Source organism: Monodelphis domestica, chromosome 7 (genome assembly GCF_027887165.1).
Source record: "Monodelphis domestica isolate mMonDom1 chromosome 7, mMonDom1.pri, whole genome shotgun sequence".
In the NCBI taxonomy this organism is placed as follows: Eukaryota; Metazoa; Chordata; class Mammalia; order Didelphimorphia; family Didelphidae; genus Monodelphis; species Monodelphis domestica.
Genome location: NC_077233.1, coordinates 1,377,251 through 1,441,098, shown reverse-complemented (window position 1 = coordinate 1,441,098; position 63,848 = coordinate 1,377,251). Strand labels below are relative to the sequence as shown.

At 48.1% G+C, this 63,848-nt stretch overlaps 1 long non-coding RNA gene across 1 annotated transcript; it reads left to right on the top strand.

Annotated features, from left to right (window-relative positions):
• The first annotated feature begins 23,603 nt into the window (after positions 1–23,603).
• On the top strand, positions 23,604–43,418 carry LOC103105626 (uncharacterized). The gene is made up of 3 exons (XR_470990.3): positions 23,604–23,782; positions 24,376–24,485; positions 43,112–43,418. It is a non-coding gene; the product is annotated as an uncharacterized LOC103105626 (long non-coding RNA).
• Positions 43,419–63,848: the final 20,430 nt, after the last annotated feature.

The following is a 63,848-nucleotide window of genomic DNA, read 5'->3' as shown; positions in this document are numbered from 1 at the left end:
GAACTAGACAGGGATCCCAGCAGTCACATGGAGGCCCCAAAAGACGACTGTGTCCTGAGCTGCTGGCTGAGAGATGAACTGAGATTCGCAGCCGGAACTGGCCGAAGAACAAGCAGGGAAGAAGCACTCACGTGATCCTTGCATCACTTGCTCCTCAAACTTGCCACTGGAAGCCCTCTGGAGAGCGTCTGGTCTGACCCCTCGTTTTATTGCCAATGACTCTGAGGCCTGAAGAGATCAAGTGACATTTGACAGAGCACTCAAGGGGCACCCCAGGCTGTCCAGCACCTCAATGGGTTGGGCTGCTGCAGAGCACCAAGTGAATGGAAGGGGCCCTCCTCGGTTCCCCTTGAAGGTTACTCTCCCCAGCGAAGGCCAGCTGCGAGAGGACAGAGATGACTCTACGCAGGTGACTTGGGTCTTTTACCCGCTGACATCTTTGGTCACAGTCACTTGTGTTGTCCCTCCCTCTAGTGGAAATGGAGGAGACCTGCCCAGTGGTACTGCTCGGATGTACAATCCTAAGTGCATATTTGTGTACTGACGTGTTTGCCCACCTTAGCAATGGAGGTAGAAGCCCTCTCCAAGGTGCCAAAGAATCCCCCTCACAAGTGCTTGACCAGGCTTTGCCTGAGGCTCCCAAAGGACCCATCTCCGCCCACTGCTCTAGGGTAGCTCAGAGGTTAGGGAGGTTTTTTGTTTTACTGACATCGAGCCAATTGAGTGGGTGATGGTGTGACTGCTTAGCAGGGGGCAGGGGTGGGTGGATGCAGAGAGCGTGGGGTCCCCAGCACTTGACATGGCTCCTTTTATGATGCTGTCTAGGATTTTTCCTAGCCTCCGTGTCATGCTCATTCTGGGTTGTTGACGGCGTCCATTTTTCTTTCTTGTTTTTGGAAATCAGGACAGTAGTGTATCTATTCTCCTTGTGTGGGGTCTCTCCTGTCCCCTACAATGTGCTTCCCTATTATATCAGGCAGACAGACCTCACAGCCTCCAGGGCTCTGGGTTCGAGGCTCTCCCTTGGGAGAGGAGGCCTCTCAACGAGGTCCTCCATCCTAGAGAAGAAGCCACGCCCTGAAGGACTAGGGAGTTCCCAGCCTGATCCCTCTCTCCTGATTTGAGAGTCCCCCCTCAAGCGTCTCAGCAGCCGCCCTCATTGGGTCAGAATTCCCCCTGATCAAGTGATCCTGCCATTGCTCCTGGCAAGGGCCTTTGGCTCTCCTCCTCTGGGGCTCCCCGGCCATCGCTGTAACTTTACAAACCAATCGCCTTCCCTGGCCCGTGTGCTGGCCTTTCTGTCCGAATGGGAGCTCCTGGAGGACAGGGACGGGCTCTGCCTTCGGGCTTCTGCAAGGATGGGCAGATGGTAAACGTGAGCATGAGTGAACCAACTGAACCGAGGACTGGAATCCCTCCAGTTAGGTCCATCGGTGACCCTCAGGCGGTGTTTGCGCCACGCCTGGTCCATTGACTTGTCCTCAGGAGGCAGATGAGTTGGGCTGTTGCTCCCCAGGAGATGGGCTTGGACAGCCTCAGCCAGCGAAGACGGAGGCCCCCAGAGAAGCTCCCTCCCGGCCCAGGTGCTTCCCAAGGACCCCACAAGGCAGAGAAATGAGGTTCAGCAGCCCGAGCCTGCCCCCATGAGGGGCTTCCTTCCTCCCAGGCCCCGGGGCCGTGGTGGGGCTCCCTCGTCTGCTCTTACTCAGCCGCCTCAGCAATTCCCTCTTTCTAAAAGCCAACGAAGTTTGGCTGCCTGACAGGGGAGGGGGCTCATGAACTCTAGCGGCAGAAAGCAGCTTCCTCCCCCCTCCGGAGCACCGTGACTCAGGGCCCGGCCAGCCATTCTGAGTGGGGGAGGACCAGGGACAGAGGCGGGAATGGATGCTTCCTCATTCGTTCATTCAGCTACAACTTCTGGTCTTTGACCGAGTCTGGATGCCAGATTAGACTAACTCAAGGAAAACTAGACGCCCACCCGTTCCCAGGCAGAGGCAAGAAATAAACATTCATTAAGCGCCGACTGTGTGCCGGGCTCTGTGCCAAGCCCAGGGAGAGCAAACAAAGCACAAAGCTGTTCCTGCCATCCAGGACCCAACGAGAGGGAGGGAACGACAACATCCCGAGCTCTCTCTGGCCGTCCATGCCATGCCCATGGCAGAGCATCTCCGAAGGAAAGACCCCGGCCTTTGGGGAAAGGAGCAGGAAAGCGCTCTTGCAGACGGTGGGAAAGATTCGCACGCTCACACACACTCACGCGCGCACACACACACGCACATCTATGTAGAGAGTTGCAGAGAGAATGGCAGTTACGGATTGATACAGATACCCAATAATTATATATGATGTAATGCACGATGGCTCTCTCTAATACAGACCCAGAACACAGATCCAAGGAGAGGGCACTGGATGCAGAGCTCCGGAGTGTGGCATCCCAGAAGCTCCTTGTAGAACTGGGGCTGCTGAGCCACATGCCCCTGCTGGCCCGCGTTTCTGCTCCTGCTTCTCATTCCCCTTCTGCCCTCAGCCCTTTGGCCTTCAACACTGAGAGGAAACCTTGGTTCCCCTCCATTTCATTCTGGCTTGTGTTCACACTCAGAGAGCTGAAAGGGGCCTTAGAGGCTAAGCTCTCCTTTTACAGATGACAAAATGGAGGTCTGGGAAAATGAAATGAATTGTCCAGGGTCACACAGTTAGAGATTGAAATGATATTTCAACCCAGATTTGGTTTCAACCCTTGCCTTTCCCCAGAAAAAACCATTGTACTTCCACCATCTTGATACTTGTTGAAGCACAGAGTCCTTCTCAGGCTGGATACCAGATCTGTGGGGAATGAGAGGAGGAGCCAAGAAAGGAAGAGGAAAAGGACTTCCTTGTAGTACCAAGGACTTAGCTGAGGGTCTAGACCATGAAGTGGTAGTTGATCAGATAGGTTATAGTCTGTGATTGCCTTATTGACCTATCTTGAAAAGTTCTAATGAATGGTGGATCATCCTTTTCTCCTGGGCCATTTTCTCCCAACCAGTCCCCCCCCCCATCCCATAGAATGAGCTCTAGTTAAATAAAGCTATACACATTTTTTACTTATCTCCTCTGTGTTCTACTGATTTGATATAACAAGCTCTCACCTCAGCCTGGAACCCTGAAGGATGCATCACCCTCGAGCTCGTTCTCATGCCAACTTCCCGGGAGTGTGGGGTATCTTGTGTCTTATTTGGAACGTTATTCGTGTTTTCCCATAAACATGTTTTCCTTTCGATGTGTAATTTTGCAAAGCTGCTGGCGTCCTCCAGAGGGACTTTCATTTGGACTAGTCTGGGTGCCAAAATTCCTCCTAGAAGACTGTGCCTTCAGCTTCAAACGGAAGTCAATGGAGAAAGCCAAAGCTTTGGAGGAGGGCTGACTTCATGATCTCCTTTCCAGGGAGATTGCAATGGCTCCTCAGAGTCTCGTGGGAGGAAATGTCGCATTATGTGCAGATAGAGTGTGAGGCTCATGGGGTCCTGAGCACTTCTCCAAGACTGAGGCTCCAGCCTGCCTTGGTAGAAGGACTACGTGTGCCCATAATAACCAGGTCAGCTCCTCTCCCTCATGGGGCAGGAACTTTCTCTCTCCAACCAGTCTGTGCATTGATCTCAAAGCTTATGGTCATGGCCCCTACCCTGGGGCCAGCTGGACAAGCGCCCAAACTATTCCATGCAGTGATGAGCATGGCTTAGAAATGAAAGCTGCTTTCAAAGTCCTATTTAAATGCCCCAATGCCTCACTTGTACAGACTCCTCAAGGCCACTTCTTTTTAAAGGGGGCTAAACACTTCTTCTAAACCCTGTAAGAAAACCAAAACAAGGTGAATCTTGAGACAGAAGGGACAGGAGAAGCAATCTGGGGCTTTGTGTTTGGGAGGATCACTTTTTCCTCATGGAGAAAAATCCTCAGAGTGGGATGCATAATTGATGTAGATGGCAGCCAGGATCAATGTTCCCTCTCTTCTAGTTTCGGAGTTTGAAGAGGAAAGAAAGCAGCGGGTCTGTGATGAGGGAAAGTAGGCATGAAACTTTCCATTGAGAGTACAAGAGCAGCTCTATCAGAAAATGGAGGCATTAATGAAGTGAGAGCTGAACATCATAAAGAGGTGTTTTAAAATTTTCAATTATTTAATTCATTTTTTACAGATGTCCACATCCCACTCCCAGAGTTGACAAGCAATTCTATTTGGGTTGTACATGTGTTATCACTCAAAACATATCTCCTTATTCATTTTTGTAAGTGAATAATCTTATAAAACCAAACTCCCAAACACAGACCCAAATAAACCAGTGATAAATCATATATTTTCATCTGCTTTTCTACTCCAGCACTTCTTTCCCTGGAGGTGGGGAGCATCCTTTATCCTAAGTGCCTCAGAATCATCCTGGATCATTGTATTGCTGTTAGCAAAGTCTATCACATTTGATCGCCCCATAGTGTTTCAGTTACTGTGAATAATGTTCTCCTGGTTCTGCATCAGTTCACATAGCTCTTTCCAGTTCTCATAAGGAGGTTTTATTTGCTGTCAAAAGCAGGGAGAAGAAAAACAACCATCCAATGGGCTTTTAAGGAGCTCTAGGGGGTTTCCTGGCCTGGCCAAGGCGGGGAACTTTTCAACATCCAGAAAATTCAAAGGAAAGTATAAAGGAGTAATGTGGTAATGGATAATAATTGAGCCCAGTGTGAGGAAGTTCCATGTACCTAGTTTTTTTTATTTCTTTAGATCTTGTTCCCTGCTGTTAAGTGAAAGGGGAAGTGTTGACTGCAGAGAGCCCTGATTGGTTTGGTGAACTGATGGGGTAGCAGGTATCAACCTTGGTGTGGAGGCACTCACGAAAGAACCCTAAATGGAGGGCAGCAGCATGTTGTCATCTTGCCAAGCATCTTGGGGATGTTTTCAAGACAATTGTCAGCCAGGTCAGGAGAGGGCATTCTTGTTGGGAGTGGTCCTCTCCTGTGTCATGTAAAAGCGAGGTTCTCCCTACTTGTCTTCCTTCTTCTCTTCTTGTCATAACTGTTTGAGCTTGTTCAGGTAGCCTTAAATTCTGGGTACCATCTGCCTTTAGGTTTTCATTTCTGAGAAGAGATTAGAAAGCACAGTTCCTGGAGACCAACATTCACTCACTGACCAAGCAGTCAGGTTGCTGATATCACTCTTGTGGAAGCACATGGCAGAGTGTTAGCTGGGTGTCTCAGGAGATAGAGAGTCAAGACTGCAGATGGGAAATCTTGGGTTCAAATCTGGCCTCAGACACTTCCCAGATGTTTGACCCTGGGCAACTGACAAGTCCAATTATCTAGCTCTTCCCACTCTTCTGCCTTGGAACCAATACTCAGCATTAATTCTAAGTCAGAAGGTGAGGGTTTAAAAAAGAAGAAGCACATGGTGGAGGTGAATATGCGCTTGCATGTGACTTGAAAGGAGTGATGCAGAGAGTAGATTTTCTCACCTTGGTGGTGGGGGGAGGTTACTTTACAGTTCAAGAATGTCTAAGTTTGAGAGTTTGGGCGTCAGCCTTCCAAAGCAAGAGGCCTCTCTTTCTAGCAAAAGGTTCTCAGTGAAAGAAAAAGATGACCAAGATGGCACTGGAGCTATGTTACAGTGGAGCAGTAGACCTGGACCTCAACAACCCTCCCTCTCTTGTTCTGAGTTTCTCAACAATGTGGGTCAAAGGTGCATCCCTTACATGCCCTTCTAGGGAAAGACTAAAGGTCTTCCTGAGTACATGCTGTGTTTCCGTATCTGTCCACTTGCTACCGAGTCCTTTGTAGCTTATGCATCTTTCATGAGGGGTGATATAAAGATACCCCAAAGGGCAGCCTTATAAGGCCCCCAAACACTGGGAGGTTGGGTCCCTAGAGATGACTTAGTACTTCTCCTGTGCAGTTCGTAGCAGTGGTGACGGGTTTGTATCTTGTCCCTCACAAGCCCCAGTCTGCGGTGCTGCCTCATTATCAGCCAGGCAGGCTTCATTCACTTTTAGAATGGGATATTTACTAATGTAGGGAGAGGAATTGGTCCAAACACTGCTCTCACAAGTCTTGGACCCATTGTTCCCCTAGCATACATGAGATCTATTTGGGAAGATGGCCTAAGCTCCTAGTTCCCGGATGTCCTTTTCCTCCCCTCTGGAGTTCCCAGGAAGTTTTCCACAGGCTTTGGGGATTAATGCCCTTGGGGAATCTGAGTCTTCCTTTCCTCAGAATATCTAATTTGGAGCAAGCATGGAGGTGCTATGCTCAGCCTCTGTTGCTCCAGGGACCCCAGTGGGAACCAGAATTTCCTAGCCTTTTGAAGTTCACAAGGTTGTCCTTCAATCAATGGAGGAAAGGGAGAGCAAGAGAGAGAACTGTGCCATCTTCCCTAGAGGCCCACTAGAAGGAGAATTCCTGCTGGAATGGCCGATTTCAAATTGTTTTGCTCTACTCTACCTAGGCCAGATATCTCTGATTTTTTCCCCAATCCCACTTCCTGTGATTTCTTTCATGGGATTCCTCAAACTCATGTTCTCCCTTGCTATGGGAAATCCCAGAGTTCTGACAAAAGGAATCTGAATGGATAGAGAAAGGAACTTTAAAGAGAGTGGAGGTGAAAATTTTAAACCTTTTTAGACTCCACTGTTTTATGAAAATCTCTGTATTTTATTGTATTTTGCTGATTGTTTTAAGATTTAATTTTGTTTTTTTAAGTTCATATATTAATCTGATCAATATCTTTCTATTATACTGAATCATTTTAATCTACTGTGTTTTAACTATTAGATATATTCTGTTACTTTCCCCCTACAATTATACTGAAAAAAATACACACACACACATATTGTAAAAGCCCATAAACAGCTTTTCTTCCATTTTGCATTTGTTAAGTATCACATAGATTATGGATGAACTCAACCTGGCTAACAACCTTTAGAGAATTTAATGAGCTAAATATCTCAAATTGATTTTAAGGGGTCTTTAGACATGATTTTTAAGTTTTTTTCAACAACTCTGACTGATCATTTTTCCTGCCTTAGAGTTATTTGTAACAAGAGGTAAAGAGTTCATTTTAGTAGCTGAAGTGAAGCACTATTATATTAGTGCTATTATAATCCCCATCTCCACATTTGTAAAAATGTAAATGGAGGAGACATAACAGTCTCATACCAGAGGAGCTGGGAAGTTGTTCCTATGGTGTGTATCCCTGGATGGCTCCCAAGAGGGAGCATCTCCCATTTGTAACTCTTCAGCTTACTCTACCCTTCCAACAGAATGATCTAGATTCTCGGTGACATTTTTAGACCCAACATCAACAGTACAGAGATTTGCCTTTTCTAGACTCCTCTGCCACATTTTTGTAATGATGGCAGTAATAGATTAAAAAGATATCTCAGCCAAGGTTGAAACATTGCTATACTTGAAAAACTTATGACAAATATCCATTAGTTTTAAATGTTACATAGCAGATTCATGTGAATCATAATGATAGTGGGTTTGTTTGCCATTGTTATTAAATGGGCTATTATAACTTTGAGGATTTTGATACTTCTTGAATGTGCATTATCTGTTGTACTATTGTTCATTATAAAAAACGGTTACTTTGTGAAAATCATTTGCATTCACAGTGGATCATGGCCAAGTTTGAAAAGGAAATGGATCTCATTTTGGGGGGTTAGAAACCTTTGTATTGTATATTTCCTTAGCTGACACAGTATGTCAATGACTGTAAGCTATATATTGTTTATTTTAAAAACTCTTTTATTATTGTTTTTGCTTGCATATGCAATATACAATTCCAGTTTTATTTTTTTTCCTTTTTGTATTGAAGCACCAGTATTGAAAAGATTTTCTTTAACTTTTTTTATTTTGTAGTAATATAAGTTAAAATATGTATATTTGCTATAATATTAATACATGCCCAAAAGCTATAGACTATGGAAACCTGCCATTTATTGATAAATGTTTTGGGACTGTGATTAATGATTGTGTCTGATTCCAGGAGAAGGGAACAAAAGAGTCATTATACAGTGCCAAGGAGCACAAGGTCAAAAAGGACCAAACCAACCCATGTAGGATTGATGAACTTCTAAGCCAATACAAAAGAATGTGTACCTAGTGTGACTCGAGGTTGAGGCGCTTGACGCAGGACACCTTGTATCCACACTCTTTGTGAAATACTCACAGACAAATATTGAAGTTTGGCTATTACTCTGGCTCCCCCTATCCCTGAGAGTGAAGGTAAAATCAGAACAGGAAAAGAAACTTCTCTATCACACAAAAATCTAGTGCTTTTTTCTCTCTTATAGTATAGCAGCTTCCTGTAGTCTTGGCTACAAAGGGGTAAGTGAAATATTACAGCATTTGTCCTACAGTTTTGTGGGATAGAAATTACTTTAATTGGGCTCTGATTCAAGGACCTGTTAAAGGTTTATTTTCCTTTACTTAGAATTTTTTCACATAAGAATTTGAGAGTCTATATTTCATCCAGAAGTTATCTTTTCTCTTTTATTTGAATTTTTTATGTTTTTGTTTTCTCTTGACAATTGATTCATATACCTCATAACTCAGCCATGCATACCTAAGTGATACCTGTGTTTTTCAACACCCTCTTCAGGAGGGATGTATTATTCTTCTAAAATGCAAAGTTTAATTAGAGTAATTAGATTATTATATAGATATTTATATATATAGATATTATTATATAGATAATTAGAGTAATTAATTAATTAGAGTAATTTTAGGATATGAAACATGCTACCTCTCCAGGTATCCAGAAAGTGAACTGTTTGGAGAAGGCACCATTAAGATGCCTGCACAGACCACACACTGCACCAGATGATCCAGAGTGAATTTTGAGATGTGGTGATTTGAACTGTGTGAGGTTGAATGCATTTGTTTTGTATGTATACTCTTATGCCAAAGGTGACTACCCCCTAACTGGCTTTTTGTCAATGCACCTAGCTATCATTGGTTTTGTTCTCTTTTCCTTTTATCTCCAAATTATTGTAATTTAGAAGTTGGTTATGTTTACAAGATCCATTGGAGAGACTGGCCTTCCACCGGATCTCGGGGAGGAATGTTTAATTGAAAAATCTGTTACCCTAAAAAAGAACTACATTTCTTGGGAGCCCACTGACTTCCTAGCATTACATACTTCTTGTAGACAGAGGATATTAGCAAGTGGATGGTCGTCTTGGGTCTCTTTGTCATCTTGGCTTGATGGTGGTGAGTGGGATTTTCAACAGGCTGAATAGACATGGACATGTGGTCTTTTTATTTAGTATCCCTTTTATTCCTTTATTTCTAATGATCATTAATAAGTCTCCTAAATATAATATTTTTATTTACTGAGATCTAATTTTAATTTTTATAATAATTAATCAAAGTCCTATAATATTTGATAATCAATGGCAGGTTTCCATAGTCTAAAGCTTTTGGGTATGCATTGACATTAGGGCTAATGAACATTTTAAACTTACCCTAGTGCAAAATTAAAAAAAATTAATACTGGTAATATGTTTCAAGAACAAAAAATAAGAGAAAAAATTCAAAATACTCTATTGTACATACAAGGAAAAACAATAATAAAAATTAAAAATATATAGTTCATGATCAGTGTCACACTGCATTTGCCAAGGGGAGGCAGAATACAAAGGCTTCTCACCCAAAATGAAATCCACTTCCTTCTTAACTTGCCCATGATCCATGGTGTGAGTGAGAATGATTTTCATCAAGTAACAGCTTTTCAAACCAGTAGTATAGCAATCAATGCATATTTAAAGAAGTACCAAAATCCCTAAAATTACATGAGCTCATAAATTCTATAAAGGTTACTGATACAGGTTGTAACTAATTTGATGGAGTACATTCATGATCTATGTGACAATTAGCAAAGGCAAAAAGGCACAAAAGGCTGTATTGGCACTATATGACCTTGATGTATCTGGTGACAAACCCAATATCCATAAGGACTTATATTTATTGCAACAGAAAAGGTGTGCCTAACTTGATTATGGGATTTTACAATGGTATTATTTCCAGTCCAGGTACAGGGCAGTACAAATAACGATAGTAGGATGGTACAAATAAAAACAGTGTAACAGAACATATAGTTAATAGCCAAAACACAGTAACTTAAAGTGACATAAGGTAACAGAATGTATTATATTAGATCAATATGTGAACTTAACAAAACAAAATTAAAGTTTAAGACAAACAATCAGCAAATACAATAAGTGTGACAGGATACAGTCACTCAGTGTCAGGAGAAAGTGCTCTCTTTACATGAGAGCAATGAATTGAAGAGTTCTTTTCTCCAATTTTGATAGATGTTGGGAGTGGTTAAAAGAACTTGAAAGGGACCATCCCAGGCAGGCTGGATCTCCCCCGTGTGCTGGAAGTTCTTTATATATATCTTGTCTCCTGGGTCTACACCCAGGAGTGAGAAGTCTATAGGACCTGTGTGTACAGCAGCTCCCGATTCATGGAGTTCTCACAATTTGATTTGCATATCCTGTATATATGAGGCAATAGAAGTATCTCCCCCTAGCAATGATGTATATGCAGGAGAGAAAGCCTTAGCCTGCATGGATGTCCAAAAAGGATTTCAAATGGTGAGATGTGTAGATCTCCCATGGCCTGCTTCTAAGATAAAATAGGGCCAGAGGGAGAATTTCAGGCCATTTTAAATGAGTCTCTGTGCATAATTTGCCAATCATAGTTTTGAGATCTTTATTCATTCTCTCAACTTGGCCTGAGCTCTGGGGATGATATGGTACATGGAATTTGGGAGTTATCCCCAAACAAGAATATACTTGAGATAAAACTGAAATGGTAGAATGAGTTCCCCTGTCCAAGTCAATATGTGCAGGGAGACCAAAGTGAGAAATAATATCTTTTAATAATACCTTGGCAATAAAAGCTATTGTGGCCCTGGCAGTAGGAAATGCTTCTAGCCATCCGGTCAGTTGATCCACTATGACTAGACAAAATTTATACTGTCCAGCCTTTGGCATAGTGATAAAATCAATTTGCAGGTGTTCAAAAGGTGTGTAAGCCAGAGGAGACCCACCAAAAGCTTTGCCACAAAAGGAAAGTTGATTGAATGCTTGGAAAGTAGAGCAATCTGAACACATTTTAGAGGCAATAGTAGTTATGCCAGGGGCTATCCATACTCTTTTAACAGAGTCCACAATTCCCTAGGTACCAAAGTGACCATTTTTTTTTGTATGGATTGGCAAATTTCATTATAAGAAAGGGATAAATTTAAGTCATCGGTGGTTGTTAATGTTAAAATTAACTCAGGCCCTTCTAAGACTGCTAGTTTTGCAATTCTAATTACACACACTCCAATTTAAAAAGGATTTTAATAGGGGCAAACTTTATAGAAGAGTGCAATCAGGATAGTGAAGGGCCTAAAATTGAATCATCTGAAGGAGGTGGGCACATTTAGCTTGGAGAAGAGGAGAATGGGCTCCCTGGATGTTGTCAGAACTTTTTGGGGAGTTCTTTTGTATTCATGTTGGAGGACATAGTCTCTGAGGTCCTTTCTAATTCTCCAATTCTCTGATTCCTTTGCTGATTACTCTTTCTCAGCATATTTCTTATCTAGGGTATTACTCCAATCTCTGCTATGGACCCTCTTCTCTTCTCTCTCATCATGGTTTTAATGGTTTTAATTGGCTTTAATTGTCACTTCTAAGGGAAACTTGATGGCACAGTGGATAGAGCTCTGGGCCTAGAGTCAGGAAGTCCTGATTTTAAATCTTGGGCAAGTAATTTAACCTTGTTTGCCTCAGTTTCCTCATCTATAAAATGACTTGGAGAAGGAAAGGGCAAGTCACTTTAATATTTTTCCAAGAAAACCCCAAATGGAGTCATGAAAAGTTGATCCTGACTAAATAATGACTCCCAAGGCTAAATGTATAGCTTTCAACTTACTCCTGAACTCTTGACCCATATTTCCAACTCATCATTACATATTTCTAATTGGATGTCCCATTCATGTCTCAAACTCAAACATGTCAGAAGCTGACCTTATTTTTTTCTATCTAAAATGACCTCTCTTATGACCTTCCCCTTTCCTTTCTTTTTCTTTTTTAAATTAAATTTTATTTTTCCCCCAATTGCAGGTAAGAACAATTTTCAACATTCATTAAAAAAAAACCCTCATCTTCCATCTTAGAGTCAATACTATGCATTGGTTCTAAGGCAGAAGGGGATTAAGGCAATGGAAATCAAGCAATTTGCCCAGAGTCACACAGCCAAGAAGTGTCTAAGATCAGATTTGAACCCAAGACCTCCCATTTCTAGGCTTGATTCTCAATCCACTAAGCCATTTAGCTGCCCCCTTAAAATTCATGAAAAGTTTTTTTTGAGTTCCAATTTTTCTTCCTCCCTCCCTCCTTTTATCCCTCCCTGAGACCTTAAACAATTTGATATAGGTTATGCCTATGCAATTATGTAAAACATATTTTCATACTAGTCATGTTGTAAAAAAGACACAGAGCAACTTCTTCCCTGTCCCACTAACTATGTAAAGGAAGTGAAAAGAACCTGCTTCCATCTTCATTCTGATTCCGCCCCTTTTTTCCCTGGAGTGGGGAGCGTTTTTCATCATGAGTCCTCTGGAATTGGTTGATGCTGTTGTAGTGTTGAGAATGGCTGGCATTCACGGTTGATCACTAAACTGTTGATGTTACTTGTACGGTGCTCTCCCAATTCTGCATATTTTGCTTTGAATCCGTTCATGGGGATCTTCCCGGGTTCTTCGGAAAGCATCGGATCTCTTCAGTTAACAGTGGTCATACTCTTGGCGTTGGCTTTGATTCCTCACTCTCCTCTTCTCCGCAGATCTCATCAATTGCCCCATATTACTTCAGGCCTTTGCAGTGTCTCCCCATAGATGAACCTTTACGCCCTGCCTGAGGACTAGAGCAGTGACTGTGTCGCTCACTCACAAGCCTTTCCCCTCCATGCAGTACTCCACCCAGCTGGCTTTTGACTCCCCAGTAGCTTTGACTATGCCTCTCCTCTACTCAAGGAAGAGTAAAGGCTTCCCATGAGTCCTTCCCTTGGCCCTTCTGGCCTGACCCCACCCAGCTGCCTTTAATGGGTCATTACTCACTCCTCTCCTTGCACTCTGGGGAATCCAGCTAAACTGGCCTTCTTGTCTTCACAGACAGTGCTTCCCGCCTCCGCACAGGACATTCCTCACACTTGGAATATCCGCTCACTTCACTCACATCTCTCAAAAGGCACCCAATACAATGCCCAACTCTCCCTCCCTCCACCACAGCTCTCGGGCCCTGAGGAACCCAGAGACAAGAGACCTTCGCCTTTCTTTTGTATCTACTCCTGTATATGCGTGTCACCTGCCCCAGTAGGGTGGGAGCTCCTTGTGGGTAGGGATGGTTTCCTTTTTATCTGGGTGTCCCGAGTCTCCGACACCTCCCGAAGTACCTAAGCACAGGAGGGTAAGGAATGCTTGTTCATCAGCTGATTGACTGATGGTGAAGATGAGGGATTCGGAGTAGCAAGGGAAGGTCTGCAGGAGGGTCGAGACAATGGAAATCACACAGATGAGGACTAGCAAAGACACTGAATGTGTGCAGTGATTCCAGCCGGTCTCGTCCCCAGATGGGACTTGCATGGGCCTCCCTCCTTCACTTGGAAAGCGGAGGACTAGGGTGGGGAAGGCTGCAGGCAGCCAGTTAAGTTGGGTCATGAGCTGCTTGATGCTGCCGAAGTCGTTTCTTCTTCTTCTTCATTGGAGTGGAAGGTTCAAGGGGGGCCCCGGGACGACTTTAAAAAGCCATCAAGAAGTCAACAGAAAAGGCAGCCGTCTTCCTCCCAACAAGCACCGGGAGGGACCCTTTGAAGGTGTTTCTCAAGCATCGCCTCAGCTCTTCTCAGGTTAGCCTCTGCCCATCCAGGAACAGGCTTAGACAACCTGCCTTCGAGAGGAAGAGCACGTGGCCGCTGCCTCTGCCCTCCCAGGCCTCCCTTGTTAAATGAGCAGCAGCCGCTTGGAGGCCGGAGCCCGTCCACACGGAACGCCTGTCCAGCGGGGAGAAGAGGAGGCGGCCTCCCCTAGGGCATTGCCCTCAACTGTAGGACCTACCGTTGATTAGGAACTCATTAGCGTCCATCAGGAGTTCCTGGAAATGAAGCGCACACATTTTCTGGAAGTACCCAAGGGCGAGCTAATGGAAAAACAAGGGAGGCACGCTTGTCAAAGGAGCTGAGCGTGGGAGCCAGCCATCTTAAGTGCTTCTCAGTGATTCAGTCCGGCTGCCTGCCCTCCTAACGGAGACTCGGGACTCTGCTCAGGGACAGCGGGAAGCCCTGCACAGCCATCTGGGCTCTGGTCTGCACTGACCAAGAGCCCAGGCAGAGATCTGCCAGGGGAACTGCCTGGAGTTCTTTGTCGTTGTCACCAACTAGGTGCAAAATTCATGAAGAGGCTCACTCTGACCTTCTGCGCGATGGGGGCGATTTGTAGCCTCCTTACGAAGAAAAACTTCCGCGGAGGAGCACAGGCTGCCAGTAGAAGGTCTCCTGCATGAGGAAGGGCTTCCCATTCCCACGCCTGCTGGGGCTGATTTGTCAGCTGGTGGCTCTCTGCCCCAGACTTAGCGCCCTGATACCTGATCTTGCCTGTCCTGCTCTAGCTAGGTGGCCTGGCGCTGAGCCTCTGGGGGACTCGCTTTATCACCAGTTTAGACGCTGAATCTACACTAGGAAAGAGCCCGGGTCGCAAGGGTCCCTCCTAATCTTCCTGTCATGAGTATCCTATCGGAGAGCCAGGAGTGCGTGACTCACATTTGGTGCTGTTGCTTGGTGGGTAGAGCCCCAGGATCAGGCTCCAACGGACCTCTGCCATGGTGTCTCCTTTGTTCCTTCTGCCATCCCCAGGAAGGAAAGGTGAGGCTTAGTGCTCTCCTGGATGTGAGAGGGAGATGAAGGGCAGAAGGGAGGAAGGAGGGGTGCCAGGCAGCAGGCTAAGACTGCCCTTCTGCTCCCCAATCTTGTGTCAGAGGACATGAGCCCCAGGACCCCTGCTGATGTTAATATAGTGGAAAGAGAACTAGATCTCAGGCCCGAGGAAGACCTGGATTTAATTCTAGTCTTCAACACAGCGCCTACCTGCTGATGGGCACGTTACTCAACATCCCTGGGCGGCCTCGGTTTCCTCAAATCAGAGCCAGAGATTATACTAACTGGCCTTTATCTGAGGTGCCTTTGGGCTTCAGAGCCACAATTAGCGTGATGCACCTTAACACTGATGACTTAAAATACTCTCTTCATTATTTGAGCCTCGGCTCTTGTAGCAGAACCCCTGCTTTTGCCCTCATGCCATTCACAAACTGCTGTGCATTTGAAGTTCTCCAACTCTTGACTTCTCCTGGCTTTTCTTTTCTGGCTGCCCTTTCTTAGGACACTGAATCCCATCCGCTTAGAAACCGCTCCCTTTTCTTGATTTCCTCCTTGAGGTTCTTCTCTCTCCCCTCCTTGGGCACCTTTTCGCAGTCAGAAGGAGCGTTTATCTCACAGACTTCCTTCTCCCTCTGTGGCCGAGTGCTACACTATGCTCAAAGAATTGTCAGGTTCAATCTCTTTCTTCTGGAAAAAATGTGTGGCTTTGGGGAAAGTGCCAGCAAAAAAATGTGTGAGGGAGGGGATGCAGTTATTGGCGTCCCCTGGGCTCAGGAGGACCCAGACGGATCCCTCGAGATCAGCACGTTTCTTGAGCCAGGATTCCATTTCTCTGACTCCCTTAGCTGCAGGCTCATCCTTTGAGAGCAGATTTATCCATCTGGGCCAGATGGTTGATCCTGGGTAGCATTCTCTCCAAAGGCAGAGAGTGGTGGAGGCTCGGGGAAGCCCTAGGATTGCAGGTCCCAGAATAACTTTGAACGTTGGGCTCATGGATAAAACCCCAGCCAGCAAATTGTATTTAGAAGTTGCCATTGCCATAAAGGGATAGGAAGGATGCCTTGAGTTCAGAGTAGAGAAGTCACTTGCAAAATCAGTTGAAGTTGAAATACTAGGGGTGCATCTTGACAGAAGTCATACAAATCCTTGAAAAGCTGTATGTTGAATGCTCACTCAAAGGTTATTACCTTGAACACAAGAGAGCTCCCAATCTGAAGTTTCCCACCGAGGAGCCTTTGCCTAAAGCCAAGCATCTGTGTTTAATGTGTGTCACTGGACTGGACCAACCCTTGTGGGGAAAATATTGCACAGAAAGGATTTGAAATGGTGGAGTGAAGATTGATTGACAGCAAAGGCAGTTGGAGAGAGGAGGGGAGGCTTGGAGAGTGACAGTTGCTCTTGAGGGGACTTCTTTCCTGGACCTCAGCACTGGAAGGAGCTCTATCCCTTACCCTCTGGATAAAAACTACCTTAATCCCTGGATTTTTCCCAACTGTTTGCTCTACTTGGATTCCTGTGGATCATGCCATCAGACAAAAGGATTTAAGGGGAGTGGCTCGAACTGTAAGGCCAGCCTTTAGAGACGCTAGCCCAAAGAGACAGGCCCAACCAGCTCTGAAGGTCAGATTCTTTTTTTCCTCTTTCTGTCTACTGCTAAAGACTTTGAACTTAAGAAAGCTAGCATAGATATAGTATAGAAAGGAATAAAGGAAATCCTCCACAAGCCTGTGAGGTCTGGACTCAGCTCAAAAACGGAGACCCTTGAAATCAATCTGTGCCAAAGTATAGGGCAAATCCCTCTTCCCTCCACCCTGATACTTTCCCAGTTTGAACTTGTTATTAAATCATCTTTAGTTGAATAAACAGTCAGATAATCTTTGAAAGGGTGAGGGGGGCCTGAAAGGAGAAAGAGTTTCTTAAGGGAGAAGGCTCTCTGTAACCTCGAGTATGCTAAATCTTGAGGTGCCCATCTATGCCTCTCCCCCCTTTCACCCTAGTATATTATCTGTAAGAAGAATACTTTCTTACACCCTGGGCAGCTAGGTGGTGAAATGGAGATAATGCCAGGCCTGGAGTCAGGAAGTTTCTTCTTCCAGAGTTAAAATATGGTCTGTCTTGGACACTTAGTAGCTGTGTGACCCTGGGCAAGTCACTTAATCCCATTTGCTTCAGTTTCCTCATCTTTAACATGAACTGTCGACTGAAAAGGCAAACCACTCTATTATCTTTGCTAAGAAAGCCCCTAATGGGGTCACCAAGATTCAGATCTAACTGAAAAACAATTAAACCAAACAGCAACAGACCAGTTTACATGCCAAGAGTTTGCTGGCTGCCAGCTCTTGAGAGATCTCAAAGCACAGAAGTCCCCAGGACCAGCAGCAGACAGTGGGAGGGCAGGAAGGTGGGCTCACTGCGGTTGGGCTGAAGCAGTGGGGCAGCAATAAGCTACCAGCCCAGAGTTAGGACTCGAGCAGAGGGCCAGAGGCAGAGCGAGGGGGTCCAAAGTGGGGAGAGGAGCAAGGCTACTAGTTGGGGGCACTGAGTGAGGAATGTTGGGAAGTGGAGAGGCGGGGATCCAGGCTGGCTGCACGCTTCTGCTTTCTCGGATGGGGATTTCTGTTATAAACAATGCCCGGACACTGCTGGGCAGAGACTGAGAGGGAAGGCTTCGGGCCATTGTGACTCCTTACGGCAGTCATGGCCATGGGCTGGGGAGGGAGGCTTGAGAGAATGAGACCCAGTAAGAGAGGAGGCAGAAAAGGAACAAGCCTGGGACTCCTGCTCTGCACAGGCCTTCGCTCCCTTCTTTCTCCCTTCACCCCATTCCCATTTGCTTGGCTTCTATTCTCTCCCATCGGCCTGCACCCTCCTCCCAGGAGGCACCTTGTCCATTGGTCCCTTCTCTTTCCCTTTCCCGCCTCCCGTCTCCTCGCCTGCCCGGCTCTCTCCTCCACCCCTTCCTAGTCCCACTTCAGCGTTCCGCTTCTCTGGAGTCTATGCTTGTTCCTCTGCTTGGCCCTGTGACTTGCAGCAAGCACTGGAACACGGGAAGGTCCTCCCCGGGTGACTTCATGTGGCACCCCTGGGTGTGGGCACTGGGCTCCGAGGCCGGCAGCACGAGTGGCAGGCTTCGCACTGTGAACGGTCACCCGTCATTCCGTTCCAGATTCATCCCTCCCGCCCTGCCCTCTCGGGGGAACCGGCTACGGGCGCAATAACTTCCCTTCCACGACAAGCTTCCTGTCTACAGAAGGGCCAGCGAGCTCGCAGGTTGGACAGCTCCAAGGATCACGCTTCTTCCTGCCCTTCACCTGCGCCCATTGGCCCAGGGGGAGTGTTGGAACACCACACACGCACACACGCCACACACACGCGCACACACCCACGCACACCCACGCACACGCGCACACACCCACGCACACCCACGCACACACCACACACACCACACACACCACACACACACACACGCGCACACACCCACGCACACCCACGCACACACCACACACACCACACACACCACACACACCACACACACACGAACACACGCACACACATGCACACACACACCACACACACCACACACACACGCACACACGCCACACACACGCACACACACACCACACACACACCACACACACCACACACGCACACACCCGGGAGGTCGGTGCTATTACCATTCCCATTTTAAAGATGGGGAAATGGAGGCAGACAGAGGCGAAGCGGCTTGCCCAGCATCACACAGCTGGCCTTCCTGCTTCCAGGCCTAGCGCTCTGCTCATCACTGGAGAGGTGGCCCAGTGATGCCCTCCCTCTTCCTGTCTCCCCAAAGGGCACCCTTGGGTCGTGAAAGAGGCCCCGACGAGTTCCATGTGATTCCTCGAGGTTCCCAGCTTCCCAGCATCCCTCTCTGGCTCCTGGCCACAGGCTTGTGGAGAAGAGGCTGGGAAGGCTTCTCCCTGACCCCCAGGAGCTGGAGAGACCCCGTCTGGGCCGTCCCGAGTCAGCTGGCCTCCGAGCAGAGCATCCGGGGACACAAGGAGACCAAACCGAGGCAGGCCGTGTCTGCGTGGAGGAAGGGCACCATCTCCTGTTCGGTTTGGGGAACTTCCCCGAAGCTCTTCGGCCCCATCGCCCAGGGCGGCTCCTCTCTGGAGGGGGGCTTAGCTCAGGCCTCTCCCCGGGCCAGACTCCAGGCGCCCCTTCCCAAGCCAGCGGCCATTTCCCCAAGGTTGTGTCGGAGAAGGAGATGGAGAAAGACTCAAAGCGGGGTCGGGCCAAGGTCCGGAGGGCTTGGGAAGCCGGGAGGAGGCCGGGGACATTCCCAAAGCCCTGGAGCGGGCAGGCTGCGGGCAGGCTGTCCTAGGAGCAGCCCCGGCCGGTCCAGTGAGGGAACAGGGAGGAGGCAAAGGAGGCTTGAGGCCCCTCCGTGCCCGGCGGGCACCGGCTCACCTGCTCATCCCCCCCCCCAGCTGCCAGCCACTCACTCACACCCACACTCCCGTCCAGACTGCCAGTCCCACGTACTTGCACACTCACACTCACACGCGCACACACACACACGCACTCACTGAAACACAGGCAGCCCTGAAGAGGCAGACGCCAGCAAGGGGCCAGGACTCAGTGCAAGGACGTGCCTTGAAGGGCTGGCCATTTGGGGGCCATCCCCACCCCCCCCCCGATGGTGCCGGGGGGTCCACAGGGATCTTGGGAAGGGAGGAGCAGGGAAGGCGCTGAGTGCTTCTTCCTCCAAACCCCGTCAATGCTGAGTTTTGACCTCCGGGCCGAGTTCTCGGCCGTCCTGGGGCCTTTGCTTGGCCTCCTTCTCTGATGGTTCCCAGAACCCGAGGATTCCATCACGGCCGCCCTTCCTTCCCCACTGGTGATGCAGGATGACCTCAGAGCGCCCAGCTGACCCTCTTCACCCCGTCTTCCCGGCTCCCGTCTCCTCTTCCGGGCTCAGTTTCCCGCCCCCCGTCACGGGGCTCGGGGGGGTCCCCCTGCTCCTTCTCTGTGCCAACGTGCTGCCCGCCACGTGTGCAGCCTCCCTTTCCCCTTGCTTCCAAGCTCCCTTTGCTCGCTCGCTCCTGGGGTGGAGGCCGGCCTCCGCTCTGTTGCCCGATGCCAGCTTCTCCTCCGCCGTTCCCTGGGCGTCTGGGGTCCACCTTGGGGGTCTCCTGCCCACCCAGCTCTGTCTCCTGGCTGCGGCTGTGCAGGGTTACTTTTTCCTCCTGGGGTCGCGCTTTGTGCTCTCGGAAGACCCGCTTCGACAGGTTTCAGAAGCTGGAAGGCTTTCCCAATAGCTGCCAGAAGACACTGGAGGTCGGGGACTTCGGAAGCCTCGGAGCCTCCGGCCTGTGCAGCTCCGGCTTCCTCGGGGAGCAGCCAGGATGAAGGAGGCCTTGAAGGGTGGCTCGGCGCTGGGAGCAGAGCCAGGAAGGCTCAGGCAAAGGTGGGGGGAGACGGAACGAAGCAGGAGGATCCAGGGAAGAAGAGACGAGGGGTCACAGAGGAGCCTCCCTGGAAGGACAACGAAGCTGGCAGGCACAACGGCCAGAGAGTAGGCCATGGCCAGAGGGTGGAACCGGGCAGGGTCTGGAGGCTGGAGGTCGGGACAGAGCCACAGCCCAGGGAACAGGGTGGCAGGACAGGGCTGGCCCTTCTCCAGGCCACCCTCCCCTCGCAGGCGGGCACCGGATGCTTGGTGGGCCCCGTGCCCTGAGCTGCCCTTGGCTTCCGGAGCCCTGGGCCGGCTACCCTCTGGCTGTGTGACTCAGGGTGAGCCGAGATGTCTCTGTTCTGCTGTTCCGTGGCCAGGCCCCAGAGGAGAATCCATTGTTCATGAACTGTTGGCTGCCATTTTGTTTTGTGAAAGGCTTGTTCTAACAGGGTTAAGCCAGACCCCCTCCTCTGAGCCGAGTCTTGGCTCTCCTAGTAGACCCAGGCCGGAGTGCTAAGATGCTGTGGAAGCCCCCGCCGACAGCGAGCCTCGGGGCTGGGGCCCCACTCACTGTCTGCCGGGCCCGCCGGCCTTCCCCTTGGCTCCACTCCTGTCGGGGGAGAGCCGGCCGGCTTCCCTCTCTTCCCAGCCATGAGGGCCATCCTGGGCTTGTCGTTGGGAGCAGCGAGGCCTATTTCTGGCCCTCGCTTGTGACAAAAAAATAAAAACCCCTCGCACTCAGCACTGGCATCACACGCCGGCCCGTGGCAGGGGGAGGCCACACACAGTAATGCCGCCTGTTTATACGAGGGCGGATGATTCTGCAGAAGCCGCTTAAGAAGGCCGCTCTCAGCCTAGCCAGAAAGAGGGAGGAGAGAAGGGGGAGCCGGGCAGCTGGCCCAGGACTGCACCCCTTCGGGCAGGCCTCCTTCTCAGGGGGTCTGGGGGCTCAGCCCGCCTTCCGGAGGCCCCGTGGACCTTGGCAGAGAGCACGGGATCTTCTGGTGAGCCAGGGAGGCCGCGAGGCTTCCCCTCACTGCTTGGGCCTCTGGGCCAGATTCTGTGAGCCTGGCGCCTTTTGGGGAGCAAGTGAGCCTTCCCTGCCGGGCTCCTTTGGTCTCATCTTTGGGAAGCGGTTGGCCACGTTGGGGCCCCCAGTAAGACTTTGTGGTTTCAAACGGAGAAAGGTCCGGTTCCTGGGGAAGTCGGCCGCATGCCGCTCGCTCGCAATCAGGTACCCCAGTTGTCCAGATTCGTGCTCTGGTGGAAGGAGACGCAAACAAAGATTTAAGAAAGAAAAGGGGAGACTTGGCTCGATTTGGGCTCGGGCTCCGCCCGCCCCTCTGGGAGCAGAGAGCGTCGCTGGGCATCTCTAGCCCTTCGGGTCGCTTTGTGGCCAAGAGCAGCTCGCCTTCACGGACGTTTGCTGCTCTTCTTTGGGTATTACATTACGTGTTCTACACACTGTTCTCCTCAACGCCTCCATCCGCGCTCGAAGGAGCTCTCCTGTTCTGGGCAGTCCTGGCCTCTCTCGCCAATTGGCCTGCTCTGCGGCATGCGCCTCTTCCGTGTCTCGCTCCTGATAAGCCTTCTCTGGAAGGAACTGCCGCATCCCTCCTGTCCTCCAACGAGTCCCAAGAGAAGAACCCCAGCCTTCCGCTCAGCCTTCCGTGGAATGCTGGCTGGGACAGTGCGAGTCGCCTCTTCGGAGAGACGTTGACCCACGGGAGAGCTTGACGGAGGAAGTGGCCCGTGTCGAGGGACCGGGGACGATGCAATAAGAGGAGAAGAGCAGAGAAGAGATCTTCATCTAAGCCCGCCCTGAAAACCTGCTGGCTGCCTCCTCTGTCTGTTCTTCGGCTTACTAATGACCTTAAATGGTGACTCCTAGAGCCGATCATCGGGGATTTACATCTTCCTTTTACTGGGAGCCGTTCGCTTCTTTGCTAGCCAGCCTATCTACACTCCTGACGTGTACTGAGCTTGGGGTTCACTAAGACTCTCAGATCTTTTTCCAAAACCAGTGCAGCCTTGCCACGGCTTGCCTTCTCCGTCTCATAGGTGTCAGGCTGATCTTTTGGGCACCCAAGTGTAAGACTGTGTCTTTTTTTATTAAGGAAGTGTTCGATTCCCATTGAAATCCGTCGGAGTAGATTTAACCCAGTGCCCTAACCTGCCAAGGCTCTCCGGGATCCGGGCTCTGCCAGTCTCCCTGTCACTTGTTTTGCTCAGGTTTGTGTCATCTGAAAACTAGTGAGTGTTTAACGATGCGCTCATCCAAGTCATCAAGAAAGGCAGCACGGGGCCAAGCACAGCTCCCTGGGGCGCACCTGGAGACCTCTTGTCCCGCCATGCCGCCAAACCAGGGGCTCGAAAGAGTTCTGCCCTCCAGTGAGCCCTTAATCCTCACGTCTGGGGTATTTAATGCCCTTCTTCGCCCAACCCGCAGCCCTCAGTTTTCTCCACAAGAACAACATGAAATGTTGCATCGAAAACATGGTTCCCATCTAGGTGGTGCTGCTCTAGCGCGTGCCCAGGGCAGAGGCCGGTGGTGAAGACAGGGACACTGATCCATCCGTAGGCGGACAAAGCTGGAACCCGCCGCCAGCTTTCTCCGTTAGCTCCGCTGCTGGCGAGTCTCTTGCTCTCAGATCGGGAACATTCGGTCCCGCTCACTCGGAATGATCCTGTCTCACATGCCCAGACACTGTTGGGCAAAAATTCAGAGCAGGGCTTCGGGATACCAGTTCTGCACTCGTCGGAGCCAGGTCGCCCCAGCCACTGGCCTTGGCGTTCCTTCTGCCTCATCTGGCCAAGCCTTGCTTTGGAAAGTTTCCCCTCAAGCTTCCCTTTTTCCGTCATTTTGATTCTGATTCAGTAACCCTATTCCCAACCCTTGAAAATCCATCAAACAAAACCATGTATTCCACCTACTATGCGCCAGATGTTGTGCTAAGCACGGGGGGTGCCCAAAGAAGCAAAAGCCAATCCTCGGTCTCCAGGAGCTCAGTGGAAGGCAGGAGACAGCAAGCCAACAAAGAGCTACAAGCAAGTTACAGAGAGCGTAAATAGGAAAGAATTAAGGGAGGGAAGACGCGGCATTGCTTTTCCCTTGCATTTAGACCTCCCCCAAGATCTTCCACATCGTTCTCAGAAATGGGCTGCCCCTGAAGGGAAGGGAACAAAGCTCTAAAGGCTTCGCTGTAGCAACCAGAACCTGAGACTTTGTGGTCTTCGCCAACTTGGGTTCCATTCAGGGTGGTGCCCAGACCTCCCTTCAGCGCAGCACCACCTTTGCTGGGGCCATCATGGATCCTAGGAAGTAACACAGATGGTTGTAACTTGTTTGGGGGAAGAGCAGGAAGGAGAAGTCGAGTCACGGTACCCTCGACTTCGTCTAATGTAAGGAATCGCCAGCTAGCGTTCCTCTTAATGTCCGAGCATCCCAGTGCTTGCTCTGAGCAGGCTCCTGGGAGAAAGCATGGGCTCTGCTAGCTTTATGGGACGTTTCCCTTATGAATACAAAGGGTGGGGCGTCTGTTAGGTAAATGAAGCAAATGACCCCCTCCCCAAGGAAAGAAGGCATCACTCTGAAGCCCTGATACGGAGGTAACAAGGCGAAACATGCCTGCATTAAAGCAACTCATAGGCATTCCGAGGGACACGGACAGAACTGGAGCCATTTAGCTGTCTCTGACGAAGTACCAATGAGGAGGTTCTGTTGTTGTCATGGCGATTATAAGAGCTAACATTTTTTTAAACCTGCACCTTCCATCTTGGAGTCAATACTATGTATTGGCTCCAAGGCAGAAGAGTGGTAAGGGCTAGGCCATGGGGGTCAAGTGACTTGCCCAGGGTCACCCAGCTGGGAAGTGTCTGGGGCCAGATTTGAACCTCCCATCTCTGGGCCTGGCTCTCCATCCACTGAGCCACCCAGCTGCCCCCAAGAGCTAACATTTCTATGGCACTTACGTTGTACTCTGTCACAATCACAGGCCACAGCTTGCTCAGGCCTTCCTCAGTTGGTGGACCTCTACTCAGCGTCCAGCTCTTGGATGGTCTACATCTGAATTGCCTGAATTTTTGACGAGTTCCTTGGTTTTCTGTAAGTGCCTCTCAGTCGATTCAAACACGCTTCCTATGTATGCCACAGGCACCTCTAGGGACGGGGCAGCTGGTGCGGCAGTGGGTGGAGCACGGGCTACATTGGCTCTATTTGTACAAAGACTTGTGAATTTAACGTCATCAAAATGGTCCTTTTGACATCTTGCAAGGCTCTCCGGCTCTCTGTTGATTCATAGGTTCCTTTCCTCTCTGAAAATCTGATCGGTAATACAGTCACTGTTCTTCTGATTTGCTTATCTTCGTAAAGGACGGGAGATAGTGGTCTACACCCATTTCCTGATTCCCCCCCCAATTTTTACCAAATAGCGAATTCTTGTCTCAAAATCTGGGCTCTCGTCTTTTGTCAAATGCAAAGCTACTCTAATTATTTACTACTGTTAGTTGCATCTCGGTTCTGTTTCACTGATCAGGCACTGTTATTATTCTCCTATTTTGACAGATGGGGAAACTGAGGCAAACAGATTAAGTGACTCTCTCAGAGTCATTATAACTATTAGGTACCTGAAATTGGATTTGAGTTCAGGTCTTCTTGATGCCAGGCCCAATGCTTTTATCCACTGCACCATCAGCTGTCACTGTCCCCAGAGTCTACGTGTGTTACCTGTGCCTTGGGACACCGGATTCCCCATGTCTGGAATATAGTCCACGCTCATTTCTGCTGCTTAGAATCGCTCCGATACACTTCTTGCCAAAGGCCCTTCCAGACCTACCCATCTCCGGTTTGTGAGTGATCTTCTCCTTGAAATGCCTGCCTGACTTTGTCCCCCGCCACCTCCAGCCTGTGAGGGCAGCGAGGGACAGCCCTGTGCTGCCTGCTCCACACCCAGGGGGAGAGAAAATCCTGACGGGCTGGGCGAGTGCCGAATGTGTCACCAACCAGCTGCCGTGAGTCACCTGGGGAGAGGCAGAGACAAAAGGAAGGCACGACACGGGAACTTTTGGATGGAAGATTGGCGCTTCAGAGCTGTGGGCACGGCCAGGACTCTGACCTGCAGGGCTGGAGAAGTCTAAGCATTCGAAGGTCCATCCCTGCTTCTCCTTCGCCTCGCTTACACTTCCGGGATGAAGAACTTGTTTGCTCTTGTTTATTCTTCGGGATATGCCAGCCTGTAGAACAGCTCCAATTTCTTTGCTGGTTTGCCATTGAGGACGGTCCCTTGTGTGGCGAGCGTGTGGTGGGAGGAGCTGAACCACCTTCCTTTCTGAGAGTAGGCAGGAGCGGCTGCCCTTCTAATGCCAGACTTATACTTGTGGGCTAGAGGTGTGAAGAATGGCAGAGCGACATCTTTTGGAACCCGGGGAGAGATTGGTCTGGTGGTCAGGAACCCTGCCTGCTGGTGGTGTGGCCACGAGCTTTCTGCCACCCTCTGGTACTTGTGGCTGTGGCTTTCCATTTGTAAAGCCCCACCCCGTGACTCTCCTACCTTGGTCCATGCAGCAGGGCCCTCTATCTGCTGGGTTGGTATCTGCCCATTTGTTAGCTTGGCTAGCCATGGGGGGAAATGAATTTAAGTGAATTACGCAAAGTCATCAGCCTTCCTCTCTCCTCCAGCAAAAGCAGGATGGCTGGTGATGGCCCAGGGCGCAGTGGTTGACCTCGGCATCCCAGCTATGGAACCAGGCTCCAAGGCTCCACAGTGCCTGCTTCTCCCATCTCCAGGGCTGTTGGAACAACTTGTTTTCATCCACCTATTTCACCAAGCGTCTTCCCACGCTTGGGGTAGACACCCCCAGTTCTCTGACAGGCTTTCGGTCTCGGCTTTAATCTGCCAGTGGTGGTCTACTAGTGGGGTGCGGCCGCCTTCCTTGAGGTCCAGATGGACCCCAAAGGTGGGGGAGCAGCCCTAAAAAGGGCTCGGTAGGCCTCCCGCCAGAGGAGCTAGTCCTCCTTGAACCCCCAAGCACACGCATACGTGCCCACCCACAGAGTGCGGGGCTGTATCATCACGTGGTGCTCTTTAGAATGACTGCATTTGACGTTTCTCAACTAAGCGTTCTCCTATGTATGCGTGTAAAGGAAAATCTCGTTCTCAGCAGCTGTTGGCGTCTAGCTGCGGCTTCGGGGGTCTCCTAGAAGCCCTTGTGGACGGTCCACGGGGTCTTGGAGAGTCAGACACGACATCGCAAGCAGCGAGCCACCACCGCCACCACCGACAGTGGGCCCTTTGGGTCCTCTTCCTGAGCCTTTGCCCCCCAATAAAGGTCCCACCACAGTCCCCTCGCCGACCTCCTGGGCCCCTGGCTTGGGCTGGGGCTGGCTTCTTTGGCATTTCTTGCTGAAGGGCCTCAAAGCCCCCATGTTTCCAGGGAAAGAATCCCAGCATTTGAGGGCTGGAGGCGACCTTGGAGTCCTTCCTTCTTGGCTTCCATCTCCCTGCAGGGACTGATCTTTGTCCTTCCTCGGAGCAGCAGGGGCCCGAGATTCTGGGCGGGCCTTTGTTGGAGAGGAGAAAATGCCAAGACTGCCTGCCGATGGGCCTTTGGGGCCTCCAGTCAGTGGGGGGGGGGGCTTCGAAAGGAAGAAGGAAGCCATCGGGGCCTTGGGCACTCGGATGGGGCTCTGCGGTGGACGTCTCCTCCTCACTGCTGGGATGACGAGGCACGCCCCACGCAGAGGGGAGGCAGTGGGGCCTGTTCCTGGGCCCCTGCTCTCTCGTTTGTGAGCACAGGGGAGCCTCGGCAAGTGCTAGCAGCCCCCGAGGCTGGGAGAGGACCCGAGAGGGCCCCCTTCGGCTGTTCCGGTGGCCCCCATTTCTTCCTCTGCCTCCCCTTTGTCTCTGCTCCCCCTGGAGGCTCTGCAGCAAGAGGCTGGAGGCAGACTCCGTTCTGGGGGCTTCAAAGACCCCCTTCAAGCCCCCTCCACTGCCGCATGCTTAGCCGCTCAGTTGGCCTTGGCACCGACGTGGCCGAGCTGCCCGGCCTCTCTCTGGCTGGCTCTGGGGCCCCAGCTGGGGCCGGGGAAGGGGCACGATGGCTACAGATGGCCCTGTACCCCCATCACGTGCTAGCCACCCCCATCTCATGTATGCACTCACAGGCGCAGACATGCCAGACACATCCCATACACACAGCACACACATTGACATGCGTGTCCACATGCACTCACACCCGCCCGCGCCCTTTGACTCCTCTCCCGGGTGGGATGGGCAGGGGGGCCGGACACCGGATCTTCTCTTGGTCCTTCCCTGGAGGATTCCCCACCGTCGGTTCCGGCCGCCTTGTTGGTGCCCCATCGTCCGGCCGTCGAGCCCTTTGGGGGTGCAGACTGTGTCGTGCTTTCATATCCGGGCACTCAGCCCAGCGCCTGGCGCTTCCTCCATGGGCACCGACCGGCCGACCCGTCTCCTGCCCCCCATTCTGCGCCCCGTCGTCCCCCTGGCCGGCCGGGCCGGTCTGGCTGAAGCTCTGGAAGTGCGTCTGAGGAGGGGGCCGGGGTCTGGGGAGGGGAGGGGAGGGGAGGGTCTGCTTCGAAGGAAACCCACCACGACATTTCCTCGCGCCGGGCTAAGGTTTCAGGTTCTTTCATTGGTGCTCAGATGGGTGCAAGGCCAAGGCAAGGCGCAGGCGCTTTGCTGACCGGTCAGCGCTGGGGGAGGCTGTCTGGGGTCACGGCTGGGGTCCTTCCAGGCCAGCCCGTTCCTCGGGAGGGCAGCAGCTTGGAAGGGGGGTCGCTCTCCTCTCAGGCTCCCTTCGGCCCCCCGGAACGCCTGGGCTTGTAAGCTCTCTTTGGACAATCCTGCTAGGCTAGGTCGGGCCGGCCACCCTCCCGCTAGAGACAGACGGCCCACAGATTGGGGGGTCACTGAGGGGTCCCACAAGGGCCTATGGGGGGCCGTGGAGGGTCCAAAGGCTCTATGCCGTGGCCTTCCTTGGAGGGGAAAGTTTATCCCTAAACCAGCAGAGGCGGGCTCGGCCCGTGTCCAAAGCGTGTCTGGCACGTGTCTGGCGTGTGTCTGGTGTGTGTCCAGCGTGTGTCCGCCGCATGTTCGCCATGTGTCCAGCACGTTTCTGGCACATGTCCGCTGTGTGTACGGCACGTGTCCGGCGCGTGTCCGGTGTGTGTCCAGCGTGTGTCCGGCACATGTCTGGCGCGTGTCCGATGCATGTTCACCATGTGTCCGGCACGTGTCTGGCACATGTCCGCTGTGTGTCCGGCGCGTGTCCGGCGCTCATGGGAATTAGAGACGAAGAGGAAACCCTCGAGGGAGGATGGCCGGGGACGGGGCCGCGCCCCAGAAGCCAGGGCTAAGTCCACCAGCAGCGAGGCAGCGCCTCGTCGATGCAGAGTGGAGAGGAGACGAGAGGCGGCCCCAGATGGGCCTGGAGGAGCGAGTCCGGCCTTGCGCCAGCAGCCATTCCACGACGGGCCGTCCTTCTCCTGCCCTCCCACCGCACAGCCCCGGACTGAGCACGCGTCGTCCGAGCCCGAGGGAGCCAGGCTTGGGGGCTCTTCGGCGCGGGACCCTCGAAAGCTCATCCAGGCAGGCCGGTGGACGCTCTCTGCGGGGCAGGAAGGGCTGCTCGTAAGCGTCGTCTCGATTTCCCAAATCACTGCCTTCGGGCACACAGCAGGTGCTTAGTAAGTGCTGGTTAACTCCAGGGACGCGTGCCTGTGTCTATTGCTGCTCACGCTTTCCGGGGACCCAGTCAGGGAGGATCGTACACGGCAGCCAATTCCAGCGAGCCGCGTCTTGTACCCTCTGCTGGCCAGAAGGCGTCTAGAGGCTGGGAAGCGGCTCCGGCCCCAGGCCAGCTGCGGTCCTGCCGGGCCTCAGGAGACGCGTCGGGGCCCACTTAGGGTCTGGGCTCTGCCAGCTTCTGCCGCTGCCCCTCCGGGCTCAGGAGACGGCCAGGAGAGGCCCCCAAGGCCGGCAGGTCCAACACCTCATTTTACAGTTGGAGCATCGCGAGGAGTCCAGCCCCTCGCTTAGGGCTACGAAGTGTCTGAGCAGAATCTGAACTCGAGACGTGCCCTTTTCAGGTTCAGGCTCCAGCGGTTAGAGAAGCCCAGATAACGGGGTTCCTGTGGAGAGGGATTCTGGGAGGGCCCCGGGGGGCGGGAGCACCCCTTTGGTCTCTGCCTCCGAGCCGGCGCACAGCCTTGGGGCAGGGGCTGTTTTGGGGCCACTTTGGCAAGCTTCTGCCTGATTTCTTCAGGGCCCTGCAGGCAGCGGCCAAGGCCCGTGTTCCCAGCCAATGGCTGGCCTGCCTGCTAACACCCAGAGAGGAGGGAGGGAGAGGCCACTGCCTGAGGCTTGCTTATGAACCCAGGTCAGCCCAACCCCCTCTGACGTCATCCCCTCGGGCCGGCTCCCTAGGGGGGCCCTGGCAGGGGGGCCGCTGCAAAGGGGGGCCGTAGGAAGGGGCCAGCCTGCGAGGATTCCAGAAGAGGATGCCAAGGTCAGAGCACTCCATCTGGGCTGCTGTCTTTAGGGGACGAATCGGGGTGAGTGACGGGACGGCTTCTGGCGCCCCCCAGTTCCTCATTCATTCCTCCAGGCGCAGGCAGACCCAGGGAGGCACCAGAGACTGTGGGGACTGACCCCAGCCGACTCGGCGCTCCCTGGGCTCTGCTCCACCCCCCGCCGGCCCCCCAAGTGCTCTTTGGACTTTTTCCCCAGGGAGGAGAGAGGGCGGCTCAGAACTTGGGTCTGCAGGGGGCGGCGCCGTCTCTGACCATTCGAGAACTGTCCCCCCCTTCCACGTGCCAACAAGCCCCCCCATCATGCTCCAGCAGGACCGTCTACAGGGCAGCTCTCAGTTGTGGGGTTGACCAGCTCGCCTCTCGGGGCCTTGGCTAGGAGCTCAGGCGCAGCCAGGAGCCTGAGGCCGGCTCCCTTGTTGTGGCCGCTTAGTGGCAGCTGCTCCCCAGCCCAAGGCCCACTCCGCTGCCCCGTGTGCAGAGCGGATGATTCCCAGGACGCCGAGCGCCCATTAGAGCGCTGGGGCCCCTCCCTGGCATGGAGCCTCCTTAGCCAGTCGTGGGCTCACAGGCGTGTTTCCGTGGGTGTGGACATGTGGCTCCATCCTGCGCCCACCCCCAGGGGCTAAAGCATGGCTCCAGGGTACACTGAACTCGAGCCTGAGGCCAGTTTCCAGAAAGTTGGGAAGGAGCCCCATGAAAGCGGCTCTTCCCTTTCCTGTGCCCGGTGCTTCCACTGGCCCGTCCTGCTCTTGCCCGCCTTTGAAGGGGCGAAAAGCCCAAAGCAGAACATAAGCGGAGGGAGGGCCCTTCAGCCTCTCATCCGCCCTGCCGTGGCTGCAGATGGCTGAGATTCCCAAAGTGGTAAATGTGGGGATGAAGCCACGATCCCCGATCCTGGACAAACTGAAGCTGGGGCTGGCAGGGGCTTTGGAATTCTGGGTATGGCGGGGCCAAAGGAGAGCCAACCTTGTTTGGACCCTGGCATGGCAAGCTGCTGGGACTGACCTGAAGACAAGAGCTGGCAGGCATTAGCAGCAACAGAGAAGAGACAGGAAGGAAGAGCCACGAAAGATGGACCACGGAGGGAGTAAATCGATGTCTGTCTGTACACTCTAAAAAGACCAGCTGACCCATTGGCCCTTCTGCCCGAAGGCCAATTCACTTGGGAAATGCTTCAGACGGTCTGAGTTGTGGACATCCCCAGAATTCCAAAGCCCCTGGCTCCAGCCCCAACTTGATTTCCTGTCCAACCGTGGGAGCTGATGCCCAGGGAGCCCCTGGAGCGGGTGTCTGGGTTCTCGGGCTGCTGGGGTGCTCTGGGGATGACTTCCCATCTTGATTCTCCCCATCACTTCCCTATTGCTAGGACCTGCAACCTCCTGCAGGCTGGCTGCTGTCTTTCTCCATTCTGCCCTGCGAGGTTAATGGGCTCATAGATTCTTCTGAATGATTGCCCAGTTCCTCCATGAACCGGGGCCCTCTGCCTCCTCTCCATGGCTTCCCAGCTGGCCTCTTCCTGATGTTAGTCTCCTCTTCGCTCTGCTCATGCCTCCAGTTGGAGAGACAGTTAACATGTCTGAAATGTGGGCCACCCGGGAAGTCATGCTATCGAATGGGCCGAGCTTTGGGGTGCCTCTCCTCAGATGGGGACTGTGCCAATGCGCCCAAGAACATAAACCATGCTTCACTGGCCAGCGTTCCTCTTCGTGTGAAATCAGCCCATTTTCTCCTGCTTGTCAGGAAGTGGAATTCTTGGGGATATTCACTGCGTGGAGATGATGGATCCGTCTGTCCATCCATCCACCCACCCATCCGTCCATCCCTAGTACTTAGAGAGGACCTACCATGTGCCTGTTGGCCCAGGCTTCGGTCATGAGTAGGAAAAATGAAAGAGTCCCTTCTAGAGAGGAGCTTCCTTGATGGCAGAACACCCAGAATGCCTAAAATGCAGGGCAACCATCTTACATGGGCATCAGTGGGATTGGGGTAAAGTCGTCAGGGCGCCATAGAGGGAACAGCCACCAGATGGCACATTTAGCCTGCGTTATCCAAGGGAAGGCGGCAGCCTGCTCCCTTTCCATCCTTGTGCCCTTCCCAGGTTTCTGTTTAATGTGGGGATCGGAATATTCCCAGGAAAAATGACGACCTCTCAGAACTTTCCTCCTGCGGGAAATACTTGGAGAGTCTCAGCAGCACTTTGCCTGTGCCAAGAAGCCCAGATCACCTCCACTGGAGACGTCTCACCTTTGGGAGATGCCCACTTTCCCCCAAAGCCAGGCTCTTCTGATTTTGGCCTCCCTGGAAGGGATCCATAAGGCTCTTGCAGAGGCTGAGGGGCCACACTGTCATGAGTGAAGGACAAAAGTGGGGCCTGTTGGGCATTCTACCCCTTCTATTCTCATTTACTATGACCCTGCAGTCTGTGACCCTGGGCAGTTCCTGGGCAGCCTCAGTTTCCTCATCTGTAAAATGCAGACAGGGAAAAGTGACACCTTCTATATACACTATTATCTAGGACAGAACCTTGCTGCCTGCCCTGGGTTTGACTGTTCCCTGGACTATTCATTCGCTCTGATCTCCAGCATAAGTTAGCCCTCTTCCCTCACCCTGAAAGTCCAGTCTCAGAAACTAACTAGTTGTGTGACCCTGGGCAAAGCCCATAATGTCTGCCAGCCTCAGTTTCTTCATCTGTAAAATGGGGATAATAACAGCATTCCTCTCCTAGAGTTGTTGTGAAGATCAAGATATTTGTGAAGTGTTTAACTTAGTGCCTGGCAAAGGCAGGTGCCCACTAAATACTTCCAGCCTGTTGGCACCCACTTTCTCCGTCTCCCCTTGAAGCCCCTGCTCACTGATATGTGTCATCTCCCCTGTGAGCTTGGCGACTGCTCTCTCATGGGGATGCAAACTCTATTTCTGTAGCCCTAGAGCTCAGCACACAGTCGATGCTTTCATGGTTACATGTGTCTGTAGGTAGTATAGAGCTACTCCGTTCTTTTTGTTCCCTTTTCACTGCTGGACATCAATGGAGCTGAGTCCTTCCTTGGCCTGCCCAAGACCTCCTTCTGGGGTGCAGAGTGTAGGGTTTCTCCTTAGCCTCTGCTTCCTCCTTTTCTTGGAAGGTTTAATCAGCCACATCCTGTCCAAGCTGCCTGCTTGCTTTTTAGCCCTTTGTGGTCTGGTTCCACATGGTCCCTTCCTCAGCCGTTGCCTGGGGATTCTAGTGGGAGAAAAGTGAATATCACATTGGCAATAGCTCAGAGCCCCCACTTGGAGGTTTGGCTCTCTACCACCATTAAGATGATTTGGGGGGCGGGGTTTCAGCTAACCCCTAACCTGGGGAGCTCCCCCTTCTCATCTGCACTCCTTTAAGTTTCACCTTTCAGTGAATTGATTGGTTTGTCTTTGCTATTGCCTGGGGGTGGTGAGGGAGGCAGGGCACCAACTCTTTTAACTCTTGTTGAGTCAGGGATGCCATCCCTCCACTCCTTCCTCTCCATCGGCTCAAAGTGGGTACTCCCTGCCCCAAGCATCCCTTCTGCTTCAAAGATCAAGAGTGCAACAAGTCATGGAGCCATGGGGACATGATTATACCTAGGAGCTAAAGCTGTTGTATTGATGTCTTATATTTATTTAGAGGCAGCTAGATAGCATGCCATGCCTAGAGTCAGGAAGACCAGAGTTCAAATCTGGCCTCAGACATTTACTCACTGTGTGACCCTGCATGAGTCCCTTAAGCTCTGCTTCAGTTTCCTCATCTGCAAAATGGGAACCATAACAGGATATATCTGCCAGAGTTATTGTGAGGATCAAATAAGGTAACAATAAAAAGTAATAACTGCTTGGCACATAATAGGCGCTTAATGAATGCTTGTTCCCTCCCCTCTCTCCCTCTTACCCAGTCATTTCCAAATGTTGTACTGTTCCCCCACATTAGCCCCTTCTCTGAATAAAGGCCGTGAATCAAAACCAACAAATTGACTGCGTGATATGACATGTAGCATTTTGTCCCTTTAGGTCCCCACCCCTGCACTGAGAAAGGGAACTGAGTTTCTCCCTTGTATCTCGGGGCCAAGAAGACCTTTTTTACAACCCTTTTGACTTCAGCTGCCCTGCTGAGGTTTGGGTTTTCTACATTTCTGTTACGGCATCACTTGTGTGTTTCATTCTCTTGGGTTTCCTTTCTCTGCTTTGTATCAGTTCCTAGAGCTCTTCTCGTGCTTCTCTGAATCCCTCACATTTCTTTTTCTCAATCATAACAATAACAAGATTTATGTGGGGACTGCCCAGTGCTTTACAATCTTTGTAAAGTGCTTTATCAACCACAGCACTGATTATTTAAAACTGGCGAGCTTATGGCTTCAACAAATACCGTCCAATGATCGATTCCCCCAAAGTCAAAGGCCCCCACATGATGCCAGGTACCGAGACAAAGAAGTCCACCTTCAGGGAGCCGATGCTCTTCTGGCGGGTGGGGTACAACATGGACACAAGTAAGTCAATATGAGTTTGTTTGAGGAGCAGTCATGGGAGGCTTCCTTTATGAGGTGCCATCTAAGAAGTCTGTTGAAGGGAAGATGGGATTCTTGGCTTTTTTAGGAACAAGACCCTCTGGCTCTGAGCTCCAGGACTTTACTCTGGTGTTCCCCGTGCCTGGAAAGCTCTCTCCTCATTTCTGCCTCCTGGCTTCCTTCAGGTCTCCCTAAGGCCAACTAAGAAACCTTTTCTGGTCCTCCTTAATCTTAGTTCCTTTGCTCTGAGAGCATCCCTAATATCACTCGGCCTCCATCTTGTTTGAACTTCGCGGTTTTCATTTTTCTCCTTCATTAGGTCGTGAGCTCCCTCCGAGGGGAAGGCACTCATTTTGGCCCCTTTTTTAATGAACGCCCAGTGTGTGGCCCATGGAAGATAGTTAATAAATCCTTGTGAACCAGGCCAGTCACTCCTATTTCGGGCCCCCCATGACTACCTGAGCCGCCTAACCTACCTCCACCCGCCACACATTTGCCAGGTGTCTACGATATGCAGAGCCTTGCGCCGTCCCGGGAGCAGAGGCAACAGTGAAGCCCCCTGAGCCTTTACTGGCCTCCGTTCTACTGGGGGTGTTCACTGTGTAAGCAAATAGGCAAAGGCATCAGGAGAACTCCTTGGGAAATGGGGAAGGGTGGCTGATGCTGGAGGAAAGCTTTTAGAGAAGGGGTGGAGAAAGTGCCCTGAGGCAAGAAGGGCACCTTGAGTGAATGCAAGGGAGCAAAGGGCAGCAGATCTGGTGGCAGCCAGAAAGGAGAAGGCACGCCCCAAGGAATGAGCGTGCCCCGCAGGCTGGAGGGTCATCAAGGCTGTGCCAAGGGGTCTGTGTTTGATCCTAGCGGAAGAAGGAGGCAGCAGGCAGAGACCTCCAGGCGAGATGGATCGTTGCCCGGTCATGTTTCAAACTGGGAAGATGATTCCGGCAGCTGCTCTGATGGATGAACTGGAGAGGGTAAGCCTGGCAGCAGGGCAAGGAGGAAGCCGTGGCAGTCTCCGGGTATGATCCCGACATCCCATTGGGCAGTGGCAGAATGGATAGAGTGGGGAGGAGAGGTTCTGTCAGAGGGAGAAGAGACAAGACTTGTGGTGTGAAGGAGAAGCAGGAGTCGAGGATGGCCATTGGAAAGGGTAATTCCTCAGAGAATGGTTTCAGGGGAGGGCTGACGACTGCAGCCAGTGGGCAGCACAGAGCCGTCGGGAACATGGAAGCAGTGAGTTACAGGGAACAGGCAGAGAGATCTAAGATGGCCAAATAAATAGTGAAGAGTCGGAGAACCAAGCCCCATTCCAATGGGTTTCCTTTTAGCGCCTTTTCCTAGCTGTGCAACTCATCGCCACCAAAGAATGGCATCTTTCCGGAAGATCCTTGGGAATGCATCTCATGGCAGAGCCAAGTCCCGGGAACCACCTTCCCATCAAGATCACACTGAAAGGCAATGGATAACCGTGTCCTGGCTCGCCCCCTTAGCTGCCCCCTCCGATCCTCCCTCCCATCTTGCTCTGAATTCTTGGGAGAAGGGCAGAGACTCCTTTCACGACATCCCTTCTTATCTACAATGGCTGCAGGGGATTCTTACCTCAAGAAAATCTCCTCTCTGTTACCGAGAAGCAACAACACTTTAATCAAACTGTCCTTCACTAGAAATAAAGCTGTCATTCAGGGCTGCAGACACGAGAAAGAAAAGAGAAATTCCTCCACTTATCCTCCCTCACTTTCCCATTCCTTGGACATTCAGGACCTCCAATCAATCGGTCAGTCAATTAGTTGGCATTAATTCATTACCTGCTGTGGCCCAGGCATGCTAGGTGCTGAGGCACAAAGTCCCAAATGAGAGGAGCTTGCCCCTGTTCCCCTTAATGCGAGGGGCCTATTGCCCATGTATCCTGGCATATGTTCTTTGTACATGCTTGTTTGCATGTTGCCTCCCCCTAAAGTAGTCCGTGAGCTTCCTGGGAGCAGTGACTCTCTTTTGCCTTTCCTTGGAGTCGTCTCAGGGCTCAGCACTACCTGGCACATGGTAAGCCCGTAACAAATCTGTAGTGGCTGATTTATTGCCCTCCAGCTTTATTTCACAAGGGAAACACCACATGTGTGTGTTTGCATGTGCAAGACAAGGTAATGTAGCATCCTTTCTGAGGCTGCCTCTCCAGGTGTGACTCAGACTGGCAGGCTGCGTCCAGGCCGGGCTGACTACTTTCTCCCTCAGGGGTCTAGAGGTAAAACTGAGCCTGTGGGCATTTTCTAGTCTGAGCTGGGACAAAACAGCTCCTCCCCCCAAAAAGTCTGGGGCATCCCCTCCCCCGATTGCACCCAGGGGTGATAGGGACAAAGGGCCTTTGGCAAAGGGTGACTCAGCTCCTGGATCCCAGAATTCTCTTGCCATCAGTGAAGGGGTCAGGCGAGTCTCTCCCCCCCAGGTGTGGTTTTTTGCTGGTTTCTGGGGTCTTGTATCCTTAGACATCCTGGAAGCTGCCTCTGCTTGTCTGTCCTCTCCCAGGGTATACACTGCCATAGTCTGCTGCTGCCCCTGCAGAGACACTAATGGGAAGTCCACATTTCTTAACCTCTTTTTAAATCCTCACCTTCCATCTTGGAGTCAATCCTGTGTACTGGTGCCAAGGTAGAGGAGTGGGAAGGGCTAAGCAATGGGGGTTAAGTGACTTGTCCAGGGTCACCCTGCTAGGAAGTGTCTGAGGTCAGATTTGAACCAAGGACCTCCCCTCTCTGGACTTGGCTCTCCATCCACTTGAGCCACCCAGCTGCCCACTCATTTCCTAACCTTTTGAAGTTCATCAGGTCATGCTCTAGTCAATGGGTGGGGGTGTTCATCCTCCACCACCTCTAGACTGGCTTGAGGCTGGACTATGTAGGTCTTCTTTAATTAAGCTAATTGGAGAGGAGTTCAAAATTACAAAATAAACATCAGGGAGGACTAGGCACAAGTAGCTCTGGAGAGGCCTCGGGCAGAAGGCGAATGGTGGGGAAAGGAAGCTCCGGAGTCTGAGCCGTCGTGTGGAGGGAATATATTCTGGGCATGAAGGATAACCTATACAAAGGTGTGGAGAAGGTGGAAAGAGAATTATGAAGAACAAGCCACTTCAGCACTTCATTGTAGAACTGAGCAAACAGAGAGTTTTGCAATAAGTAAATACGAAATTGAGCATCGAGTGGCTATTTCTGCTGGTCGCTTCCAGAATTTGGGGGGAAAGCCTTTTCATGGAGACCTCTCTGAGACCATATCCCTATAGGAGAGCCTCCCCTGGGCCCATGCAGCACAGTCCTTTCTGGCTTGGATGTTTCCTAGTTACCGTGTGTACCCAACTCTTCCCTTCCTTATAGCTCCCATCCGTAGCTGGTTCCACTTTCCTGCACCAGCTTCTTCTCCTTCCACTAGCTTGGAAGTCCTTGGGTGCCTACAGGATGACTGGCAGGAGTCTCAGAGCTTCTCTTCTGTTTTGGTCCCTGGCTCCCACTCCTCCAGGTCAAGCTCACCACATGCACAATGAGCTCCCTAATCAGAGAGCTCCCATTGGGAGTAGTTCCTCTCGTGATCCCTTCTCTGGTTCTGCATATGAAGAACTGCCAAAGGACAGAATTCTCTTCATAGAATCTATCCCCTAGCTTATTCTGCAGCCCAGCTTCTATACTGGCAGAGAGTGTCAAGCTTCTTACACATTCTCTATACATGCTTATTGGATAAAGGCACCTTTTGATAGAACCAAACAAGAAAAATTAAGAGCAAGAGTAACGGCCAGGGTAGGTAAGGCGGGGCTCTGCAATGAGAGGTCCCAGATAGAGAAGGCAGGAGCCATCAGTTGCAGGGACAGGAAGGAAGATGAAAGTGATGGAAAAGAATACAGGAGCATTGACTGGGTGACTGCTATCACCTGGCTGGAGAGGAAGCACAAGGAGGGTTAAATCATGCCAGGTGATATGGCAAAGAAGAGGTGAGATCAGGGGAAAACAAAGATGAAGAACACAGATCTAGAGATGAAGACAATCGCAGAGTCATCTAGTCTCCTTTTGGAGAGGAAACTGAAACCCAGTGACATTAGCAGACTTGTCCAAGGTCATCAGGGTAGATAGGTCCTGTGATGGGACTTTCACCCTTTGACCCCAGGGCTAGGGTGCTTTCCACTCTTCAATAAAGAGGATGTCCACTTCTTTCTTCCATCCCTCCCTCCCTCCCTCCCTCCCTTCCTTCCTTCCTTCCTTCCTTCCTTCCTTCCTTCCTTCCTTCCTTCCTTCCTTCCTTCCTTCCTTCCTTCCTTCCTTCCTTCCTTCCTTCCTTCCTTCCTTCCTTCCTTCTTTCCTTCCTTCCTTCCTTCCCTCCTTCTTTCCTTCTCTCTCTCTCTCTCTCTCTCTCTCTCTCTCTCTCTCTCTCTCTCTCTCTCTCTCTCTCTCTCTCTCTCTCTCTCTCTCCCTTCCTTCCTTCCTTCCTTCCTCTTACTAAGTATTGATTCAAAGACAGAAGAGTATAAGGACTAGACAATTGGGGTGAAGTGACTTGTCCAATGCCACCCAGCTAGGAAGTATCTGAGGTCAGATTTGAACCCAGGACCTACCATTCTTATCACAGGCTTGAAAAGTTCCCCAGGTGACTCTCCTCACTTTCTGTCACCATTTCCCAGATGTCAGACCTTTACTACTTCCAGGGTCACAAATGCAATGTCCATGGAAACAGCTGCCATGTTCCTGGTTTGGCCAGCTCCAGGCCTCTGAGTAAATGGCATAAACGAGGAAAAGCAAATGATGGTTTTCTAGTTCATTGACTGCTAAATACACTATTACTGTCCTGGTTTAAAAAATCATTTTACTACCCATGGTTAGCCTGCCAACATTTTTGCCTTAGCTGGTCCTGGCCAGACAAATGGGCTGAGATGTTGTGTCCTCTGGAATCCGGGTGCTCATAGGAGGGCCCCCTCCCAAGCCAAGGCTGGTCGCACTTTACACAATTTGTGTTGAACATCATTTTTTAGGATCCAAACGCGGAGGGATTAAATTATGCATCAGGCCAGCAGTGGATGCTCATGTCTCCCACTGGGAAATGGGGAGCTGAGGCTGCTTCCTAAGAGCAGAGGCTTCCTCCATATGGAAGGCTTGGCTTCTCCCAGGGGGTCCAGCCTACTGTGTCAAGAGGCCCTGGAGCCACCATCGGGGCCTCCTCCTCTGCCTCAGACTGGACCTCAGAAAGACTTGGCAGAACCCCAGCCGGTGCCTGGCTGGCAGAAGGAGAAGTGGAGGGAAGCTGAGCCTCCCAGGTGCCACAGAGAAGTGCCTAAACCCTGGTGAGCTCGGCTAGGGCTCATGGGCTTTTGGGGTGCCCCATCTGAGCCCCTCTGAGCTAAGGCCTGGATGCTCTAGCCCAAGACACTGGAATTCCCTGGGCCCTGGGAGCAATTTGGAGAGGGCTGAAGGGTCCCTGGGCATTATGCAAAGAGCCTCGGCTAAACCAATTAAAACATCCTGGAGGCTTGAGAGATGTTTAACCTACTTAAGAATACAAATTGTCTTCAAGCATGTTAGTAACACCTATTTACATGCAATTAATTACAGCATCCCCTACAAGTGCTCGTGCATTAATCATTGTCTGCGCCTTAAGGAAAACCCCAAGTGGGGTCTTGGCAGCCCTTGGTCCCTGGGTGCCCCAGAGGATTAGGGGAGCAGGCTCTTCTTCGGCGGCTGCCACGCGGGGCCTCTGAAGGGAGCACCGGAGTTCAGAGAACCGCGGAAATGGGAAGGCTGCCCCCCCCCAGCTCCTGGCCACAGATACCTCAAACCAGCTTGTCTTAAACGGAATTCGTTGTTGACGCTCGACCAACGTCCGCAGTCCTGTCAGTTCTAAGGAGGACGTCATCTCCCTCCCAGGGCCGCATCCATCTCCCCGGAATCCCTCTTAGCCCTTCCCTCTCTGTGCCCCTCCCATATCTAACCGGCCCTCCCCCAGGCATCTCTCAGCGCCGGCCCATTCTCTCCACTCACACAGCCAGCACAACACGACTATGGAAGCCTCCCTGGCCTCCAGGCCATCTCCCAGGGCTGGCCTCTCACTCCCAAGCTGCAAAGCATCCACTGCCGGCTGATCGCCTGCAGGATCAAATGCTACCTTCTCAGCCTCCCCCTTTCACTCTCTCTAGATTTCTCATCCAAACCAGGCGGCTTTCTCCAGGTCCTCTAAGCGTTGCCTGCACACCTTCCAGGGTCTGGATTTCACCCATGGACGATCCCCAAGGCCCCAGCTGTGTTTCTCCGTCTCCAGAATCTGGCCTGGTGCATAGTAGGTGCATCGAGGAGGCACGGCATGTCGAATGCCAGACCTGGAGTCAGGAAGATTTGAGTTTGCATCGGCCGCAGACATTTCCTTGCTGTGTGACTCTGTTTGCCTTAGTTTCCTCAACTGTAAAATAGGAATAAAAACCACAGCCACGTTCCGGAGTTATTGAGAGGATCAACTGACACAATATTTGTGGACCTCCTGTGAAGCTGCCTCTTGGTATTAAAAGTTTGCACCAGCAGGTTGAACTGAAATAAACCCCGCCTCGTTGTTTCTTTTGGCTAAAACGGTTTATTTATTCTCTGAAATGCCTTCAGTGGAGGGGTGTCATTGCTGCACTTGATTTGTAAACTACGCGCCACCAGCACCCACAGTGCTGCTCCACTCTGCAAACAAAGCCCGATCTGGGGCAAGACGCTCAGTTGGTGGGGGCTACGATCCCCCCAGTGTCTGGGGTACGTCTTAGCAAGGTGGCAGCCCCATCCCAGTTTGCTTCTCTGCCCCAGCCGGCTGTTGGGACAGGCACTTCTTCCCACTTGGTCCTTCTCTGGGCCCTGCCGGGTCTCTAGCTGGAGGCAGAGTGAGTGTGCCCCGTGCCATTCGTTTGACTTCCCCTTCCTGGCCCAGAGCACTGCTGCAGGCTGGGGAGCTCTCCAAGGAGCCAGCTCTTGGGGCCAGGTATGGGGAGCTCGCCCAAGGGAAGGCGTGTAGCCTAACAGGAAACCCAGGTGGAGCAGGAGGAAAAGAAAGTGAGCTCCAGCCCCCCCCCCAGCTTTGGGGGCTAAGCACTGAAAGCATCTAACCCTACTGACTGCAAATGGCCTCGTCTCCCCTGCCACCTGCCTCCAGGAAGGGAAACAAAGGAGAGGTTTGGCATGAGGGAAGCCACCGGTGCCTGGCCGTGTTCCCTGGGCTTCCCAGGCCTCCCCATGGGAGGGACGGAGGGAAAGCCATGACCTCAGAACTGCTGGAGTCGTCTTTCCCATCAGGGCATCTTTGGTCTTATTAGGGGGGTTTGCTTTCCTATGAGTGTGATCTTACAGCAGTGACTAAGAGGGAAGTGGGTTTTGTGTGGCAATAAAATAAAGGAAAAAGAAGCCAAACCAAAAACAAACAAAAAAGAAAGGTGGGCCTATTCATTTTCCTTTTTAAAAGGCAAAAAACCACACTGGGTGCGTAGTAAAACTAAGTCTATATTCTTGTGTTGTGATTACAGATTCTTGACAGCATAAAGGTTTCACACAAGATAGATGATTTTGTCACAGGTGGCTTCATTTTCTCATCCCCCTGTGAAGAGCTTGAGTTACAATCAAGGAAATTTACTTATTACTTTTAGTAAAAAGAAACAATCCATCAGAAGCTCTTAAAGACAATTCAACAATATCATTGAGGTTGAGGGGTACTGGGAACACAATTCAGATTTAACATTAGACTGATCATTGTTTAGGGTTTACTAGGGAGTTTCTCAAGGGGAAGAAGCAAGTCACGGAGGCATGATGAAGCCTGGTGTACCTGCACGTCTTATATGGGCCTTAATGCTTGATTTGTATGCTGGCTTCATGGGAATAAGTTTCTGTAAGTGGGAAAGTTCTGGGCTTGGCTTGTAGCTGTGATTTTATTGGGAATTATATACCTAGGTAAAGGTTAACCCATGGGAGTCTTTTGGGATTGGGTTTGAGGGTCTGATCTTTTGGTGATGTTTTAGAGAATTAGGGTACAGATATTTGCTCTTCCATTGTTCCTTCTGAGGTTAGGGGGAATAGCAATCATGTCGATTCCATAGGTAAGGGATATTAGTGTGAGAAGTTATGCACAGGGGATTGAATGGACAGTCACATTTTGCCGAGGGCCACTCTGTGACCTCCTTAGCTACCACAAGTGACTTTGTCAAAGCGTCGTGGCCTGATGGCTCCCAGCACATAAGGTCTGTAAAACCATGCTTTGTTTCATCTCCAAGGGCAGACAGAAACAGTGGAGAGAAGTTCCAAAGAAATAATTTTAAGCTGAATGCCATGGAAAAATCCTGACAATAAGAGCTATCCCCAAGTTACATGGGCTGCTGTATGAAGTGCTGGGGTTCTCTTTCCTGGAGCCTTGAAGAAGTCAGATGGTCACTTAGAGGAAGTGCTACAATGAAGATTCCTTTAATTTAGAGGTTGGACGAGAGGAACCATGAGATTTCTTACAATTCTTAAGTTCTGTGAAAACTCAGGATGAGTTGAGGCAGTTGAGGAAAGCCAAGGACATGAAGGGGCAGTTCCATATTGGGAGGGGAAAAAGGATTTTTAAAAAATAGGTCTATGATTTCAGTGGGGTGGGACAATGGTAACTGCTAGAGAGACTCATTCTGACTTGCCTTCTGCTTTTTCTGCCCAGGTAATTGACCTCTGCACTAGAATCGACAGGATAAAATGCCTATTGGGGAGTCATGATCTGGGAACTCTAAGAAGAGAGTAGGAGAGCACTGAGCTGCCCTTATGAATGAAAGTCACCTGTCCAGATGAATTATGGCCTTGGTTCCTAGAAAAAGTGAAAATGTGTTTGCTGAGATGCTATCTGACTCTTGCAAGATCCCAGAAAACCATAGATGCCACAAGATTGGAGAAGACCAAATGTCCTGATTTTCCAAATCAAAGGGAAGACAAAAGTGCATAAAAATCTAGCCCAGTAAGCTTGAGTTTGATTCCTGGGAATATTCTAGAATGGATAATTAAAGAGATAGTTGGCAAATATCTAGAGAGGGGAACAATGATTGCAAAGATTCAGCATAGCTTCATCAAGAACAGGACATGCCAATTTTTTTTAATCTTGAGAAATTTTTATTTAATTAGTCAATTTAGAACATTTTTCTTTGGTTACAAGAATCATATTCTTTCCCTCACCTACCCCTAACCCCCTCCCATAGCTGATGCCCAATTCCACTGGGTTTTACATGTGTCAATGATCAAGACCTATTTCCATATTATTGATATTTGCACTAGGGTGATCATTTAGAGTCTACATCCCCAGTTGTATCCCCATTGAACCATGTGATCAAGTAGTTGTTTTTCTTCTGCGTTTCTACTCCCACAGTTCTTCCTCTGAATGTGGATAGCATTCTTTCACATAAATCCCTCTGAATTATTCTGGATCATTGCATTGCTACTACTAGAGAAGTCTATTACATTCAATTGTGCCACAATGTATCCGTCTCTGTGTACAACGTTCTCCTGGTTCTGCTCATTTCTCTCTGCATCAGTTCTTGGAGGTCTTTCCAGTTCACATGGAATCCCTCCAGTTCATCATTCCTTTGAGCTGTGAATTTCAAAACTACTCAACCCTGTTCAAACCATTCTTTAGAGGATGGGATTTGGCTATTTCCTGATCAATAACAATAGAGATACTTGGAATAACAGAATCAGGTCTTGGAAACTACAATCTCCACCCTACTCAGGGTAACAGGCTGGGCCAAAGGCCCAAGGCCAAGTTGGATAGCCTAGGCAAAGAAAAGAGATCAGTCCCTATCACTCATGTGACCAAAATGGAGAAACAGTCTGAGGGCCTCCACTCCAAGCGCCAGGCTCCCACCACCCCCTTTCTTCCACACAGGAAGTCCCCAGACTCCTCAGCTGTCCTCTACCTCACTTCCTGTGTCTCACCTGTGCCAATGGTGGCTCTAGCTTCACCCAGGACCACCCAGAGGTCTGTCCCCTTTGCACATGTCTGTTGAAGGCCATATTCTCAAATAATTAAGTCTTGAGTTTGCTGCAGCCCTTCCTAATCTTTTTTACCCTGAGTAGGGTGGAGATTGTAGATTCTAAGACCTGATTCTGTTATTCCAAGTATCTCTATTGTTATTGATCAGGAAATAGCCAAATCCCATCCTCTAAAGAATGGTTTGAACAGGTTGAGTAGTTTTGAAATTCACAGAGCACAATAGTATTCCATCACCAACAGATACCACAATTTATTCAGCCATTCCCTAATTGAGGCACATCGCCCTCATTTTCAATTTTTTTGCCACAGCAAAGAGCGTAGCTATGAATATTCTTGTACATGTTTTTTTTTTCCTTAATATCTCTTTGGGATACAAACCCAGCAGTGCTATGGCTAGATCAAAGGGCAGACAGTCTTTTAGCGCCCTTTGGGCATAGTTCCAAATTGCCCTCCGGAACAGTTGGATCAATTCACAAGTCCACCAGCAATGCATTAATGTCCCAACTTTGCCACATCCCCTCCAGCATTCATTACTTTCCTTTGCTGTTATGTTAGCCAATCTACTGGGTGTGAGGGGATACCTCAGAGTTGTTTTGATTTGCATTTCTCTGATTATAAGGGATGTAGAGCACTTTTTCATGTGTTTATTGATAGTTTTGATTTATCTGAAAATTGCCTATTCAAGGACATGCCAAATTAACCTCATTCTCTCTCTCTCTTTAAAACCTTTACCTTCCATCTTAGAATTAATACTGTGTATTGGTTCCAAGGCAGAACAGTAAGGGATAGGCAATGGGGACTAAGTGACTTGCCCAAGTTTACATAGCTAAGAAGTATTTGAGTCTAGATTTGAACCTAGGATCTCCTATCTCTAGGCCTGGCTCTCAATCCACTAAACCACCCAACGGCCTTCCTCATTCTCTTTAATTGACAAAATTACCAAAGTAGTGGGTAGACAGAATTATGTGAATAGAGTTACCTCAGTTTTATAAAAACCATTTAAAATTGTTATTATTTATTTTTTAACATTCATTAAATTTTTTTTGAGTTCTGAATTTTTTCCCTCCCTTCCACCCCTCACCTACCCACTGAGAAAGCAAAAATGTAATTTTCTTAAGGAGCTCATTTATGGCTTGTTCCAATTTCTTTTTCTAAAATGTTATTTACATATTCTAGTTCTTCTTCTGTTAATCTAGTTAGTTTATATTTTTTGTAAATATTCATCCATTTCTCTCAGATTGCCAGATTTATTAATATATAATTGGGCAAAATAGCTCCCAATAATTGCTTTAATTTCTTCTCCATTTGATTTAATTTCCTTTCAAAAGATGGTGAATTCACCCTTTTAATTTTTTTATACTGGTAAATTAATTGTTGTTTTTTAAATAAAATCAATATTTTATTTATATTATTCCATTTTTCAGGAAATCAGCCACCTGGTTTCATATATTAGTTCATATTTTAAAGACTTTCAATCCTTTTTCATCTCCCCTTTGGTTTTCAGGATTTCAAATGTGATATTTAGTTGGGGATTTTTAATTTGTTCATTTTCTAGTGTTTTTAAATTGCATGCTCAATTCATTGAACAGCTCTTTCTCTATGTTATTGATGCATTTAAAGACATACATTTCCACTAAGTACTCCTTTGGCTACTTCCTGTAAATTTTGGTATATTGTCTGATTGTTTTCATTCTCTTTAGTGCATTTATTGATTATTTCTATGATTTGTTCTTTGACTCATGCATTATTTAGGATTAAATTATTTAGTTTCCAATTATTTTTAATCTACATTTCTATTTCTCTTTTTTGAATGTAATTGTTATTGCATTATGATCTGAAAAGGATGCATTCGATTTTCTGCTTTTCTTTATTTGGTTGTGAGGTTTTTATGTCCTGATACATGGTCAGTTTTTGTGAAGGTGTCATATACAACTGAGAAAAAGGTATATTCTTTTTTATTACTATTCAGTTTTCTCCAGAGGTCTATCATAACTAACTCTTCCAAAATTCCATTAATCTCCTTAATTTCTCTATATTTATTTTTTAGTTAGATTTATCTAATTCTGAGAGGAAGGTCAATATCCCCCAATCAGAGCAGTTTTACTCTCTATTTCCTCCTGTAACTCGTTCAATTTTTCCTGTAAGAATTTGAATGCTGTACCATTTGATGCATATATATTTAAATACTGAAGATAAAGCTTAACTACTCTGGCCACACAATGTGATGATAGATTTCATTAGGAAAGTCTCTGATGAACATTGACGGTAAAGGAGAAGGGCACAGCAGAGGATAAGATGGATGGATACTATCATGGAAACAATGAATCTGAACTTGGACAGATTTGAAGAAATAGTGAAACATATAAGGACCTGGGATGCTATGGTCCATGGATAATGAAGGCCTAGATATGACTGAATGACAAAGATAATCAAATATTTAGGACTGATATTATTTCATTGTCTATGATACTTTTTAAACAAAGTATAATCCCCCCATTTCCCTGCTTATTTCTTTTAGTGAGATCTATTTTTGCTTCTTCTTTGTCTAAGATCATGATCACTACTCTGTCTTTTTTTTTTTTTTGCTTCAGCTGAAGCATAATATATTTTAGTCCAGCCCCTTGTTTTTACTGTTTGTGACTCTCTTTTTCATGTGTGTTTCTTGTGAATAACATATTAGAGCCATTTTCCTTGATAATTTCTTGAAATACAATATCTAGGATCCTTTTTGTTTTTTGATCAAGGCTTTCTGGTAGTCCAGTAATTCTTTAATTATCTCTCTTTTATCTATTTTTTGAGGTAAGTTGTTTTTCTGATGAGATATTTTGCATTTTCTCTTTTTTCTTTGTTTTATTCTTTTTGCTATGTAATGAAACCATTAGCTTTCACTTGCCCAATTTTAATTTTTAATGAATTATTTTCTTCATTGAACTTTTTCTCTTCAAGGAGTTCTTTTCAGTGAATATTTGTGCCTTTTTTTTTTACCATTGGCCAATCCTAATTTTTAAGGTGTGTTATTTTCTTCAGAAATTTTGGAGTCTCTTTTGCCAAGCTATCGACCATCTTCATAATATTCTTGCATTATTCTTATTTCTTTTCCCCATTTACCTCTTATTTGATTTCACAAAAAAGCTTTTGAACTCTTCAAGGTATTATTGTAGGGCTTTTGGCCTATTCACATTTTTTTTCCTTTGAAGCTTTGATTATATCTGTTTTTACATCGATATCTTCTGAGTTTGTCTTGATCTTCCCTATCACCTTTGTAGCTTTTTATGATAGTTCTTTTTTGTTTCTGTTTCCTCATTTTTTTCAGTCTCTTTCTTGATGTTTAATTTTATGTTAAAGGATGGCTCTGCTCATGGAGTGGAGGGGGCATTGTCCTAAGCTTCAGGTTTTTTGTGCCAATGTTTTCAAAGCTAATTCTAGGGATTTGTAAGTTTGGGGTGCTTCAACAGTGCTATGACTAAAGGAAATTTGTAGTTATTGCTCACTTGGCTTGTGCTCAAATCTTTACCCAGGAAGTAACATTACTCCCCCTGCAGCTGTAAGTACTAGTGCTCCTCTTGGCCCTGGGACTGTGACCAGTTTACTTCCTCTTCTACATCCAAAAGCTCTAATGTTCCTTTCTGCTTTGGAACTGAGACCAGAGTTCCTGGTTCTTTGTGAACAACCACAATCGCTCTTCTCTGACCTAGAACTGGGACCATGATGCCTGCTCCCCTGTGGCCACAAGTGCTAATGCTTCTTTTTGCTATAGAACTGTGACTTAGAACTGAATACAACCAATACACCAGGGTTCTTTACCCAGTGCAAGCAAATGGTCCCCTGTAATCTCTTTCTGACCAGCTGCCCAATTCTCTCACCATCTCTGGGTTGAGAACTCCTAAAGCTGCTGTTGCAATCCACTGATACAGGCATTATCACTGTGGGTACTATGTCCTGTGCCAGCACCTACCCCTATGTCACAGATCTCCTGGCTACCTACTTAATTGTCTTGGACTAGAAAATGTCTCACCTTGATCTTTTGTTGACTCTGCCACTACAGAATTTGTTTCGAGGCATTATTTTAAAGTTATTTCAAGGGGAATGTTGGGGGAGTTCAGCCCAGATGCTGTCTGTACTCCATCATCTTGGCTCTAGTCTTAAGAAAAATCTTTAAGAAAGTATCCATGATATTTTTGTGGAGAAAAAGGAGAGACATGGACTTAGTGATAATTCAATTATATAGATTCAGAACTGGAAGGATGACTGAACTCTGAGTCATCATTTGTGATCCAATTTCATTGTGGCAAGAAGTCTCTAGGAGTTCTCTTCAGATATCTGTGCTTGGCCATCTGCTGTTAGCTATTTTTACTAATGACTTAAATAAAGGCGTTGAAGACATGCTCGTGTTGTTTACAGAGGAAACCAAACTAGGAGAGATAGCTAAGCCCCTGGGGAGCAGAATGTGAGAGCTTTGTGGCAGATTAGAGCAGTGGGTTCAGTCCCTTAAAATGGAATTCAATAGAAATAAATATAAAGCTTTACACCTGAGTCCAAAAAACACATATGAGTTAAAAATTGATTTTACAGGTGCAAAATGCAGGAAATTTGATATGATAGTAGGTTACATGAAAAAGCTCGGTTGGTTTTATTGGCTTCAGTACTAATATGAATGTGACATTAAAGAAAAAAACACAATATAAATTTGGGCTGTTTTAAAAGAGGAAAAGCTTCCAGGAATGAAGAGTTGTAAGCCCTACTGTACTCAAACCTCATCACTGAATTTTAGGAAAGGCATAGAGAGTGTATCAAGTGGACAACAATCAGAATGGCAAAGGGCCTCAAGGGAATGCCACAGAAGGCTCAGTTAGAAGGCCTATGGATGGTTATCCTGGAGAAGAGAAGACTGAGGTCATGACAATTGGAAGAGCTGTTTTGTGGAAGATTAGATTTGTTCTATTTTACTCCAGGAGACAAAGCTTGAGGCAAAAGGTACATGTTTCACAGGTTTCTAAGAGATTAGTCTCATTGATGTTTTTATATAGAAGAGAAATTCAGTAAATGTTTCCTAATCTGTCAGACTCTGGGGATTGGCACTGACTAGGATCTTCCAGCAACAGTATTGTGAAGGTTGGATTTAGCTATCTCCTCATTATAACATTGAAGATACTTAGCTCTTCCTTTATTGTAATGATTAAATTGTAATCCACAATCTATTTTTAGATTTTAATCCCTAAAAGGTGATAGCTCAGTATTTTAAGTAGGTCTACCCATTTTAACTACAAAAAGGTGTTAAGTAATTATAAAAGGTGAATGAACCAAAAAGGGTGTTAAGTACCCCAAAAAGGTATAATCTAACCTAAGAAGGTGTGAACTAAAGAGTGGGCAGTCCTGGAGAAGAGCATCTGCTGTGATTGGTAGATGTGAAATTTAGGGGAGGTGACACAAGGGAAAAAGATCTTTAAAAAGAAGACCAGAGGCCAGAAGAAGAGATTCAATTAAATATTCGATTGGAGGAGATCGAAGGGCTCTCTGTCTCAGAGGAGAGACTGGAAGACAGACACTTGAGGAGTGACCAGAAGATAGCCACCCAGACTTCTTTCCATTTAGATGGTCACCATTGGTGAGTGAACGGCTGACTTAGTGACCCTGCCTTTCTGGAGGCATAAAGACTCCAGGAAAGGCCCATTGTCTTGAGACTCTTTCCCCTGATTTGGACCTTAGTATTTCTACCTGGCTCAGAGGAAGCCAGAGTTTCCTCTCTCTCTCTTTCTCTCATTCCTTAATATCTTCCCTTTATTATCAATAAACTACCATAAATTCCACTTACTTAGTAATTCATTTTGGGATTTAGAAATTAAATCCCTGGTGACCACCTAATTAATATATTTCAGTTTCAACCACAAAAAATTTAACAGTATTAGCCCAATGCTTATACTATGGCTCCTCACACTTAAATGTTTATTAAATGACTGAGAATAGATTTTGACTAGTTGTAAAAAGACATTTCTTCAAGGGATGTGCTGTCTAATATTTGGGTGTACTGTCCTGGGAAGTGGGTTTTCCCCTACCTTCAGAAATCTATAAGAAGAAGTTGACTGACTACTTGTTGGAAGTGACAGCTGAGTGTTTTCTTGTTAGTTCTTGCATGATCTAGATGGCCTCCGAGGAAAGCCTTAGCATAGTTTAGTTCTGGGCCTCAGCACAATCTAGGTTTGAATTGACAGTGATTTGGGGATGGGAAAGAATTATGAATCCCTTAGGACCATATTGGAAAACCTATGGCACATGAGCTGGAGAGGGCTGTTCCCCTTCTCCACTCCACACACACCTGAGGACATTTCTCACGTAACCTGCCCCTCTGCCCAGCAGCCCAACGGGAGTGCTTCCTCCTTCCTGAGTCTGGGGTAAGGCAGGGTCTCACATGTGGCATGAGGGTAGCACATGGCACTCAGGCTCTAAACAATGTGCCATCACTGCCTTAGGAAGTTGGTGATGAAGGCATGAGCCTTCCATAACCTTAGTGGGGCTGATTTCATCTGACACATACCTCGTGTCAATGGCTTTGAGTGGTTCATTTGAAGATTATGGATCTTGGTGGTGAAACAAGATTGCCCATTATCACCATATCAGTCAATATTTTACTAGAAATTCTAGCTATTGCAAAAAGACAAGAAAAAGAAATGGAAGGAATAAGAAGCAGCAATGTATTTTTTAATTAAAAATATTTATTTTTAAGTATTTTTCCAAGATTATATGATTCATGCTCTCTCTCTCCCCTCTTCCCTACCGCTCCCAGAGCTGACAAGCAATTCCACTGGGTTATACAGTATTATCACTCATTTCCATATTATTCATTTTTTGTAAGAGAGTAATCTTTTAAAATCTAAACCCTCAGTCCTATACCCATAGAAACAAGAGATGAATCCTATGTTTTTGCCCTGTGTTTCTGCTCCCACAGTTCTTTCTCTGGATGTGGATACATTCTTTCTCCTAAGTCCCTCCCAATTGACCTGGGTCATTGCATTGCTGCTAGTAGCAAAGTTAGTTACATTCGATCCTGCCACAATGTGTCAGTCTCTGTGTATGATGTACTTCTGGTTCTGCTCCTTTCACTCTGCATCAGTTTATAGAGGTCTTTCCAGATGAACAGGTGATTTTTGAAGAAGAAATCAAAATGATCAACAGTCACATGGAAAAATATTCTCAAAATGACTGCTGATTAGAGAAATGCAAATTAAATCAACTCTGAAGTACTACCTTTTACCTGTCACTGTCAAAAAGGGAACATGTTAAAATATATACTTCTACTGTTGGTAAAATTGGGTACTACCCCAACCATTCTGGAAAACAATTTGGAACTATGGCCCAAAGACTATAAAAGTATATAATGTCCTACTAGATCTATATCCCAAGAAGATAAAAGAAAAAGTCAAAAGACACACACACACACACACATATTCATAACAGATCTTTTTTGTGGTGGCAGAGAATTGAAAATTAAGGGGATGCCCATCAATTGAGAAATGGCTGAACAAGTTGTGGTATATGATTATAAAAGAATACAGTACTGTTATGGTAAAAGAAATAACAAAGATGATGGTTTCAGAAAAATCTCAGGAAAGTTCATATGAAATGACGCAAAGTGAACTAAGAAGAACCAGGTGGTCTTTGTGCACAATAAAAGCAAAATTGAGATGATGATCAGTTGTGAAAGACTTAGCTCTTCTTGTCAATCCAATGATTCATAATAATTCCAAAGGACTCATGAAGAAAAAACCTGACTATTTCTAAGGCAGAAGTGACAAACTCTGAGAAGAGACTAAAGCACAATTTTTTCCATTTATTTTTCTTGCTTTTTGCAACATGGCTAATATGGAAATATATATGGCCTGATTTCACATGTATAATTGGTATTATATTGCCTGCCTTCTCAAGGGGTAGGAAAAGGATAGAATGGGGAATTTGAATCTCAAATTTTAAAAAATAGGAATGCTAAAACTGAATATCACAAAAAGGATTATGGGCTCTAAAAAGGAGCCTACAAAGCATAGTGGAATCTTTTCTCTTCTTCACAAAGCCTCAGAGAGGCATTCAGGCAATCAGAGGATCATGAGGAGGTAGGGCTGTGAATCATAGCAGCAGGCTTTCATGGATGGGTTTGTTATGAAGTCACTCTTCAGACAAAGTGGATCCTCCTTTATCCTCCAATCTTATCCATTTCTCTCTCATCCCAATGCCTTTGTTCCCTTGCCTCTGCATACGAAATGTACTACAGCTTTCTTTTCTATTACCTTCTCCTAATGTCCCTTCTTCCCTCAAAGCCCCTTTTCAATTTGTCCTTCCTCCCTGAAGCCTTTCTTGTTCTCTCTTCCCCTTCCTGTATTATCTCTCCTTGAATTTTGCTTGGACCTCTTCTCTGACTTTGCTTAGCCCTTCCTCTTTTTTGGTGCTTTGGGGGACTTCATGCCTTTGCCCTTAATCAACCATAAGCCCTAGAGAGGAGCTTAGTTGTATCACGCAGTTGTCTGACCGTGTCCTACTTCAGCTTGTAACGTACAGTGGCTCCCCACTTTCTTTAGTCCTTTGTCATGGAACCTCACTCTAGCCTGCCTTTCTAGCCTAGTTATGCATTCCTTACACTTTTGCAATCGGTGCTTTAGGCAAACTGAACTCTGCTTTTTTTTGGACACCTGCCATGGCATCTTCCATCTCTGTACCTTTGCACTGGCTATGGCTCATGACTAAAAGGCTCCCTCTTCTCCCTTCTGCCTTGTCATCTCCCCAGTTTCCTTCAAAATTCAGATCAGATATTAGCTGTTACTGGTGTCTTTCCCCCACTTAAACTCACCTGACATTAATTTTTAAACCCTTACTTTCCAGCTAAGAATCAACACTATGTATTGGTTCTAAGGCAGAAGAACAGTAAATTTTAGGCAATAGGAGTTAAGTGACTTGCCCAGGGTCACCCAGCTAGGAAGTGTCTGAGGTCAGATTTGAACCTAGGACCTCCCATCTCTGGGCCTGGCTCTCAATCTACTGAGCCACCCAGCTGCTCCCAAATTAATTGATAAATAGGCTTATTTGGGTATATATTGTTTCTCTTACAGAATGTAAGCTACTTGAGGGTGGAGCCATTTTATATCTGTCTTCCTCAGCCCCTGGGACAGAGTTGGGCACATAGTAGGTCTTCATAAATATGTGTTAATTGAATGATCTACCTTTACTTCCTTAACACCTTGTCCAGAACACTGCATATAGCAGGTGCTTAATGAGGGTTTGTTAAAAATACCCATTACCACTTGGAAGACGTGGATGACAATTCACTCATGTTGAGAGTCCACTTCATTGTCCATCTGTCCCTGACCAAACCATACTGCCTCACCTACAATCTTCTCTCCCCATTGGCTTACTTCTCTCCAAAGCCCAGGAGGACCTTCCACTGAATACAGTTAGCCAGAGCCACCCCCAGACTCTGGGAGCTGGGTAAATGCAGGATGGAGTCCCTGGACTTCTGAAACTGGGATGAAAGGAACAGCAGCTGCCACCCCTTCTAAGGGAAGCTGAAATCTCTATGAACGTCCTTGGTTGCCTTTGCTGGAAGCCCTCTACGGAAAGGGAGCTCACCACCTCATGAGGCAGATCACAGATTTAGTGCTGCGGGGAAGCGAGTGGCCTCGGCTTCAATCTCCACAGTTAGAGACAAGAAGGAAGGTGAAGGCACTTGCCCAGCACCACCCAGAGAAAACGCAGCCTTCTGTTTCCAGAGACACCTTCCACAGGACTGTGTAGCCCTTGCGTTCCCTGCTCGGAGCACCTTCTCACCTAGACCATTCTACAAGTTTCATGGTTCCTCTCTGGGATTTGCCTTCAGATACTCGGACTTGGCTCTTCTCTGCTGAAGTCCTCCACAACCTAAAACTCTAGTGGGTGGATTTGAAGCCAGGCCCTTTCTGATTCTTGGTTCAGGACTGTCAGGATGTGAGGAGGAACTTTCCCAAGCCATGGTCATGCGGCCCAGGGTGAGGTCTCTAGTGATGAGGCGTCATGGGGAGGGAGGCTGTCTCAAGGAGAAAAGAGACTGGCTCAACCCTCAAAGGGATTGGGTTCAAATCTCAGGTTTATTTTTCCCCATATGAGCTGCATCAGACAAATATTGCTATGTATTTTCTCCCCTGAACTTCAGGTGCTGACCCACAACTCTGACTCCTTTGGGAGTCCTCTCTGAGCATCTCTGGCTTCACCCTGCTCTCCTTTGCTAACAAAAATCTTTCTGAAACTTAGCCCTTCCTCTTTGGATCCCAGGATTAGAAGCTGTAGGCTGAAAGAGAAGGGAGCTTCTTCCTCCCTCCCTTCTCTGACAGAGACACACAGACAGACAGACAGACAGACAGACAGAAAGACTGAGATCCAGAGAGAATCAGGGTAACAGTGCGGAGATTCAAAGGTGGGTCCTTGCTCCGTCGCCCTCTTTGCACAGTGCCTGGGCATCCCGCTTCCAGCTGTTCTGCACTAACCTTCTGGGGTCAGCTCACCTAATTAATGAGCCAGAGAGGCTGTTTCACCACTTTGCTTCCACTTGATGGAACCCCCCCAAATCTCTTTGTGCATCCCTGATTCCTCCCGTGAACTGGAGCAGGCTGTGAAATGGGTCATTTCTGCCAGCAGGTACCGATTACGCGTCTATTTAGCTAACTGGCTGCAATAATACAAGCCCCCGGGGGGGGGGGGGTCCGGAGCGGCTCCCAGGCTCTAACACTCTGCTGCAGCAATTAGTCCGTGGTGTCGGCCTTCTTGAGCCACCCCACCCGGGGAAGCAATCAAGCCAAGGGAAAGTCTACGGGAATCTAACCGGTGACCTATTGTCACCAGCAGCTCCGAAGGGCTCAGCTTTCTCTGCGACGTCATTTCCGGGAGCCACCGGGACAGCGGGCTGCTCTAATTGGCTCCGTTAGAGACCCGGATCAAAGGGACTTGAGGGGAGTCGATGCCGCCCCCTCGCTCTACACCAGCCTCTCCTTAGAGACTCCGTTCTTCTCTTCTGCTTTCTCCAGGCTTCCGGGGATCACGTGTCTGTGCCCTCCCTCGCTAGCCTGGACAATCACTCATTTAATAATTAAAAAATAAGCCGAAGGAGAAAAAATGGAACCCAGCAAAAAGCGAGTCGCACCACATGGGGCCAGAACCCCATCCCCGCCCGTTGTCTCCCGGGCACAACCAGACAGAAGGTCCCCGGTGGTATTTGCCCTTAACGCGGAGGTGATAGAGAGGACAGCGCCTCTGAAAGCGAAGATGGGCCTCCTGCGCTTTGCGCTGTTTTCCCTATCTACAGCGTCTGATGTCTTGTCATTGCCTGAAAGGTTTCCATCCGATTCCTTTTCAGCCTCGGGTCTCACTCTCCGGCCCTGGGGTCACATCTATTCTCTGAGTTACGCAGGCTTCCTTCTCCCGCTTACTTAAACGGGGCTTACGCCTCCTCTCCTCAGTGGCCCCCAGTCTGTGCCAGAGACTGCAATTTCTCCCGAAGTCTTTATCTTCTCGTCTGGTTTTCCTTCTCCCGTTAAGGGAGGGACCAAAAGCTTTAGGTGGGGCAGCCGGTTGTTCACCCAGGCAAAACACTGACATTCTACCTTTTTTTTTTTTTTTTAACCCTTACCTTCCGTCTTGGAGTCAATACTGTGTATTGGCTCCAAGGCAGAAGAGCGGTAAGGGCTAGGCCATGGGGGTCAAGTGACTTGCCCAGGGTCACCCAGCTGGGAAGTGTCTGAGGCCAGATTTGAACCTAGGACCTCCCGTCTCTAGGCCTGGCTCTCAATCCACTGAGCTACCCAGCTGCCTTTTTTTGACTGACAGTGACAGTCATGGGGGAAAGGTCTTGTTGACTCAGAAAGGCCAGAAGATTTGCTTTGGAGAGAGACTACTCAGTGTATTCTATGGGAGGTGATGAAGGCACTTTCCCTAAAGACAGTTTGCAATTCTTTCTCTCCCCATTCTCCTGTCTTACTGAACTTGCTACCTCCGGCTTCCCAAAGTGCACATTGGTCCATGGAGAGAGGGGGTGACAAGGATTAGGGATGGCCAGGGTGGGGCCATTTTTATTATATTGGCTCATCCTACAGATGAGCAATTATTATTTTTTCCAATTGTTTAGATGTGACTTTATTTGTGTGAAAAGAATTTCATAATTATGCCTATATAATTTCTGGGGTTTTCTTGGCAGGCTTAGGAACTCAGGTTTTTAATATTCTCTAGTGGTTTTAATAGCAATAGGTACCATATTTTGTCAGAAGCTTTTCTGCATTCATTTAGATGCTCAAATGATTTCTGTTAGTGGTCAATTATGCTGGTAGCTTCTCTATTATTAAAACATCATCAATATTCATTAAAGAAATTAGACTGTATCTTTCTTCTCTGTTTTTGCTCTTCCTGATTTAAGTTTAGGGGCCATGTTTGTGTCATGAAAGGAATTCCTTCTTTGTCTATTTTTTGACATAGTTTATATGGTATTGGGATTAATTGTTCTTAAAATGTTTGATAGAATTCACTTGTGAATCCATCTGGCTGTGGGAGTTTTTTTCTTTTCTTAGGGAGTTCATTGCTGTTTAATTTCTTTTTCTAAGATATGGTTATTTAAGTTTCTATTTCCTCTTTTATTCATATGGGCAATTTATTATTATTATTATTTTTGTGAATATTCACCCATTTCACTTAGATCGTCAGATTTATCAGGATATAATTTGGCACACAGCTCCTAAAAATTGCTTTAATTGCCTCTTCATTGGTGGCAAATTCACCCTTTTCATTTCTGAGACTTGTAATTTATTTTTCCCCTTTCTTTTTTAAAAAATCACACTAACCAATGGTCTATCTGTTTTATTGTTGATCCCTCCCTTGCCCCAAATCAGCCAGTGCTCTTATTTATTAGTTCAAGGGTTTTCTTTCCATTTCATTTATTTCTTCCTTGATTTCCAGGATTTCTAATTTGGTGTTTAACTGGGAAATTTTAATTTGTTCTTTTTCTAGTTTTTTAGTTGCATGTACAATTAATTGTTCTATTGGTTCTCTGTTTTGTAAACAAGCATTTACAAATGCACATTTTCTTCTAAGTACTGTTTTGGTTGCATCTGACAAATTTTGGTGCACTGTTTCATTGTTGTTATTCTCTTTAATGAAATTGTTGATTTTCCCCCCATTCTTTAGGATTAGATGATGTAGCTTCCAACTAATTTTTAATGTTTCCATGTATCTTTATTGAAAGTAATTTTATTGCATTGTAATCTAAAAAGGATGCATTTCCTATTTCTCTTTTTCTGTATTTATTTGTAAGGTTTTTATGTTCTAATACATGGTCAGTTTTTGTGTACATGCCATGTACCCACTGAGAAAAAGATATATATTTCTCTTTATTCCTATTCAGTTTTCTCAAGAGGTCTATCATATCTAACTTTTTCAAAATTCTATTTGCCTCCTTCACTTCTTTCTTATTTATTTTATGGTTAGATTTATCTTGTTCTGAGAGGAGAAAGTTGAAGTCCCCATTAGTATACTTTTATTCTCTCTTTCCTCTTGGAGCTCATTTAATTTCTTTAAAAAATTAGTTGCTGTGCCACTTGGTGTATATATATTTAATACTGATATTACCTCACTATCTTTTATCAAGATGTAGTTTCCTTCCTTATTGTTTAATCTATTTTTGCTTTTCCTTTGTCTGAGATCATAATTATTACTCCTGTTTTCATTTTACTTCAGCTGAAACAATAAATTCTATGTAGTCCTTTTCCTTTACTCTGTGTCTTCCTGTTTCAAATGTATTTCTTGAAAACAACATATTGTAGGACTCAATTTTTTAATCCTCTCTGCCACCTGCTTCCATTTTATAGGCGAGTTCATCCCATTTATATTGACAGTTAGGATCACTAATTGCATATTTCCCTTCATTATTTTCCCCTGCTATTTATAGCACGCATACACACATACATGCATACCCACAGACAGACACACACAGACACACACACAGACACGCATACATGCAGACACACAGACACACACATACATACACAGACAGGAGTGGGAGAAACCCTCCACCAGCCTGTGGGGCCTGGCCTCAGCTCCAAAGCTGAGAAAGACTCCAACCTTATTTAGGGACCTCTCTTGCCCCTCCATCCTGATATCTCTCCAATCCCAACTGGTTATTAAACTTTATATTTTTTGAACTCAGAGTCAGATAAGTGGACTATCTTTCCCGGGCATAGAGGGAGCTGAACATCAGTTCAGTCATTCTTCAATGACAAACAGTCCTTATCGGACCCCTGCTGCTTCCTCTCGGCAGGGGGCATCTCTCTCCTTTGCCTCAGCAAGCAATATTCCCTCTCTCCCCTCAACTCCTCCATACCCTGCTACAAACCTCCATTATCCCCTGTTCTTCATATCCTCCCCATCTTTTCCCAATAAATATTACAGTTTTTGGCAGAGCCAGCTAGGTTTTCCAACCTATTTTGTCAAGAATTTGAGAAAAGGCCTACATACAGTTCAAAAGCCTGTGTGACTATGAAAAGTAACCATTTTGAGAGCAGTGTTGAGTGCAACTAATCTGCCTAGTGACACCACACCCAAAGAAACCCCTCCTCCTGAAGGGAGGAGGCGACTCTTAAAGGGCCAGCTTTAAAAATATTTTTTCTGTTGCAAAAGGCTTTTCAAGATACAAGACAGCAAAGAAACTGTTACTTGTCATGGGTTATCTAGTCTGGATTTGGACATTTCTTTTATGTGTTTTACAACTTATTTTTTGTCATAATTCCAGATTATATTTATTTTCTGCTTAGGCTCTATGAAAGTTTGCATTGACTGAATATAAGTGTATATCACTTGATTTCATTCATTCCTACATACGCTGGAGCATTATTCTTCTTGATCCAATTATACTAAGCCCTAAAAAAAGGTGTGCATCTAATTTATGGGAAAAGCAAAAGACAATAAAATGGCTGTGATGATTTTAGCCATGAGGGAGGAGATGATGCAACTAAAGCAAATGATTAAGCAACTGACTGAGGAGAAACAATTTGGCAAAGGTATTAACATACAACATGACATACCTAAAAATAACAATGTAATTAAGCAATAAAATACAGATGGGGCTGAAGGTGGAATACCAATATTGCCACTAAGAGATCAAACAAGCCTACAACCAGATAGTGGCATAATTCATATGAAAACACATAAACCATTTACAACAGCTGACCTTGAAAGTCTGAAAAAATGGTTGCCTTCCTGGTTTTCAGAACCAATGAGATATTTAAAAGAATTTAAAAGAGCAATTAGGCTTTATGATGCAGATTTCCAGGACACTGAAATTCTTCTCTCAGAATTATTTTCAAAAAGGAAAAAAACAACGATTCATTGATGAAATAAGAAACAATCCAAATTTAACATCACAGCCAGAGGAAGGAACAGACTTAGAGTTATCTAATAATCAAAATCTGTGCTATATAAAAAAAGCCAGAGAAGATTATTAGAGGCAATGAAAAGTTTTTTTCAAAAAGAGCAGATACTTGGGGACAATGTGAGAAATTGAGACAGGAAAATGGGGAACATCCATCTAAGTTCCTCAATAGAGTGATTGAAGTAGCAGAGGATGTGCTTGGATTTGAAAATTTGACTGAAAAAAATCTCCAACACATAAGGAGACAATTTGTGAAAGGCAGTTGGGTCTTGTAACTAGCACTTCCTTTCTGCTGGGGCTTTATTTCCTTCCTGGTGTTGGAGGAGGGAGGAGCTTGTTCAGCCCAATATGGAGTGGTGTGCCCCTTCTTGGTTCAGCCTGAAGATTCAGGCCCAATCACTTCTGAAGATTAGAACTGTTCTTGTTTGCTTTCTGTCTACTGCCAAGATTCTGAAATTGACAAAACTAGCACAGAAGACAGGAGTGGAAGAAACCCTCCACCAGCCTGTGGGGCCTGGCCTCAGCTCTAACAGCTGAGACAGTCTCCAACCTTATTTAGGGACCTCCCTCTTCCCTCTTTCCTGATACCTCTCCGATCCAAACTGGCTATTAAACTTTATCTTATGTAAATTCGCAGTATCTTTTCTGGGGCATAGAGGGAGCTGAACATCAGTCATTCAACGACAAAAAGTCCTTATTGGATCCCTGCTGCTTCCTCTTGGCAGGGGGCATCTCTCTCCTTTGCCTCACCAAGCAAGATTCCCTCTCTCCCTTCAACTCCTCCATTCCCTGATACAAACCTCCATTATCCCCATTTTTCCAATCCCCATATCTTTTCTCAATAAATATTATAATTTGGAGGTAGAAAGGGCTATCCCAGATGTCCCCTATGAAAAATATGCTGTAGATACCTGGGACTTCTGTCCCATTTGGCTTCAGTCACGTTGGGAGAACAGCAGGATTGGCCTATGCTCATGATATGTGACTAGGATAAATATCTGTCCTGTCTCTCTCCTAGCACACCCAGATAAGAGGCATAGTTGAAGAGGTTTCAGGACATCAGAGATAAGGTGAGAAAAGGAACACCAAGCCTACAGAATCCTGGTTGTGGACATTGGGCAGGGGAACAGGGTGACTATGTCCCCTTGTATGGGCTGGCAGAGGACCACAAGGTTTGGAGCCAGCGACCCAGAAAACAGACCAGGAAATAAACCTACCATGTGTGGCACCGTGTCTCGGGCACCTCACCTATTCTCTATTTGGGGCTGGGTAGACTTTGGCCATGGTGCCAGCTTGGTGCCAGCTGTTGGCTAATATGGCCAATTTCACTTGGGTTAATTAATGGTGATCATAGAGCTTCTTTGGAACTAAGATATGTGTCTTCATTCAGTTTTCCATTTTACCTTTTCTATTTTCCCACCATATTCGGCCCATCAGATTGATTGCTTGATGTTTGAGAAATAGAGTAAATAAGAATCAGTCAGTTGGCTGACATGGCTATAGCCTGAAGACTGCTCAGAAACAGATGGCCCGAAATCCACAGCTTTCTCAATTCATTTATCCCACTCCCTTGTATAGAATTCTTTGGAGTCGAAGCATTTAGCAGCCATCAATCTATCCACTGAGAGCCCTGGAGGAGAGAGAAAGGTTCAGAAATGGAATCAGAGAAAGGCAATTGCATGTAACTCTACTGAGGCTGAATAATAAGCCAGCATCGGCCATGGCATCGGACACTTTGGACAGCACTTGACGTTCATCACAGCAGCTTAGCTTCACAATAATCCTGGGCACCGAGGCCATAGCAAGGTCCCGTTTTAGAGATGAAGCGGCTAAGGCCCCGCCAGGTCACTGACCTGTCTGCGATCCCATCTGGGGAAGGATTTGAACCCATTTTGAATGTGGGACCCCACTCTGTTCACCATATTGCCACTCAAGGAGACTCCGTGTCAAAAAGAGGAACGACCTCGGGCAGGAGATTGGAAGCTGTGGATGAACGGTGGGTTCTCCCCGTGCGAAGGTCTAAATTGGCTGGCCTGGATAGGATGGGGGTGGTGGGAGGGGTGGAGGATACCTTGGCCACGCTCTGTGACTGCTGCAAATCTCATTGTGGGCATTCGTTGCCCATTCTACGCTTTGTGTATTATTCACCATTTCAGGTTTGTTCAGCTCTGCTGAAAGCATTTCTAAACACTCTGGCATGATTCTGGCAGGTGAACGGGGAGCCCGACGGCGGGACCCTCCACAGCCTTCTTGGGGTTCGGGGCAACGACCACCGTGGGGTCCTGTGTGCCTCCTCCCCTCAGGTGCCTGTCGGTGGGGTGGGCTCCTCTCTGCGATGCCTGCTGGGAGTTGGCTCGTCCCTTCATCAAGGATGCTCTTCATTTGGGCGTAGATTGTTCCTTATGAAGCTAGGAATGCATCTGGGAAATAAGGAGACATACAGGGATATTTATGTGGTTGAAACATCCTTCCAGGACTGCCCTTAGAGCCACGTTCCTGCTGCCACAGGGCACCAAATGCTGGCCATGTTCCCCGGGCTCGAACTTAGCAGTGGGAAGAACCAAGCCCAGCACGGCTCAGGGCAGGCTGAAGAGCAACAGGAGGAGGCCGAGGGCAGAGACCTTCGGGGGTGCCTGTACGAGCCTGAACTTGACAGGCTGGCCGAAACGTCATGTGATCCTTTGCCCTCCTCAGGTAGGGATAGGAGACGACTCACCCAGGCAAGAGCAGCGGTGTTTAGGGACCCAACTGTGAACTCGCTCCGAGGCAGAAGCCTGTTGGGCGTCATTAGAAGCAGGCAAAGGGCCTTGCCCAATCTGGGCATGCTCTGCTTGCCCTTCCTCTGCCCCTCTGGGCTCTGTGGGAGGGGTCTGACTGCATCCCTTCTTTCTTAACCCAGAGATATAGGAGGAGAGAAAAGCGTGGCTGAGGGTGAGGTGGGCCTCCTTTCTCTGTCTAAGGAAGGACAAGCGGTGGGTGAGACAATCTGGGAGCCTGGATTGGACCAGAGCCTCGGTCGTAGATCAGCCAGAGCGCGGCGGCCCAACCACCTACCCAGAAGTGCCAGGAAAAGGACAAGCTCTGGTGACCGTTGTGGGCCCGGAGGCGGCAGATCCCAGGACAAGGGAGTTGGCTGGAGGAGGACCTGGGATAACGGGCACCAGAGAGGCTGTCCCTTATGGCAAACCCTCAACAGCTGCTCATGTGCCTGGAGTTAGCTAAGATGCTGGAGGGATTCAGCCAGGGGTGCGCTGGTAAATGCTTCACAACTGGCTTTCTGGGGAAAGATGTGTATGAGGCACACTTTTAAGTTTGACACTCATCTCTTTCACATTCTTCTTTTCAAGCCTTTATCTTCTGTCTTAGCATCAATACTGTGTATTGGCTCCAAGGCAGAAGAGTGCTAAGGGCTAGGCAATGGGGGTCAAGTGACTTGCCCAGGGCCACCCAGCTAGGGGAGGATAGATTTGAATCCAGGACCTTCTGTCTGCAGGCCTAGCTTTCTATCCAATAAGCTACCTGGCTCCCCCCTCTCCGCTGTTTTCTTAAGTCTAGACAATCAACAAAATAATAAAACAAGCCCCATTTGTAGTGTTTATTGATTACTGAGGCATACATACTTAAACTGAAAATTGAACAATTGGCTTCCTGGAGTGCAATCTAGTTGACTCCAGCACACCACTGGGATCAGGGCAGGTAGAAGGACTAGAATATCCCAAGGATCTCTGTAGGACACCCAGAAGTAGCCATTATACTGTGACCTGCAAGCAGCTAAAGCCATGCTCATATGGTGACTCCCCCAGAAGCTAGAAGGAAGCTGTCATCTACCTGGAAATGCTAGTGTGTGTGCACGTGTGTATGTGTGTGTGTGTGTGTGAGAGAGAGAGAGAGAGAGAGAGAGAGAGAGAGAGAGAGAGAGAGAGAGAGAGAGAGAGAGAGAGACAGAGAGAGAGAAAGAGACAGAGAGACAGAGAGACAGACAGAGACAGAGACAGA